General features: G+C 54.9%; 3 protein-coding genes across 4 annotated transcripts; 1 reads left to right on the top strand and 2 right to left on the bottom strand.

Moving 5' to 3' along the window:
• Positions 1-24,143: 24,143 nt before the first annotated feature.
• Positions 24,144-44,522, top strand: PRODH (proline dehydrogenase 1; the record flags this gene model as incomplete). 2 transcript variants are annotated; one of them, XM_081123388.1, is made up of 14 exons in its annotated part: positions 24,144-24,577; positions 28,735-28,943; positions 32,999-33,033; positions 33,403-33,552; positions 34,637-34,701; positions 34,916-35,032; positions 35,452-35,531; positions 36,498-36,579; positions 37,882-37,974; positions 38,065-38,211; positions 38,910-39,085; positions 40,210-40,308; positions 43,204-43,292; positions 43,370-44,522. In XM_081123388.1, the coding sequence occupies 14 exons, from the start codon at positions 24,305-24,307 to the stop codon at positions 43,555-43,557; spliced, it is 1,803 nt and encodes a 600-aa protein (XP_080979514.1). In that variant the 3' UTR covers positions 43,558-44,522. The 2 variants fall into 2 exon arrangements, with proteins under 2 accessions (XP_080979514.1, XP_080979515.1); XM_081123389.1 differs by having other exon boundaries at positions 24,305-24,577; positions 43,204-43,318; positions 44,085-44,281.
• Positions 44,521-49,992, bottom strand: DGCR6L (DiGeorge syndrome critical region gene 6 like). The gene is made up of 5 exons (XM_081123391.1): positions 49,795-49,992; positions 49,560-49,720; positions 46,510-46,610; positions 45,536-45,676; positions 44,521-45,078 (listed from the first exon to the last, which is right to left on the bottom strand). The coding sequence occupies exons 1-5, from the start codon at positions 49,902-49,904 to the stop codon at positions 44,995-44,997; spliced, it is 597 nt and encodes a 198-aa protein (XP_080979517.1). The 5' UTR covers positions 49,905-49,992; the 3' UTR covers positions 44,521-44,994.
• A 7,867-nt stretch (positions 49,993-57,859) lies between these two features.
• Positions 57,860-58,789, bottom strand: LOC308549861 (olfactory receptor 8B4-like; the record flags this gene model as incomplete). Its single annotated transcript, XM_081122946.1, has 1 exon — positions 57,860-58,789. The coding sequence occupies one exon, from the start codon at positions 58,787-58,789 to the stop codon at positions 57,860-57,862; it is 930 nt and encodes a 309-aa protein (XP_080979072.1).
• Between the last annotated feature and the right edge of the window lie 720 nt (positions 58,790-59,509).

The raw sequence follows: 59,509 nt of genomic DNA, 5'->3' as shown, positions 1-59,509 counted from the left end.
CACAGCTCACTGCTCAGGTTGGAGAGGGGAGGGTTTGGTAAGGCACATTTATCAGGGTGTGGGCAGGTGCGGGACAGCATGAGGGACAGAGCACTCCCTGGGTGGGCAGCTAGGAAAGGCATGTGACAGCTGCTGAGGAACCACTGAGGATGGCTTGATAGAGGCTGCAGCCTCTGGTCAAGGGGCACAGCCAGCCCTAGCGATCAACCCCAACGAGATCCCGTGGGAGGAGCCTGGTGGAACACTGCCCCTGACGTGCAGTCTATACCCATCAGTTCCTGGGAGGCCCAGCATGGGGACAGAGATGACAGGGCTTTTGGGTTCATTGATCTGTGTTCCCCAGTATTTCTGGTCACATGCCCCTGAGGACCAGGAACAGGCATGGGCTGGAGGCTGCAGGCAGCTCTGCTCTCCAGGCTGATAAGGACTGCCACTCCTTGCCTGGCCTGGCTTCTGCCTGAATTGCCCCCTCAGACCCATTACACATGAGACACAGCTTCCTATAAGCTTGCCCAGCCCACCACACCCCTCCGATGAGGTCTGGCACTGCCTCCCTCCCACCCTCTGGTCCTGAGGGCCATCCTCCACCACAGCATGTCAGGAATTCGAGGGCCTTCCCAGCCATGTGACTTCAGGCGATCCCCTCGGTCTCCCTGAGCTCAGAGCAGCATGGGGATGAAGCAGACACTCATACCTCCTGGGAGAGGTCAGCTGGTCACCGTTCCTCCTTTATCCACCTTTCCTGTCCCCTGAGAGGGCCATGCAGGGCCCTGCAGGGGGAGTTTGGGATTTTCACTCAAATTCATAGAATCCAGCTAGGACGAGGGGATCCTTCTGCTGTGGCCAGTCCTGAGCTGACAGGGACACAATTTTACTTCCTTAGAAGGTCACTGCTTCCACGGGCTCAGGAACCTTGTTTCCATCCTGGAGAGACAGGCCTGTGGTGGCATTGCTCCAGCAGCCTGGTGGGGTACCTGTGGCCATCCAGTTTCTCAACGCCCTCCCAGGGAGGAGTGGGGAGGTGAGACACCCTGTGTGCATACACCCTGTGTGCATACATCCCCAGGGCTATGCAAGGAGAGACCCAGACGGAAACTCGAAGGTCATACAGCAAACCTGTGCCTGCTGCCCAGTTGCTGCTCCAATGTAATCCTTCCCAGCACTCTGAGTGGGCAGATGGGAATGTGGTCCCAGTGCCAGGGAGCTGGGGGTGCACCAGCTGCCATCTGCTCTTACCATGGAGGGTGGCTGCCTGCCTGAGGCCTGAGAGAACTCTGTGCCAGGCCTGCTAAGTGCAATGTCCCATTCTGTCCTGTCATGTAGATACCACAGCACTACCCATTTTACAGACAAGAAAATTTAGGCCAAGGGCAGCTCTTCCCAGGACTTTATTTGCCCATAGCCACTGCTTCCTCCAGAAGCCCCTCACCCCCCCAACCTTGGGGCTTCAGGGGTTGTCTTGGCCTTGTTATCAGCCCTCCACCCCCGGAGTCCTCCTGCTCAACTTTGCTGCACATTAAGACAATCTGCTTCCTCATCTCTTATCCATCAAAGCCAAGCACAGCAGTGACCCAGGCCAAGCATAAGGAAGGGGACAACAGCTGGACCCTTGGCAGGGTCCCCAAGAATCCTACTAGGTCTTCCCATCTCCATATACCTCCAACCTCCATGCCAAGCAGAGGCCTCCTCCCAAATGATGGCGTCCTGGGGTCTGCTGTGTTGAGTGTGCCCCTGGCCTGGCCACGTGCACCTCCCACCTCTGAGGGGCTGCTGGGATTGTTGATGGGCATGCGCATTGCACAGTGGTGGCCCTTACCACACCCACCCTCTGGTCCTGAGCCCCCATGGTTGGTCTCCAGGATGAGCACACTCAGGCTGGGTGGACATTTAGTGCTTGCATCTGGCTCTTAAGGCTGGATCTGCCCCTTCTTCTTGCCTCCAGAGAGCAGAGTGAGTGTCCAGGGCTCCCTAGTGATCACCAGCAGGAGGGCTCAGGGTCTTCCCCAGAGGGTGCAGCCAGTTTGGTAGCCCCTATCTGGACACCAGCCTGGCCAGGGATGAGTAGGAGGCTCTGGTCCCTGAGGGCCCAAAGTTTGGTGCAAGGGGAGAGCTCAGGAAAGTGGGTCCCCAGGCTGTGCCCAAGGCATCAGCACTTGATTCATTCCCCTCACCCATTCCTGCAGGGAATGCAGATCCTTCTAGAGCCACCCACCCGGCAATGACAGCTAAATTAGGAGCCACTTTATACCAGGAGCCCAGCAGACAGTTAAAACCAGTGCCCAGTGGCGAGGGGAAGGCAGGCCTAGGCATGGCCACAGCTGCCAGCTGAAGTGGACACCTACCCTGGGGCCTCAGGGAGGGGGCTCTTGCTGGGCTAATTCAGACTTAGTGCCCAGCCTTGCATTTCCCAGGGGTCCTCAGCCCCCTGAGCCCCCTTTCTGAGCTGCCATGATCCACAGGACATGCAGATTTGCTTCATTTCCCGGATGGAGAGGTCAAGGGCTCATGCCAGATTGCCTGCTGAAGACAGAGAAGGACTGTGGAGCTCTGAAATCCTACCCTAAGAGCACCATGGAGGAGCCCCTTGCCTTCCTCCCTTTATGCTTCCATCTGCTCTCTTGTTTAGTCATTTAGTCACTCAACAACACTCTGGGAGGCTGATTCCAGGAAACCTCATACCTCTCCGCTAGACTTCCACTTCCCTTCCTTCCACTGGATACAGGTGGGGAAAATGAGCCCCAGGGAGGATGGCCTTATCTTGAGTCACTCAGCTAATGAGCCCAAAACAAAGGGCGTGTCTGTGCCACATGGCCACCCAGAAGCCCACAGGGACTGACTCATCAATGGGGAAGACAATTAGAGCCCTCCTGCTGCCCCAGATTCTTTTGGTTTGGCTCAGCCCAACCCCTCAGGGTTCTGCCCCCCAGCAAGTGTCTCTGCACCCCTGAGAGCCACGGGACAGATGGATGCAGGGTGGGGGCTGGCAGAGCTTTCATCCCATTCTGAGCTCATCCTGGACTGATCCTTGCCCTGCCCCCTGCCCAGGGTAACAAGCAAGGAGCAGGGCAGGGGCCAGACCTGGCCTTGAGGTGAGATAAGAGACTCTGTGGCTGATCCTGGAGATTGGGGCCCTGGGCCGGGACTCACTAGGTGCAGGGCCCGAGTTTTCTCATTTGTCCAATGGGCTCTGTTGCTGGCCTCTCGAATGAAGGGTGAAGGGCACACTTGCGGTGCCTGGTGTAAGGAGAGGGCTCTGAAGCTTCTGAGACTGGGGTATTTTTAGCCAGGATTCTTGCTGACAGTCCAGGCTGCGGAGGTTTGCTGCCGGTCTCAGAGACACTTCTTTTAGCCCGTAAGGAGTCTGAGGTCTGCCCACCCCACCCCATCCCTGCTTGGTGCCCTCACTCTACCAGCCCAGCCAGCTGCAGCCCTTCAACTAGGTGGCTGGTTTCTCCCAGGTGAGTCGCTCCTAGGTGGGCCGAGCTTGGGTCCTGGGGGTGAAGGAGGACAGGTGAGGGAAGACCTGAGCACAGACCCATGGGCTGCCTGTGTCATGGATTCCCGGCTCTCAGCTGCCACTCTTGACTGGCTCGCCTGAGGGTCAGGTTTCTGGAAGGCTTCGATCAGTGCCCAGGCTTCTGGTTCTGGGCTGAGCGTGTACAAGTTCAGCTCGAAGCCTGACTGCCTGCTGCCTCCCACCTGCCTACAAATGAGTGGCCAGCAGAGCGCCCATAGCTGCCCATCCTGGGCCCAGCTTCTCTCCGGGACCCCTGTGCTCAGTGCTGCTCGCCTGCTCTGGCCACTGGGCCACTCCAGCCAGGCGGGCTCCACCCAGGTGCGAGTTTGCAGAAAGGCCCACACTTGGGCCTGCAGAACCTCCCAGCTTGCCCAGGACCACCTCCCTTCCCCTAGGCAAAACGGTGACACCTAGAGAGAAGGTCCTGCACCTCGGCCACTCCCTTGGGACACTCTCCTCCTCCAAGAAAGGGCTGGGCAGAACCAGGGCCCAGCACCTGGACCGCACTGCGCCCGCGTAGCCTACCAGCGGGCGCGGTCAGCAGGACTGATGCCCTTGGCTACCCAGCAATGAGGCCAACTCTGGGCCGGGCCCCAGGCACGTGTTCTGGAAGTTCTGACTGTTCTCTGGATAACTCAGGAGGCCCAGCCATCGCAATTCTGAAGCTCACATGCAAGAACAAGAAGCAAAGCGAGCAAGAAATGTTTAAAACTAAGCGTCCTGAGGGGACCGGCAGCTGTGTGGGACCCTAAAATACACTCTAAAGCCACAATAATTAACACAGCACACAGGCAGTCAGATGGTGGGAAAGAAAGTCCAGAGACTCCAATGCAAATATGAGAAGCGAGCAGGTGTAACCCAGAAGGAAAAAAATGGATTATTCAATAAACGCTTTAAAATATACAATAACTACAGGCTTAGGACAAGTAAACAGACATCTGGGGGGATCTTTCGGATCACTACCTCACTCCTTGACACTAAAATAAGTTCCAAATGAGCCAAAGCTTTAAAAAGTAAAAAAAAACAAGAGCACAAAGCTACTAGAAAAATAAAAAATACTCTATAACCTTGAATCATTCTAAGAATTATACAAAACCCAGAAGCCATTAAATACAAGATGGATCTGTTCAACCTGGTAAAAATAAAAGTCAGATGTATGGGTGGTGAACCAAATAAAAAGATAACAAACTGTGGAACTATCTGCAATTCATCTCGCAAAGGGCTGTTTCTTGTTATATATATGAATTCTTAAAATTAGTAAGAAAGGGACCAACCACCCAGGAGAAAGATGGGCCAAGGCATGAAATGGACCCATCAAAACAGGCTCAACTGCACTCAAAGTGAGAAAGACCCAAACTTAAGTTACAGTGAGATGCAGTGTCCCACAGCCGGCAAGATAGGATGGCAGAGCTTATCAAGGCAGAGGAGTCGCTCTGGTGAGAGAGGGGGTACCCCAGGAACTGCAGGCAGGTGAGGGAGGGGACACCAATATGTATGTCTGAGGATGAGGCGGGGGGCACCTGTGTGTATGGCTGAGGGTGTCAGGTGGCTGGAGATGGGGTGGGAGGGAGGCATTTCGTTGTGCCCCTTTATTTTACCTCGCAGTCCAATCTAAATAAAAAACAAAGCATTCTTTTAAAATAAAACAAACGACACTGTCCTCTCCTGGCTGCCACCATCTACAAGGCCGTGGGCAGAGGTTCTCCTGGCCGTCCCACCTGTGCGGAGCTGCCGGCAGGCTCCAGTGAGCACCTTCTCCCTTCATTTTCATTGGTGCTGTGCTGGCAGAGGCTTTACTTACCCCCTGTCCTGCCTCCTGGGGGCAGAGCCACACTCAACAGGGTGCCTGCAGGCCCTGCCTGGCTCCCAGCGCTCTATGCAGTCCCTGGCTGAGAGCTCACTGCCTTCCTCATCGGGTCCAGCCGCTTCACCCACATTGCTTTTCACACTCCAGCTGCCCTGATGTGTCACAGGTGGCCAGAAAATTCTAGACCTCCCACGGACTGGCCACATGTCCCTGGGATGTCCCCTCCCCTCCCAACCAGTTTCCTTGATGTTGCAGTGAAGCGACACCTACCTCACAGGAGGAAGAATGAACAGAAGTGGGGAGAGCAGGAAGGGTGGGACATGGGGGAGCAATGTCAAGAGGATCCCAGAGCGGGTGAGGGGCTCCTTGAGTTTGCAGGGCCTGCCTGGGGAAGTCCATCTGGGAGATTCGGAGATACCAATTGATTGGAAAGGGGGAGGGTGATCCAGGAGGGCTGCCTGAAGGAGCCTAACTGCTGGCCCCTGAGTGCCAGGCAGAGGTGGTCAAGGCCAGCTGTCCCCTCTGCAAGAACCCACCTGCCTACCTCTGCCTGCCTTCCCCTCACCTACCCATTCTGAGGAGGGGCGCCCGACAGGCCTGGGCTCCCAGCAGCGCCCAGTGCTGAGTAAGGAGCACAGTGAGGCAGGAGCTGTTCTCACCACAGCGGAGCATTTGGGTCCCCCCTGCCCCGTAACTGGCCAGCTTGTCTTGTCCTGGAAGAGCTTTCAGGAAAAAGGTCGCCTTTTAGCTGAGGCTGAGCTGGAGGTGGGAGGATGGCGGGCAGGGGAGAAGAGGAAGGGGGAGTGAGTACTGGAGGGTGAGAGCTGAGGGGTGTGAGAACCGGGAGAGGCACCTCCAAAAACCACTCCACCTCCCAGGTCAGGAAAATCCTCCTGGGTGACCCTCGGGGAGCAGGCTGTGCCCATTCCCTGTCCCACCCAAGCCTTGAGACAAAGAGATCCTGTCTGGGGGTACTCAGGCTGCTAGGAGAGGGGAGTCCAGCTCCAAGAGCATTGGGCCACAGCCGAAACTGGGAGAAAGGCTCTGCTTCATGACTGTTGGGTGCCGAGCACAGTGTGACTGTGGCAGCAGGCTGGGCCCATGTCATAAATGAGGAAACTGAGGCCCAGGAGAGTCTCCATGGTGCACAGGGAGTGGGGAAGGGTGCTACTCACTTTCTCCACCTGGTCCAGGCCTGACTGGGGAAGCTCCCCCAAATACTGGGGGAGGCCGAGAGCAGGGGGTGGGGCGGGGCAGGGGAAGTCACTGCTGCAAGCCCTGCCAGCCAACCACACTGTGTCCCTTCGTCCTTGGGAGTGTCAATGGCTGAAAGTCAGGCAGATCCTCAAACAGAAAAAGAACATCAGGTAAGAACTAAGGAAGTAGGACTAAAACATACTCTCGTTGGTATTAAAGTATCAATATTGGTTCATCAATTATACAGGCCGACGTAAGACGTTAACAAAGGGGACAAGTGGGTGTGCGGTAGATGGAAAAGAAACTCCCTGTACTATCTTCTCAATTTTTATGTAAACATAAAACTGTTCTAAAATTAAAAGTTTATTTTTATAAAAAGATGGATTTGTTAGCCAAAAGCTGGGAAATACAGAACCGAGCAGTAGGACCACCCTCCCTCCAGGGGTCAGTGACCCAGGCCATAGCTCAGGCGATTCGTACGGGCCTGTTCCTTCCTCATTCGGACCCAGTCCCAAGCCACCTTTCTCTACCTCCTTTGCCCGTCTCTCGCCAACACTCACCCTGCCTGAACATCCTTCAGACATTCCTCCTGGCAGCAGGAGGCTCGATGGGCACAGCCCATCCATTCAGCACTGTAGGATGTGGTGGTCGGTTCCAAGTTAGGCTCCCTCTTACTTTCCAGAGGGCATTTCTGCACCTAGGACCCAGCCTGGCCCCCTTTCCCATGGACTGAGGTCAACCCCACCCCCATGGGCTACCCTACATGCAGACAGTAGTTGGAGGGAGGCGACTGCTTCATTTGAGCTCCAGGAGGTGGGAGCAGCAGGCTCAGACACTGCTGGCTTTCTCCTTCGAGGCTGTGGCTGAGTCTGCCTTCCATTTCTTCTGCAGAAAACTGCGGTGGGGGACGCGCAGGCCTGAGGGGCAGACAGGCTGGGTTCAAAACCCTGCTCGATAGCCCTAACCCTTCCTGGCTGATTGACCTTATTGCTCTGGGCTGGAGGGCTCCCTTGATAGAGCAGCACCATGTAGCTCCCTCAAAGCACAGAAGAGGTGGCCCATGGACAGCAGTGCCCAGCCAACTGTGCCTACGCAAGGAGGGACCAAGAGGGGCTTGCTCGTTGCAAGGTTTTCTCCTACTGGGCCTGGAGCCCTGGTGATGTCTGAAAGCTCATAGGGAGCAATGGGGAATAAGGGATGGGGTGGGGTAGGGTGGGGAGTGGGCTTAGCTCTGTTAGTGATCTGTGTACCAGGTTCTAGGATTAACCATGCCAGAGACTCCCACAGTCAGTTCCAGCTCCTTCTTTTCCAGACAGGTCCTGGGCTGGGGCAGGCCTGCTGGAGGCTCATGCAATGGAGAAGAGGCATGGATCCCCTCAGTCTGTTTTGTCCAGGTGGTTTATAAATGGCATAAATGCATTGCTCACAGTGCTGGAGGCTGGAAGTCAGATCATGTCTGGGTCACAGACTTCTTGCGTCCATACACAGCAGAAGAAACAGGAAGCTGTCTGGAGCTTCATTTATAAGGGCACTAATCTTGTTCGCCAAGGCTTACGCACCTCCTACAAATCCACATCCCAATACCATTATTTGGGGGGTTAGGATTTCAACATATGGATTTTGGGGAGATGCATGCAGACCATAGTGGAGCCTGATGGGCAGGGGTTCTAAGCAAGGGAGGCCCAAATGCTGTGCTGGGCAACACCTAAAGAAGCCACTGGACTCCTTCTTTACCCTGTTGCGTGGCTCTGGCCTATACAATCTTTGTGTCCAAGCCCTAGCCTACTCCTGGGACCAGAACCATGGTGCCATCTCTGCAGTCTGTGAGGCTGAGGGTTTCCCTGGGTCAAGCTGCTCAGGTGAGATGGGGGTCCAGGCCAGGGAAAGTGGGTACAAAGCCCGGGCCTCTTGGAGCCAGCCTGGGGTGCAGCCTGCTCTGTTGCCCTCCCCAGTTTTCTGTGAACTCCCAGGGAAGCCCCTGATTGCCCCAGCCTGCCCGGAACAGGGGAAGTGGGAGGGTCTGTGATTAGCTGCCCTTACCACGGTTTCTGAATTGGAGCAAGAAGGTCAGGGTCTCCCCCAAAGAAACAAGGCCTCCTGTTCCTGGGCCCAGCATGGAACCCAGCTCTCCAGATGCCTGTGGACATTTTTTAGAGGGTGGACAGCTGCTACCACTATGCAGGAGAGGAAACTGAGGTTGAAGTGGTACCAGACCCGCCCAAGTGCTGCAATAAGTGGGTGATGAATCCCAAAAGGGCCATCTGTCCCTCTGCCACACCAGGGTGGGTGAGAGAGAAGTGGCTGCAACCCGAAAATTCCGTTGCAGATTTTTCTAGGTACATGAGTCAGAGGAGATGATTAAAGTGTGGATTATGGAGAGATAAAAAGTGTGAGCGGTGCACAGGACGTAGCGAAAGCGCAAGAGCCTCAAAGACCCTGCTACACTCTCAGTGGGTGACTCAGACGCAGACTCCACACAGGGAGCGTGGAGGCGCAGAGGGATGGGCTGGGTCCTGGAGCAGGAGCCCTGTGCTGCCCACCCTATCGGCCAGCCCTGGGCTGTCAGTGACAGGGGCATGGAGAAGGAGACAGATCTTCCCAGGCCTGTGTCCCAGAGCCTCAGGGACCCTGTGAGTGACCAGGCAAGAACAGACCACTGTATGAATGGTGAATTTGGCCTGGGGGAGAGAGCACTGAGGGCATGTCCAGGGTCACACACTGCCTCATGGCACACTGCACCCTCCAAATGCCAAGCACCAGGCTGGGCTGCAGAAAGACCACGGGAAGCAGGGTCTCCCCAGGGACCAGTGTGTCCAAATTTTCCTCATTATATCCAACTTTGAAGAAGGTTCCTGTAAAAGCACACCTGTTACCCGGGTAGGCCCAGGGTCCACCCACACCAGGGTGAGAGGTAGAGGGTGCACTGGCCTGGCAGGGGTGGGTGTCCTGATGGATAGAGAGGAAGTGGCCCTGGCCGGGCTCGGGCAACCATCCAAGCTACCCCCACCCTGGCCCACCAGGAGAAGAGGGAAGCCTTGAAGTGCCAGGCCTTTGAATTGCTGTCTCCATGACAACGTGTGGGCACAAAGGGCCGGGTGGTGAGCGGGCTGTGGCTGTGCAAGGCTGAAAAGAGGAAGGGAATCTTTTATTTATGGGGAAGGAGTGTTGGGGATCTGGGCTGCACCCACACCTATGACCAAATGGAGGTTTTGAGGCTGTGATCTGCACCCCACAGCTGGGACCCCTGAGCCAGCACCCACCAGCACACCACTGAGCCGCCTGGGAGGTTGGAGTGTGAGCAAATGGAGGGCAGGGCTGGGGCAAGAGTCCAGCATGTATACAGTCTGAGAAGTGACCCCAGAAGTCCCCCCAGGGGTGAGGGAGCCTCCTCCCTCCACTGCATTCCTGTCTCTATAGGGCATACTCTCCAGGACAGGTATGTACCAGGTGCTAGGGCAGGTGCAGGCAGTGAGGAAATATGACCAAGCCAGATGCTGCAGAAACAGAACTCAGGTGGAAGTTGTTTTAGTAGGTACTCAAGAAGAGTGAGACCAGAAGGTATCAGACGTGGGCAGAAAGAACTTCCAGTGCAAAGGTCCTGAGGCAGCACAGAGCTGGGAGTATCTGAGGACAGTCGGGAAAGCCAGGAGTGAGAGAGGGGGCAGACCTGCCCACTGCAAACTCTCCTTTCCCACACCTGGCCACAGGCTCCAGGCCTCTGACATCAGAGGCCTTGGGCACCAGGTATGAGTCCCACCTGCTTCAGGTGCAGCCACCACCCAATCCTGGCTTCCAGCTGCCAGCCCTACCATTCCCCATGCTCTTTTCTTCTGTGCTCCCCTGTTCTCTGAGCCCCCAGGGAACAGAAAATTGCACCCAAGGTGCCACGAAGGGAGAATTCTGACTCAAGAGACCTAAGGAACTGTGTAGAAACCACCATCATGAAGCAGAGATTTTATTTCATTTATTAAAATATTTGAGACAGATTGAAGAGAGAGAGAGATGGAGGTGATGTCATAGCCCTGTGGTTGCTTGCCCCCGGCTCATCTGCAATAGCCCCTTGCTCCCCCGATCCTCCTGGCAGTGTGCCCCACCTCCTGTCCCTGTAAATGTCTAGTTTGGGGCAATATTTTGTGAAATTGGGAGAACTGCACTGGAAATTCAGAACCAACATGTACAATGAGCTTCACACACATTTTCTAATTTAAGCCAAGGGAGGGGTGCTGGAGGACGCCCACCTCCACAGTTCTCAGGCTTCAGTGAGGGAACAACTCACAGGGGTTGAGAGGGACTAGTAGGAAACCTCATGTCCCTTCCAAATGGGAGCTGGCCTTAGTGGGACTGGGAAGCTTCAAGCCCTTTGGGGAGCCTGGAGCCTGAGACCCGTATGGCCCGACTGAACTTTTGTCCCTTCCACAGTGATCCCCCCAGCTCCTGGAGTTTAGGGCCATTGTGGCTGTTTCCACCCTTTGATTTGGTGACAACACCCCCCTTACTCCCACCTCTGCCCCAGACAGACTGCCTCCCTCCCCGTGGCGTCTGTAAGTCAGTTTGGTTCCCCACATGCTCAACTTTGGGGTCTGGCCCAAGGTTGGGGAGGGAGGGCTCCAGGGAACGAGGCAGGACTGAGGGGAAAGGGAGGGGAGAGTCTGGCAGACAGGCCAGAGGAAAAGGGCTTGGGTAGGCACAGAGAAGCACAAAGCAGGAGAAATGTGGCCAAAGTGGATGGCCAGCTGGCTTCGCCATAGGTACTGTGTCTGGAATGGCCCCCAGCCCCTCCAGTCCAAAGATGGGACACTCCAACCCAGGGAGCCTGGATGCTGTTCCCTCCTCCCAGCCCCCATTGCAGTGGCAACAAATGGGACATTCCAGCTATAGCACCGCAGGACTTCAGCCAGTCAAGCCCCAGTTCCTCCCAATGCGCAGAAGGACAGGCTCGTGGCTGCCACGTGCTGCTGCTGGTTTCTGTCGGCCCTTCCCCAACCCCCACCCAGGGCTTTCTCTTGCCAAACGAGACTCATTCTCTCATTTATCCCACATCAGTTCCATTGTAGAGATGAGAAAACTGAGTAAATGGCAGGAAAATGAAGATTGTTGTCAAACAGCTGGGATCGGGGGAGACAGAGCTTAGGCCAGGCCAGCCTGACTGTGGAGCCTTCATGGGACCATGGATGAGACCGGGATCCTGCCTACCCACAGATATGGTGTGGGGGGGCACCCTCAATACCACTGGAGGCCTGCCACACCCCACTGGCCATGGTGTGGCCAGAGTCTCTTCTGGCACAGGCCAGGGGCCCGAGCACCTCCTGCCCCAAGCTGTTGCCGACAGGTGCGGGGCGGATGCTTCACCTCCTTTCACCCTCCCTGAAGTGGCACTGCCTCGGGATACTCCCAACACTGGGAGGAGTGGCCACTGCCCTGCATTTATGGGGAGAGCACAAGGCTGAGCCAGCTGGAGGCCTCAGCACCCTTTCAGCAGTCCGGATCAGTGGGGGACACTCCCGGGGACCCAGTGACAGGAGGGAAGGCTCAAGGCCAGCCCTGGAGGTTAAGGGGGACGCAGGCCAGCTGGGGGACAGGCTGAGAGCAGGGCCAGGTGGGAGGCCTCTGTTCTGCATGCTGTGGCCTGTGGCGGAGGCTCTATTCAGCTTTTTGTAAGTGGGAAGGAAGTTGCTTCTATTAACCACCACACCCTCTCGTTACAAAACGCTCCGTCCTTGAAAACACTGCAGCAGGAGAAACTAGGGGGAAGCTGGCCGGAGATGTCCACATGCCAGCCCTCGCCCTTGGGGCAGCTACTTGGAAGGCCCCCAGAATCAGGCAGCCCCACTGTCTTTTGGGTGCACCCCATGTGGGGTGGGGGGCTGCAGTAGGTTGGTGTGGGTTTGTGGAGGCTGGACAAAGGGTGCCAATGGGGTTGCAGGCACCTAAGTATGAGGGCAGGGAACCGGGTGGGGCAGTGGGCAGGGCTGAGCCTGCTGGAGCCCGGGGTAGTGGACTCAGCCTGGCTTAGGGGTGAGGAAGCAGGGTGGGAGGGCAGTAGGGGTCTCCCCAGAGTCCAGACCTGAGAGTCTAGGTTGAAATGGACATCCCCTTTGGTAGGCACTGGGCCCTTGGGGGCCACTGGGCATCTCAAGTTGGCTGTGAGCCAACATCATTGTTCTAGGGGTGACACCACCCAGCCGACTCCTCTATTGCATCCTCCAGAGGACGAGGGCCTGGCAAGGAGCTGTGCAGAGCCAACTGTCCCCAAGGTGAGCCAGCCCCAGGGAACCGGGAAGACAGGCTTTTAGCGAGGCAGGCTCATGGAGCCCAGCTCCAGGGTGTGTCCATCCACGCCAGGACGCGGGGACTCGGTGGCTCAGTGGCTTGCCATGCCCCACAGCTAATTGGGAGCCCTTGTGCACCGCCTTTGGCCCGGGGAGTAGTGTTTCTTGGCAACTGAAGTGTAGCCGAGTGAACACCTTGGGACTCTGGAAGTGAAATTGATGCCCCCCCAACCCTCCTGCTTACTTCCCAGAAGCCTCCTCTCTTTTCTTTCTCAGAAAACCAGAGCTCCCTGGGCCTAGCACGGCCGCCTCGATGGAGCGGATACAGGCATGCCTCGGGGACGCTGTGGGTTTCCGTCCAGATGACCGTAGTAAAGTGAGTATCGAAATGAAGCGAGCTGTAATCTTTTTGCTGGTGGAGGGCGTTGCCTTCCATTTGTGGAGCATGCAGTACGTACGGGGTGTAATAAACTGAGGTCTGCCTGAGCTTGGATTGCATCCTGCAGGCCATTGGGGAGGGGGCGGGGGGCAGGGGGCAGTCACCCTCCCTCCTAGTTTTCCTCACACCTAACTGGGCAAGAAAAACCAAATGCTGAATTTCCTGTTAGAACAGATGGGACCCACCTGTCCTGGTCCCTGACATGATTCCCTGAATTGTTACAACCCCCTCATGCACCAGTCAAGAGAGAGGACCAGCACTGCTGACCCCTGTGTCACAGTGCTGGCCAGGCTGGCGCTGACCAGTAGGTGTGGGTGGGAAGACACATTGGAACCTCTGACTGTGGACCCCATGGCTGCAGGTAAGGGGTGTGGTGCCCCAGCCCGCCCTTCCTCATGGGGTGCATAGTCCTCTAGGGGCAGCCAGGGCCTCCTCACAGAATCGCCTTTGGGTGAGGCTGTGGGCCAGGGAGGCCCAGCTTGGTCCCCCCACCGCAGCTGGCTGCACTGAACACTAAAAGGCAACTTGTCGCCCTGGCCAGGTGGTTCAGTTGGTTGGAGTGTCGTCCGTACACCAGAAGGTTGGGGGTTTGATCTCCGGTCAGGACACGTACGGGAGACAGCCGATTGTTTCTCCCCACCACCCCTCTAAAATCAATTTAAAAACCCCACATATCCTTGGGTGAGAATTAACAAAGAAAAGGCAACTTGGTCACCCCTAACTACAGGTGGGTCACCCCTATCTCGAGGAATAAATAGCGAGTGACCAGCACTCAGCAAAGAGCCTGACCAGGGCTGTGGGGGAGGTGCAGAAGATCCATGATGGCATCTTTGGGCACAGAGGCCGAGGTGGTACAGTGGGAGCTCACTTGGCATACTGCTTTGGGCTGGGGTAGGGGCAAGGTGGGGTGGGTGGCGATGACAGGCCACAGTGAGCCTTTGACGCTGAGGAACAGAAAACCCACTGCAAACTGGGCAGGACGGTAGAGAAAACTTATGGGCTCGTGTAACTGGGAAGGTTTGCAGCAGGGCGGCCTTCAGGTGCTGCTTGATCAGAGCTCAGCTCTACTCCTTGGGGTCCCCCTGGCCGTGCTGCCCTGTGGGCCTGCCTCATCTTCTGGGTAGTCCCTAGTCTACACTTCTCAGCCCCACCGTCTAGCAGCCCCACCGGGCTCCGCCTTCATTGCACAAACCTGGACCCTGGCTGTGCTCAGGACAGGCCAGAGCTGATGAGCTGAGCCAGCCAGGTCCTACCCAGTCCTCAGTGGGAGAATGCCAGGCCCTGCCAGGTCCCAGCCACTGCAGGCAGGGTGAGATTCTTGCCAGTGTGGCAGGCGCCAGGGGGTGGGGGCAGTGCTTAGGAAGCTGGGGTTGATTCTAAGCGCAACACGTGGCCCTGGGAGGTTTCTCAGGCGTGGGTGGGGGAAGGAGTGAAGTTAGGGGTTTCTGTCCAGGGTGGATGCTGGGGCCAATCAAGTGTGGGGGGGGGCAGAGGTGGGACAAGTGAAGAGAATGGGGATGGGTGATGTCCCCAGGGCCAGTGTTGCCATTTGGTGGATGGCGAGGACAGGGCCAGGGATAGTTTTAGAAGGGTCAGGCATGTGTGGCTGACAGTGGGAGCTGGGCACGCACGTGGGTCCCTGGAGTGGCTGGGCTGGAGGCAGGACCGTGGGCTAGTTACAGACAATATACAGGACGATTCACCAGAGGAAGAAGGTGGGTGGTGAAGGGAGTGGCCAAGGACCAAGAGTGGGGCCCGCAGTGGGAGTGGGGGGAGGAGGCCTTAAGGGTCTTGATGATAAATTCGGGATACACTCCTGGGGCTGAGGGAGCTGACAGAGCTGAGCCTGGCCTGATGGGAAAGAACCATGGAAGGTCCTGGAACTAGCAGCCTTCAAGGGGTGAGCTTCCCATCACCCGAAAACAGAGGAACTGACCATTAGCTGAGGTGATGAGGCTCTGTAACCCTCAAGATGCTGGGCACGAGGAGCCTCATGTGAGTCCAGTGTGTGGGTGCCTCTGTCGGGACCCCCACTGGGAGAAGCTGGACCCTGAGGATGCTTGGTTAGGCCCTGCAGGCTGTCTTTCTCTGTGAAGTTGCTCCCTCGCCTATGGAGGGGGACCTCACCCAGAAGGGCCACACATCATGTGTCCACAAATGCCACCGATGGCCATGCGAGCCTGCCTGCCAAGTGGGGGTCTCTGAGCTGCTGGAAGGTGCATTCTTGAGGACGTGTGATGTAGCAGCAACATAAACGTACTTTATGGCCCCTGGTTTGTGTTCATCATGAGGGCCACCCAGACCTTCTTGAGCCTCACCCCATCCTCTGGGGCCTGGAAGTATGAAATGGAGACCCTGTGCTGGACTCTGGGATGGACCAGGACAGTGGCCAGGAGGATAACTTGTGTCTATGGGGTGGTGGGGACAGTGGAGGGAAGGTGCTGAGAGCTCTGGGCTGGGAGCCGGCAGCAGGAGACAGGTTTGCAAGGAGGTGGCCTGCAGGCCAGCCTCTAGACTGTGGGAGGAGTGGGCAAGGTGAGGCCTGACACCCCCCCCCCCCACACACAGTCGTGGCTCAGGTTCCGGGTGTCCTGGAGGTGGGACAAGGCCCCAGGGGGCAGGGGGCTCATCCAGGACAGCTCTATGGCCCTCTGCTGCCCTCTGCTGACCAGCTCTGTCACTATGATCCCAGCCCTTCTGTACCCTGTCCCCCACCACCTTCTGGACCCTCCAAGCTTAGGCCAGGCAGTGCCAGGATCAAGCGTAGGGTTGAATTGCTGAGTCTGAGGGGTCTGGGAGCCTGTGCCAACCCCTGTGCCCAGTTTTATCCCAGCCAGAAGCTCCAGGTGGCCACTCTCTGGTGAACAGCCTGGGTGCTGCCACCCAAGGTCTCAGGACTGACCTGGCACATGTCCCCTGAGGAGGGGGCCAGGAAGCCCCACCCTAAGCACCCTGCACTGTGGATTCCCATTCTTGGTCCTTGGAGGAGGGTCTAAGGAGAGGCTCAGGGTAGGGGGTCCACAGCCTCCTGCCCCAACCACACCCTGGCTCCCCCAGCCCCTCCCCAGCACAGGGCTCACCCCAGACCCCTCTGTAAAGAGCAGGCTGTCAGGGTTGGAAGTACTTTATGGTGGACATTTCTCTGTCCACCCCAGAGCTCTGGACACAAAACAGTTAATTCCATCCATCTTAATGGCATCAGATATGTAGTCAAAATGGGCCGATGGGCTGTTCCGGATGTCCAGTGACTTTGATGCTGACCCTGGTGCCAGCCTAGTGAGCCTTCCATGGTGGTCGCTGTCACAAGGTAATGATGGCTGTTCTCCATGCATTCTGTGGGGCTTGGTGGCTCTCAGAAGATGGCAGCCTCCCCTGACTATGCCCATCAGGCTCTGGGCTCCCTGGTGCCTGCTCACAAATGAAACTTCTGACAGATGGACAGGTGGGCCTACTGTGTGCAGGGAATGGCAGCTGGAGGCTGAGCTGAGGCCGGCTCTTCACCTATGGACATGAGGATGGGGGCCGTGAAGGGCTCAGGGTGAGACCACTGTGATCCCCAGGCTCTGGCCCCTCCAGGACATCACCCAGCACCTGCCCTGCTCTTTGAGGGGAGGAGTGTCATGTGCACCTCATTGCTGATGTTCCTGATCCCACCCACCCTTGTTGGGCACAGGACCACTCCCCTTGAAAGCTGCTGGTGGGACTCTGCTGAAGGCCACTGAACAGCATGAGCGTGGGGCTGTCTGACTGAGAATGGTTCCTAATGTGGCCCTACCACCATACTCATCCCAGCCAGCCATTCAGGCCCCTGTGAGGACACCATAGACGCTGTGAGGGAGCACCAGGAGCCCAGGAGCCCAGAGCCAGGAGGGCAGAAAGTTCCAGAAAAGAGGGAGCAAACGGTTGGTACAGGAGGTGAGGCCTGATATAAACAGATCATGGAGAATTTCTAATGAAATGGGAACGTGCCTCACAGGTAATGCGCAGGGTCCACTGTAGAGTGTGGGGTGGGGGTGAAAGCATCTGTGCGCATACACATGAGATATGTGTATACATGTGTGTGTCACGCTTGCAGAGAAAAGAGAGAGATACACCCAAACTTCAGCTCCGGCTTCCTGCCCTGGGTGCTGGGGTTTCAGATGACGCTGCTCCACCCATTGCCCTTCCATGTATTTCTCAGGTTGTCTACTGGCTTCATAATCAAAAAGGAAAGGAGCTTTTTCAAATCATCAGGTGGCATTCAAAACATGCAAAGGCCTCTGAGAAGCTGAGGCTGAGCCTGAGTCCAGAGCAGAGTCCCTGGAAACTGGGAGAGGACAGGAGGAAGCAGGGGTGACCCTGGGGCTTGGGGGATGCTACGGGCTCTGCTTTAGAACCTAGTGCTTGTATGTGACATTTCTCCACCAGCCTCCCCATAGCCTCTGGGCAACCTGGGCCCCCAGGGTCCCTCCTGCTGACATCCTCATGGCCTAGAGGTGGACCCATCCCACTGTGCCCCATGCATGCCCCACTCTGCTCCCTGGCATCCACCTCAGTCTCTCCAGACTCTCCCCTGGCCCCTGGGGAACTCACTGGGGTTCACCTGGGGTGGGCACCCTCACTCTCCAGACTCAGCCCCCAGAGAGGGCATGGGACCCCCAACGTCCATGGCCTCCTGCTTCCCCTTTAGCCCCACCAGCTGGCAGCGTTTGGGAAGGCAAGAAACCCAGGTCTCCCCCCCCCCCCCCCGCACATTTAAATATTAATCAAAGGAGGGGGCCCCTCTGTGCTGCTGTCTGTGATAACAGGGTCTGTCACAGCCTGATGTCCTTCCTTAGCCCACCCCAGTGGCAGGCCCCTAACTGTGCAGAAATGGCCATGGGATTGGGTCACTTGTGCCTTGGAGCGTGGTGGCCTTTCCAGGAGGGTGGCAAGATGCACAGGAGGACTTCAGCCGTGTGCTCTGCAGGGGGGAGGGGAGGCCAAGGTCAGCACCGCTCAGTACCTGGCGGTACAGAGAGTAACAACATCAAAGCCTGGCCCTCATGTGAGCAAAGAAAATCAATGTGGGGCTGAGGGACTAATGCAGATGCACTGGGGTGACGACAGGGATGGTCTTGAGGGGGTGCCAGGCCGATGGGGCTCCACACACCCTGAGCACCTTTCCGCCTGCGTCAGAATGTGCTGAAGGGGTGGCCAGGCGAGCAGCTCCATCCATCTGGCTCTGGATGTCCCCATGGGGTAGCTGGGCTCCTTGCCCGACTTCTGCAGAACTGCTGACAATGCACTGGGCGGGTCCCACGGAGAAGCCAAAGGCCTTGAACAGCAATCCAGAGACGCTCCTGAGCAGTGCCAGCTACGCCCCAAACTCCATTGCCAAGAAGCCCCGAGAGCCTGGGCTGAAAGGCACCAGTGAGGGGCTGCCTGGGGGCCTGCGTCTCCGGCTGGTCCCAATTATTACACATTACCAAGTAAGCCATAGGGTTATTTTATGATTTTTGTAAAACATCATGGAGAAAAAGAGCGATCAATGCAAAAATATCACCATAAAATGCATGAGTTATCCAAGTGCTGCCTTCCTCAATTCACGTGTCCCTGCCCCACTTCTCCCCTTTCCCGTGGCCTTTGGGGGTAGGCAGCTTCTCCTGCAAGGTGCTCCCCTTCCTGAGGGTCAGAGACACAGGGTCCTGACCTTTCCTTATCAGGGAGAGGCCCCAGCTCAAGACCCCGCCCTGGAGAGACTCAGCCTGCCAGGCCTCCTCTGCCCCAGTCACCAAGCAACCCCCAGGGAGACCTGGGGCTGAAATGCCTATCACAAAGCCCAAGGAGATGGCCCTGCAGGAGTCCTAAAGCCCTGCCCTTCCCCAGAGGTGCTGGGGCAGCAGGAGGGACAGGAGCCTTCAGGCGTGAGGTGTTCAGTCCCCTTCTGTCCCTGTCTCCCACCCAAGGGAACCCATCTTGGTGGCCCCCGTGGAAGTTCTAATGTATATGTAGGGGGCAGGGCAGCAGGGGAGGGAGCCTGGACCTCCCCCCATGCCCAAAACCCCAGCAGAGGCTGTGGTTTGGCACCCCCAATTTGGGATCTGGGACTGATGGGAGCTCACAGGGTGCGGGGGAATAGGGGGAGGCCCATCCTGGTACTGCCCGAGGGAGACAAGGGGCGCAGTGCCTGTGGCAAAGCCTGAGAAGTCAGAAGCACAGGGGCTTGGAGCTGCCCCAAACACTGCTGGCTGGAGTGGCAGGCTTGGGGTGCCGCCAGCTGGTAGAGCTGGGGTGCCAGCCTCCCCATCTCAGGCCAAGTCTCACGTGACTGCTGAGGCCCCAGCTCTCCCTCACCAAGGCAGGTCCTTCTCATTCTAGCTCAGCGATCACCTCCTCTGGGAATGCCCAGGTCCCTGAGCAGGTGCCCAGGAAGCACAGCTAGGCCAGGCCTTGAGGACACTGGGCAAGCTCATCCCTGCCCCCAGGTGCTGCCCACCTTGGGTGGGGGGGGCGGGGGTAGGTTGCTGTGGATAGGGAGCTGCGCAGGCCTCACCTGTGCAAGGCCCCTGGCAGGGCTGAGCCATTTCCACCTCTGTCCAAGCCACAGAAGTCCTGGCCACAGAACCCTGGCTCAAGCCAGGCCTTTATGAGCATTCACACAGAAGCCACTGCTTTGCCCTTTCTTTTTATGGCTGTTACGTAAGCACTTAAACAATATTTATTTAGAAGTCACACGATTGTTGGGGTAAAAAGCCCAAAATAGTACATACAAAAGTATATAAAGTAACGAGTGACTGTATCTGTCCCACCACACTCCTGGGAGACTCTGCAGGGCCAGGGACACGTGCAGACACCACCAGAGCAGCCTATCAGAGGATGGTTCTATGTCTTGCCTGAGGCCAAGTGAGTTCTCTGGAGGAGCTGTGTGGTGTGGCCAGGCCCCGGCTCACTGGGGAAGTCCCCACCCAAGTTAGGGTGTCACCATCACTATGCCAGAGCAGAGAGGGGGCCCAGTATCACCAAGTGTTCTGGCTCCTGGCCAACCCCATAGGACCCAGGCGGCACGTCTCTAATATCATGCCCAGATCTGAGGGTGTCAGTCCCCAGGCTCATACAGGGTATGTGTGTATGTGGGTGAGGGTGCTCAGGGGAGCTTCAGGGAGACCAAAGCTGCAGCTTCCTAGCATGGCCCTGCCTCTAAGACTTGGCCCAGGACATGTCACCCCTCCACAAGGCCCATGTCCCAGGACCAATGCCAGCAAGGTGTACCCCATAACCTGCTCATCTTCAAGCAGGGGACCTGGGCTCCTGAGGCTTCCCTGCACCTCTCAGGTGCCCCAGGCAGGCGGGGAGAGCACAGCTCTGGCTTGTCAGGTTCCTAGTGGATGCAGGGCTTGTGCTAAAGACCTTCGGGTTGTATCTTGGCAACAACCCCTGCTCAGGGCGGGGTTGGGGGTGGGGGGGAGTTATTCTCATTTCTCGGAAGAAGTCCCAAACTCTCTGTGGCCCAAAGCTGTCACCTGTGGCCTCGCTCTGCAGTTCCTGTGCTCCAGGCGTCAGGCTGTGCCCAGGACATAACAGGAACTGGGCTTGTCGCTGCTGCTGTCATGTTATTCTGGTCCTTACGTACTACATGACTGCCCGATCCTGCTGAAGGCCTCTGGAGCCCTGAGCCAGCCCCCTCTGCACAAGAAGTTTCCACTACCTTGACCACAAAGATGCACGTTTATCCCGCCCCAACTCCATCACCAGTCCATCCCTTCTGTTGTCAGGGTCCTTGGGTCCTCTAGCTTGGCCCCCTTTCAAGGCCTGTGCTCTTGCTGGGCTCCCTGGCCAGTAGGCTCCCAGGATGCCTCCAGCCAGGGCTCACCTGGGGCTGGCACAGACCTGACAATTGGAAAAGGTAGAAGAAGCAACCTGGGAACAGCAGCTCTGCTTCGATCCTACTGTAGGCCCTAAGGCAGCTGCTTCTCCTCTCTGAGCCTCAGTTTTCCCTGCATAAAATGGGGCAGTAATCATAGCTCCTATATGGGGAAGGTTGTGATTGCCACACTCATCAGCATTTAGAGTACACCTGATTTACAAGGAAAAAACCGGGGGCGGGGATCTAAAGGCCTTTCTTCGCCTGTGCATCGTAAGAGACCATCCCAAGTGGCTGGTGTGGCACAGCATGACTGCACTCATATAAACATAATAGTGTGTTCTGGGATCTAGAGAACATCTTACCGTCAGGAAATGCAATCATGTTTTACCAGCTCTGAAAAAAATGAATAAAATTACATAGCTTAATAGAGCTGGAGCAGAATCTGAGAACATGGAGTAGATAACAGGGTGATGTGCCGATGAGGGAGCTTACGTGCCAAGAGAGCAAATACCGGCTTGGTTTGGTGCAGGCAGATAGCAAGAAGACAAACCTCAAATTAAACAAATATGAATGAATTTCTCTGCGTGTAGTCAGAGCAAATATATGTTAAGAATGGGTAGAGCAAGCAGCAAAATGTAATCAATCCGAATGAACTCTGGTGCTGCAGTAAAAACAAGTATTTCACTGAGTAGTCGTACAAGATGGGACATGGGAGGAATTCAGAAAAAGGGCTGTCTGGGAAGAACTTCACATGGCATAGTCACACGACTGTGGCAAAAGGGGTCAGTAATTGTCCTGAAGTGGCCAGGCTGGCCTCCCATTAAGGTCTGTCTCCAGCATGCTTCCTCTCAGGGGTTCCTGGCCCTGCTGACTGGCCCAACATTGGGGGTTGACTAGCAGGTGACAGCCACATGACCAAGTCCACCGAGGCCCTCTCAGATAAGCCTCAGTCTCCTGAGATGGAGGACAGGAGCCCAGCCCATTACCCTGTGCCCCCAACTTACCCCTATTCGGCTGACCTCCTGGAAGACCCACACACAAACTCCCACCAGGATCTCCGGCCCTGGGGACTGACCCTCCTTCAAAATGTGCCAGCAGCTATTTGCAGCAGACTTGGCTTCTTGGTGTTTACGGAGCATCTGTGAAATTTAGTTGTTTTATTTATTTCCATATCTCCTGGCATCTTTCGGGCCAGCCTTGTTTCTACAGGTACATTTACAGGTAGGTCATCCTCCCAAGGGACCTGGGGCCAGTGACACTCATATCCCTTTGGCCTCAGCCTGGAGGTGAGTGGATGGTCTCAGCAAAAACCGTGTGCCTTGCTCCTATGTCCTCTCTCTGTATTCTCAAACCACCCTGCTCGCCTTCATCTCCATGTCCAGGCACCGGCTTCCTTGAAGCAAGTGCTGTAACTGTGATCCCTTTGCTTTTATATCACAACAGCTTTATTAAGATCAAATTCACATACCAAACAACTCATTCATTTTAAGGGTGCAACTGAATGGTTTTTAATAGATTCACAAAGTTAAGCAAACATTACCACTCTCCAGTTCCAGAACATTTTCATAGCCAAATGCCACACCCATTAGCAGTCACTCCCCATTCTTCCAAGAAACCACTAATCTACTGTTTTTATATAGATTTGTCTATTCTGGACACTTCATAGAAATAAGATCATACAGCATGTGGTCTTTTGTGTCTGGCTTCTTTCACTTAGCATGATGTTTTCTAGGTCCATCTGTGTTGTAGCATGATGCATCAGCATTCCATTCCGTTATCGCCAAATAATATTCCACTGTGAGTGTACTACAGTTTCTCTCTCCACTCGCCCACTGATGGACACTCGGGTTGGTTCTACCTTTTGACTATTGTGAATAGAGCTGCTACGGAAAAGGACCACTTGCCACTATCCTCATAGCTGCTGTCCCTGGGTTGAGGAACTGGGGATGGCAGCAGATCTACTAAAGGTGGAAATGGACTGAAATGAACTTAAATTTATCAGCCTCTTCATCAAGCTGTTGCCTGGAGGCTACAAGTAGTCAACAGTGTTTAACAGGTCAGGAGGTCCAATTCACCAAGATGTTTGGAGCACCTGGTGAACCAGGTGAACCAGGTGAGCCAGGTGGGTGAGGTGGGGAGTGAGGCTGCCACCACAGTCCAACCTAGCTGTGGAGGTGCAAAAATGTCTTCAGGAGACACGGGAGAGGCCCAGGAGTGATGGGAAGGGGGGTTGCTACAGGGGGCGGTCAGGACAGGTCCCTCCCAGAAGGTGGTATCTCCTGCAGCAGGCTCTGAATGCGACATTGGAAGGAAGGGCATCCTAGGCTGAAGTGGGGAGGCCCTTAGGGGTAAAGGGAAGCCGGAGGGAGGTGGCAGAGCAGGTGGCACTGAGGGCCTGCAGAGGAAGATGGGGTGGGGGCTGAAACCAGGGGGACCTCAGGGGTTCCAAGGGAGCCTGTGGGTTCCGACTGCCCGTTGGGTGGGGCGGTGGGCCTGGGAAGACAGGAGAGAAATGGAGTTGGGCAAGTTCCTAAGGGGCCTCCTTCCCAGATCCGGCCTTAGGCCCTGGGGGGGGGGGGGGGAAGAGAAGGTGGCTGCCTAAGCGCCTCTTTATGCCACAGGAGAAGGGGGCCGCCTTACGACCCTGCGGGATTCAATGCAGGCCTCGCCGCAGCTGCGAGTCCTTGAGGCTCAACGAGCCGGGAGGAGTCCGGGTGCGTGTGTGCGCGGGTGCGCACGTGGGTGCGCAGGTGCGCACGTGCGCGGCGGCGCTGACGGGCGGGATCGGGACCCACCTGGCCCGCTGGGCGGCTTGGGAAACCCGAGATGCCGTCGCGCGCCCGGTAGCGGGCCCAGCGCCTGCAGGGTCTTGGCGGGGAAGGCGGAGTTGGGGATGGGCAGCCAGGCAGACGGGGTCCCTTTTGGGGGGTGGCCACGCGCTGAGAAGGCGAGTTTCGGGCGTAAGTGGGGACGCTCGGTGCGCGGGACTTGCCACGGAACACGCGGCTCCGGAACGCTCGTGGAGCGGGGCCTTCAGGGGAGCGGGCGCGGCTGCTGGGGGCGGAGCTTCGGGAGGAGCGGGCGCGACGGAGGGCGGGGCGGGGCTTCCCGAGGAGTGGCCGGGGGTCCGGGCGCCGCGAAGGGGCCGAAGGGGCCGGAGCGGCCGGGCGCAGCCGGACGCGGGGCGGGGCCTGCGGGGCGGAGCGGCGGAGGCTACTTAAGCAAGTGCTGCGCGCCGGGACGCGGGGTCATGGCTCTGAGACGCGTCCTCTCCGTGGTGTGCCCCGGCGCTCCCCGCCTCGCCCCGCTGTCAACGGCGCCGAAGACCCGCGAGCAGCCCGCCGCGGGGCCGGGGCCGGTGCCGGGACGCGGGGCGGCCGAGGCCGTGCGGCCGCCGCTGCCTGCCGTGGACTTCGACAACCCGCAGGAGGCGTACCGCAGCCGGCGCAGCTGGGAGCTGGTGCGCAGCCTGCTGGTGCTGCGCCTCTGCGCGTCGCCGGCGCTGCAGGCGCGCCAAGAGCAGGTGCGGGGCGGGCTGCGGGGCGGGCGGTTACGCAGGGCGCCCCGGCTTCGGCCGCCCGGCCCAGGGTTCGTTATGAAGTTGCCGAGTGTAAAGAAGGGGCTTCTTGAGAATCGCCTGTAGCTAGGGAAGTCGGGAGAGGAGGTGTTTCCTGCATTCCTTTTAGTTCCTGAATTTTGCTACATGTGATTACTACCAACTAAAAAAGACAATTTAGTTTTTAAACTGTATACCGCTTGCAGTAATACAAAGTTGTGATCTGAAATTTAAAATTGAGTGTCCTGTGTTGCCCAAAGTGAAGTCTAGTGATATTGAAGCGAAGTCCTCATCGCCTAGGACCCCAGAGTTCCCAGTATCCAAACCCGGCCGCTACGAACAGTGTTGGGAGGAAAATGGGAAGCTGCTCAAACACCAAACTTTTAAAATTTTAACATGGTAAATTTTAACATGGTAAAAAGTATGAGGGCTTTGGGAAGGGTAAGAAGCAGAACACTGCCTTAGCTGCTGTCACTCTGGGGCACAGAGATGCAGTTTTTTAAAGGGACCCTGGGAACAGTTTGCAAGGCTTCAGTTGTTGGTACGAAGCGTCTAGAAGGTTCTTCTAGCGGATTGCTCAGGTGATACTGCTAAAGGGCATGGTGCTGCTCCCTCAGCCCCTGGCGGTGGCTGGACCAAGGTGCACTGAGCCACACCTCAGGCTTAGGCGAAGGCCAGGCCACAGCAGGTGGGAGGTGAGGGCACAGGTGGGAGGTGGTGGCTCTGAAGGGACTGTGACGCCAGTGGAGGTGTTGGCCTGGATCTCTCCCCGAAGCTGCACCGTCAAATTTGGAGTCTGGGACTGGTGAGGGGAGGGAGGGATTCAGAGAGGAAGAAGGAGCTGAACTGGAGAAGGGGAGGCCTCTGGGAAGCCATCCCACGTTTGTGGCAGCGGGATGTCCTAAGGTAAAGCAGTGGCCGTGGCCAACTGAGGGAGGAGGGCAAGAAGGGACATTCGAGGTGAGGGAAGCTGGTAGGAGGTGATGACTACTCTTTGGGGAGCACCCACATCTGAGGGGAAGCCAGAAAGGAGCAGCGATCACTGGTGGTGCAGTATTCAGGAGGGAGGAGGCAGCTGGGGGGCAGGAATGACTTAGGGAGGCAAGGAGTGGCTGTCTCTGGGGTCTCTGTGGAGGGCAAGTTCAGGACCCGGCTCCCAGTCTGGCCATTATGAGGACTGCCAGGTGGCACTGGCATGAGAGGTGCAGAGGCTGTGCCCTTGTGTGGATGAAAGTGAGGGAAAGGGAGGGCTTTGACCCGGCTAGGCCAGATATTGTCTAGGCACAGCATGGAATTTTCTTCCCTGGGTCAAAACTAGCAGTGAAGCCAGCATAGCTGGAGGCCCTAGGTTACCTTGGGAGGGTGGTGCCATCTCTGCTCTCTCTCTGATGCCTGCTAGGAGCAAGCGCTGGAATGTAGGGACTGAGCTGTGGGTGCCTGGAAGAGACTGGAGGCCCCTCCCAGGCTCCCTCAAATCCCACCTGTGCCCTGGGGATGACCTCAAGGAGCCTACTATCGGTGGAAGGTACTCTGCATGGCCCCCCATTGGACCTGTTCTACCTTTGTCATTGCTTGTGGTCCCACTGATGGTGGTCTCGGTGCTTGGTGCTGGAGGAGATGGGGCAGAGGCCAGACAGACTGCACAGAGTTGTGGGCCTGCCCTTCCCTGTCCTCTGCCCTGCAGTAAAAATTCTTCCTGCTGAAAATTCCTCCTGCTGAGCAGTGCTGGTCCCTTCAATTCCTGCTGGGGTCATTAAGTCCACTCCCAGGGAGAGTGTTAGCCTGCAGGAGCCCGATTTGAGCTGTTGTATTGACTCTGGACTCAGCGGGGACCACACTGAGAATCTTTTAGAAAATCCAGGTCTTTCATCGCCAAGGCTTCTGTGCTTGGGTATGAGCCAGTGCAGAAGAGGGTGATGGAAGGGGACACTACAAATTGTGACAATGGCCCTGCTAGAGGCAGGGAGAGAGAACCTGCTAAAACTGTGTTCTGCACGCATCTGTGTTTTACAGTGAAAACTAGAGTATGTTACTGGTGCAAGAGTCTAAATCCGAGAAGGATGCCCCCACCTGGAGAAAAGGTGGGGCTGCCCTCGTGTCAGGTAGTGCTGTCCAGATGGTTGCAAAGTGGCCACTTGTTCTGGAGTTGGCTTTAAAACTGTGAGCCCTGCCCTATGCCCTGGCATACCGGCCTCCCCTTTGCCAGGGTGAGAGGTTGAGTGACTAGCTCCATGACCTGGGTGGCCATGCCCTCTGAGCCCCGCCTGCCCTTGGAGCAGAGTGCAGTTCAGGGTGTATGGAGGTCACCAGCCCAGGGTCCCCAATCCCAGCCTTCCTGTCATTGTCACTAAAGCATCAGTATTGTTCTTCCTCCTTCAATTAGTGGTGGCTGTGGCTGCTTTTGCACTACTCTGGCAGAGCTGAGTAGTTAGGACAGAGGTAGTTTGGCCGGAAGAGCCTAAATAAATTATTTGCCATGTAGCCCTGGATGGGAAGGTTTGCTGGCCTGGGAGGAGACGCTTCCACACATGGTGGGCTGGAGCTGGTGTGTATACTGTCACGGGTTCTTTCCCAGAGCCGAGTGATGGTTATTCCACCCTGCCTGCCACTGGATGAGCTTCGATATGTTTAAGACCTGCTTTCCCTCCGAGGCTGCTCTGGCCCTGGCTCAGTGTTAGGCTGGAGGAGAGAGAGGCCTGCCCTGTCCGTTCAGTTTCTGTTTCTAATCTTCTTTATAAAAATAACAAGATACAATAAAATTAGACAGGCTGCATGCAGCAAGACAGAGGTGAGGGTCTGGGAAACCTTGTCTTTGGGACCCTTGCAGTGCTCACAGGTGTAACCTTGAGGCATCTCCACTGAGAGCCATCCTGCATTTCAGGGCCTGTCTGCCTTTGGTCCAGTGTTGGCTGCTTGGGACTGGTTTGGGGATGAAGGTGTTTGACTTGCTTATGCTGTTGCTTAGTAGAGATTGTTCCTTGAAACCTTCATCCCAAGAGATTTTCCCCACAGTAAGGGGGATTCTGTTATCTGTGGGGTTTGAGAAACCTCAGGCTCTTCCTGTCTTGTAGCTGGGAGAGAGGCAGTGGACACAGGAATTCCCAGGCAGGTGGTGGGTGTGCCCTCCCAGCAGCCATCCCTCGAAGCCCTGGAGGCTTTCTGTTGTCCCCTTCCCTCCTGCTCTGGCTGTCTGCATTGCAGCAGCTCTGTGTCACCCCCTCACCTTGGCAAGCCCCCTCTCTGAATCCATTAGCAGACACCTTCCTCCCTGTTCTAAGTCACCCCCTGGAGTTACCTTTCCCGTCCCTTCTTCAGAGTCCCTTCCCAGCAAGATGTGAGCCTCTCTGTTTTGTGCAGCCTAGAATTGTACCGGAGATGAAGCAGCTGCTCAGGACATTTGAATGAATGACAGCAAAAATTTGGGATGTGATTGGTGGTTTATGGGCAGCTGTCTTCCTCAGGAACTGGTCTGCTGTGGCCCTGGATGGCTGTGCTGAGTCCCCACTGGTCGCAGGGTGCTCTCTCATCTCACAGAACTCAGTAGATGATCACCTGGCTGCTTGTTAGCCTACACCTCACCCCAGCCGAGCTCAGATTCATTCTGAATTTTGCACATGTTTATTTGTTCAACAACTACTGAAGAGCTGGTCCCTTGCCAGGCACTACATTAGGAACTTGGGCTAAGCAACAAACAAACCATTGAAAAATCTGGGCACTGGCCTTCTAGGAAGTTGTACCAAATCCTCTCCCCCAGTGTAATCTCTGAGGTGTGGACATAAGGAATGTGCTGAATATGCCAGAGAGACCTGCCATTGGCTTCTTCATCCACCAAGCGGTGTTCAGGCACCTGCTGAGCCCTGCTGGGGTCATCTGAGCACGCAGGGCCTGGAGAATGAGTGGCCACAGGGGTGCCACTTGGGACCCGCCCTGCATGAGGAGTGGGTGATTGACAGTTGCTGCAGACAGACCAGCAAGCTGCTTTGGGTGGTCTCCACTCTAAAACTGAGGCCCTGAGACTATGTCCAGGCTTTGTGGTTGGAGTGAAGGGGTCAGGGAAACAGTGTGTCCTGCTGGGGACAGGGGAGGCTGCTGGCCCAGGACAGCGTCTTCCCTTTGCCTTTCAGCTGCTCCACTTCACCAGGAGACTTCTAGGACAACGGCTCTTCGACAAGCTGATGAAGATGACCTTTTATGGGCAGTTTGTGGCTGGCGAGGACCAGGAGTCCATTCGGCCCCTGATCCGGCATAACAAGTTGTTCGGCGTGGGCTCCATCCTGGACTATGGCGTGGAGGAGGACCTGAGCGCGGAGGGCGCCGAGCGCCAGGAGCTAGAGTAAGGCCCGGGCCGCGGGGGGCGGGCGGAGGCCGGGCTGGGAGGGGGGGCTTGGAGAGCTGGTCAGCCCCATTTCCAGGAAGCCCTCCTGGGTTCAGTCTGGGGTTCTTGCGTTCTCGCCTCGAGAGGATTACAGACCTGGGCTTTCCTGGGGACCTGGTGTGTCCAAGGCTGGAGGAGCAGCGAGAACAGGGGCCCGCACACTGTGCCCCACTGCTGATCCCACCCACGGCCTGGTTTTGTACGGTCTGCAAGCTGAGAATGGTTTTTGAATTTCCAAATGGTTGAAACAAATCAAAGCAGGAATAATATTTTGTGACATGTGAAAATTACATGAAATTCAAATTTCCTTCGCCCTGCGGGGCAGAGTTGAGTAGCTGTGGCAGACATGCCGAATGGCTCGCAAGACTGAGAATAGGACTCTCCAGCCAGTTACAGAAGATGTGCCTGCCCCAGTGCAGAGACTTCCTGCTCTGCCAAAGCGTCTCTTCTGGGAGCATCCCTGACCTGCTGAGTGGGTCCCACCGCCCCACCCTTCCTGGCCCCTGAGATGGTTTTCTGATACGCAGGTGGGCTCTGTCTGGTGGGTTTGCAGCCTGCCCAGGCATCGTTGGAGAAGGGAGTGTGCACCAGGGAATGGCTGGCAAGCTGGCCTGGGTTCCCCCTGAGGCCACCAACTTGCTGCAGGGCCTGTTCTCTGGCAGTGAGTGTGGAGACAGACAGGTACTTCCCTGACCCACCCTGCTGAGTCAGAATTAGGTCACCCCCTGCTTCCTGGGGAAGTACAGACCAGACCTGCCCTTTCTTTGCAAAATGCCCTGTTTCTGTGCTGGTGCCTGCTCCTCTCCAGGCCGGGCCCTCACTTGCATCTGGAGTCCCAAGTGCAAGCAACTGTGCCCAACTGACCTGAGGCTGGGGCCAGGCCTGCTGCATAATGTGCCTGTCTCGGGCTGCAGTGTTTGCTCTGGTGGGGGGGGGGGGCAGTCACATGAGGCTCCTGCCCTGAGAACAGAATGTCCAAGCCTGGCAGTGGCCAGTTGGCCTGGGAAGCTCAGCCCCTGCCTAGTGATTCGCTGTCTTGAAGGCGGGGTTCTCCAGCTGAGCAACCCCTCTGTTCCCAGTGGGGGCTGTGGCTGCCTATTGACTAACTAATGGGCTCTGTGTCCGCTGTGTCAGGGTGAGGGCTGGGCAGTTTCACAATGGGATTTTCTCTCCCGCATGAAAAGACTCCTTTCCCAGGGTGGCCTGCCTGGCTTCCTCCCTACCCTGCCATGGGGCTTTGGAGCCTGTGCCCTTGCACTGCCCTGCTGTTAGCACTGCATTCTCCTGGGCTCTGGGATGTGAGCGGTGGTCCCTTCCTGTCCTAACAGGGTGACTGCCATCGATGCCAGTGGTTTGCATCAGGGACTCATGCCTAGCTCTGTTGCTAGAGGCCCTGTGGTTTTGGAGGGGTTGGCTGAGTGTGAACCAGGCTTGCAGGCGTTGCTATGCACCATCAAGTTGCCTGCCTGGCTTACTGGGTGTTCCTGGCTAGGAGTGGCTCTAAACATGCCCAGGGACCCTGTTCTTGGTAGTGATGTGGAGGCCACTGCCCCAAATAAAGGCTGTGGGCGAGGATTGTCAGGCCTGCCTTGGGCATAACTGTAAAAGGCCCAGTAGGCCTCCTGAAGGTGTGGTGAGTGGGCTTAGGAAGGCTTCTTAGGGCAGAAGCCAGGAGGTGGGAGACAGTAGCCATCTAGGGAGGGCGTGGGATGGTGTTTCCCAGAGCACTTGTTAGAAGGCAGAATCCAGGGCCCCAACTCTAGGAGAGGACCCCACAGGGTCTCCCCAGCAGGCCAGAAGCCATGGCGATGGGGAAAGGGGCTAGGGTATATTCCTGGTGATCGACTGTGATAAGAACACCCAGGGACGGTGTGGACGGTGGGTGTGTCTGTCCTGTTTGTGCAGACCCAGGGTTGGCTGGAGGCTTTCTGGGCGTTGGTCCCCAGGGTGGTGGTGGCTCCCTGGGATAAGTGTGCACAGAGTGTCTCAGGCGCTGCCTGGCACCAGGGCCCGGGGACGCGTGGGAGGCGGCGTGCAAGCAGGAACACCCTGTAGACTGAGCCAAGTTTTTCTCCCTCCTCTTGCCGCCTTGCCTGTGCTTCACCAGCAGAGATCTGGAGCAAGGGTGGCTGACATGGTCTCCCCTCACTTTCTGCTTTTCTCTAAAAGGCATCCAGCCAACAAATCACGCATTGCAGCTGCTGAGAGCTGAGCTTGGAGGTGGCCGAGAGGGTGGTTGGGTCCTCCTGTCACCTTTGCAGACCCCTGGGGCACTAGTGTTCTTTCTCTTCTGCCCCTGCCCCAGGCATACTTTGTTCCCTCTTCCTTGTCCTGGGCTATGCGCATGTGTGCATATATACGTGTGTGTGCACCCTGGGTGCTCTCCTCCTTTCCCTGGTGGTGATGTGACCTCCATTGCACATGGGGACTACTGTCTTTGTCTCCTGGTGACCCATCTATCTGACCCTGTGGCTGTGCGATCCACCGGCTCCTCTGCTCAGCCCATTTCTGAATTGCTTTTCCTCTGGTCTGTACACTGGAGAAGTTCATGGATGGAAATAGCCATGGCCTCTAGCAGATTTCCTGCTTCTGAGCATACTGGGAGCGAGAAATGGGGAGTCCTCTGAGCCTGGTTATGTGAGTCAAGCGGGAACCTCATGGCCACAGGCCCCTGGGGACCTTTTAGATAGATAATGGTTCCCATCTGATGGAAGGACATCTGCCTAGGAGGCAGGTAACTGTGTGGTTAATGCTCACCTTCTCTGAGCCGTGGACTGTGGTTACAGAGCAGGCCCGAGTTCCACCAGCTGCCGTCCTTGCTTACGTGGCCCCTGCCTAAGTGCACACGATGGGTGCCCATGTTGCGCCTCCCCTTTAATGGATGGCTTTTGCCTGGTTGTACCTGATCCACAGCTTGCAGGGTCTGGGGCTCGTATCATAGGTGCCCTTGCCCAAGGGCCTCAGGTTAGGGGTGGGGGTGGGAGCTCCTTGTTCCCACAGGGATGTCCTTTGTGGGGCCAACATTGTCACACACCTCACGCTCTTCTCTTCTGTTACATCAAGCACTTGCTTCTAGTTGGCATGAGGTGGCCTTGTAGGCTGTACCACTGTGTGGGGAGCCCCTGGCCTCTCTGGGTTCTGACCTGGGTATTCTGTCCCAAGGTCCCAGATTCAGGCCTGGAGGGAGGGCTCCCTGGAGGGTGGCTGGGTGGCCCAGGACTTGCTCTGAGGTCAATGAGGTAAAAGTCGCCACAGCCTCTTGACACACGTGAGGCCACCGCAGGTGCAGGTACCTGCCAGCAGCTTCTCTGGCTTTACCTTGGCCTAGAGTGCCTCTGGGGGGAAGTCACTGCCCTTTCCCTCTGGGGTGTGAGCAGAACTTCACCCCCACCCCCCAATCCCGCAGGTCTGAGGATTTGGGAGGTCATGGGATGGCTGCAGGGCTGCAGCTGAGCCCTGTCTGTGGTAGCTGACTTAAGAGGCTTTATATACAAATTCAGATGATAGATAAAGCTCCTGGAGTGCCGGCCCTGGGCCTGGTGGACAGCGATGATGAGTGCTGCCTTCATCTGAAGACGTAGCAGTGACTGGCTCCAAAGTTCCTTCTTTTCCTCAGAAGGAATGGCTGCACAGCTAGAGGTTCCTTCAGGGACTCACTCTGTGCCCTGGGCTGTTCAGAGAACCCTCACCTGTCAGGTGGTTTTACCTGCTGTCCACAGTGTGAAGGGGCCCCACCCATGTGGAACCGAGGCTTCTCCGGGGGTGCAGGCCTTGTAGGCTGGGTTGGTGCGGAGGCTGCTGCCCCTCCCAGCTCAGAGGAGGTAATGTGAGGCCTGGATGGGTGGGGCAGGTGAGGCACCCTTACCTGCCGGGCTAGCCCAGCCCTCCTCACACAGCTTTCCTTGGTCAGGTTCAGGGCTCAGCCTCTCATTTTCTCTCATCCTGATGGGTAGTACTTGTCAGTTGTGCCTAAGGTGGCATGACCCTGACCCTTGACCTCTTCCTTCCCTAAGGTCCTGTACCTCGGAAGCGGAGAGGAAGGGCGGAGGTAAGAGGCAGCTGTTCATCAACAAATGCTCTCACCTTCCCCCCCCCACCCACCCCACCATGGCCTGGGGCCTGGACTGGGGGCACAGACAGCCCAGGGACAAAGGGCAGTGCTGAGTTCTGACCCATGTCCATGGCACCCAGGTCATGGCTCTGAGTATGCTGACACATCTTCCCAGCCCTCCGTGGGTCTGGGTTCTGCCTTCTTGGCCCAGGTCTGCCATGTGACTAGGGCTCCTCCAGGGAGGAGCAGTGGGTACAGGGTCAGGTGACTGGGAATTGGCGCACAGCCGTCAGCACAGTGCAGGGGGCTGCAGGGCATGTGTGTGCTGGGAGCATGGTTGGAGGGGTGAGTGCTCACCGTTTGCAGGCACCAATAAGAGCGAGAAGCAGTACCAGGCCCACCAGGCCTTTGGAGACCGCAGGGACGGCGTCATCAGTGCCCGCACCTACTTCTATGCCAACGAATCCAAGTGTGACAGCCACATGGAGACGTTCCTGCGCTGCATTGAGGCTTCAGGTGGGGCCTCGCTCTTTGCTGCCTGTCCACCTGCCAGGCCCAGCAGGTCGACTTGTGGCACGTGGGAATATTGGGGAATGGGAGGCCAGGACCGGAGCACTCGCCCAGCTTCCTCTCTGTCTGGGTGGCCCTGCCAGTCATGAGGATAAGCTAGGGTGACGTGGAAGAGCCACAGGCTAAGCTTAAGTCACGCTGGGGTCATGCCTGCATCCAGTACCTCCATGAAGAACCCAGTTGTCCCCAGGAAGGTGCCTCCCTCCCCTTTCCTGGGTACCAGGTGCCCACTGTGGGCCTTTGGGAAGGCTTTCAGTTGGCTAGCGGCCCCCAGTTATGGCAGGGGCAAGGCTCTGGTCACACATGCACCCCGACCAGGGCTGGGGAATGAGCCTGCAGCTGAGGTATGTGTGCTTGGCCGGAATTGAACCCGGGACCCTTTAGTCCTTGGGCCGACACTCTAACCACTGAGCCAAACCAGCTAGGGCCATGTCCTCTAGTTTTTAGAAACCTGCCAGGTCACCTTGCCACCCCTGTGCATCCTCAGCAGCCCGCCTGTGATGGGCATGTGCATACTGCACCCTCCGAACACTAGGAAATGGGAGTGAGTGATAGTGGTCAAAAGCAGTCTTCTAAGAGTGGCGCTGGGGAGACACTGGCCATCCGGGGCCCAGTGCCACAGGCATCTATATGCCTCCTGGGAGCAAATAGGAGGCTCCCGCAGAAGCAAAGACGCCTCTGGAAGCTAGAAGCCAGATACAAATGTAGTGGTTGAGCACCTTGCATGCCGCAGCCTGCTTTCCGCTCTGCGTTTCTGTTCCCTGAGCCCCCCATGGGCAGCCTGGGTGCTGTTGGCATGGGAGAGGAAGCGGGTAGGGAGAGGGGGTGATCATCACGGTTATGTAGGAATGGGCAGGACTCTCTACTGCCTTCCTGACCCACGTGGCAAATGCAAATGAGTCACTGTTCCCACCTCTGTGGTGGGGCGTTGGGAGTAGCCGTATGCACTGAGGTTATGGGTGAGCCTAGGTCCTGGTCCTCTCTCTCCCCTCTCTGGAGCCCTAAGAACTCTTCCTGTGGCTTCCCATAGGTGGAGCCAGCGAAGATGGCTTCTCAGCCATTAAGCTCACTGCACTGGGGAGACCCCAGTTTCTAGTAAGTGCTGGAACCTTCCACATGCAGAGAGTTGGCAGGAACTGGAGTGGGGGTGTGAGCATTAAGTGAAAGCTCATGTGCGGGTACCTTGGGGCCAGGAACCAAGTGCACAGGTGGGCGGGAAGGGGCCTGGGGGCTCGGGGGAGCCGTCCGGGGGGCAGGGAGCTGGAGCTGGGCCTGCACCTGCGAGGGCAGCTCGGGCCTGCATTTGCAGTTGCAGTTCTCAGACGTGCTGACCAAGTGGAGGCGGTTCTTTCACCAAATGGCTGCAGAGCAGGGGAAGGCCGGGCTGGCTGCCATGGACACAAAGCTGGAGGTGGCGGCACTGCAGGTGAGCAACCCTTCCCTAGTGGGTGACACTGTGGGGCTGGGGAGGCTCCCTGCCCAGGAGGAACTGGCCAGGCGGTATCTGAGGTGGGTCCCCAGAGCTGCTCCAGGGCCTGCAGCCCACCCTGAAGCTGCTAGGGTTTGGCTGGGAAGGAATCTGACCAGAGGCTGAGGACATGCTGGACAGGAGGGTGGCGGGACCGGCCTTGCAGGTAACAGAGCTCTGCGGAGCTACAGGGACAGGAAAGGGGCATTAGGAACCCGTGGGGTTTGGCCCATCTATGGAGCAAAAACACAGCCCAAACTGTATCCTGTTCTTGTAATCAAGTCAAAATAGATCACAAACCAATAGGTGGGAGACACTAAATGTTAGTGAATGGGTCGGGGGGATGCGAGGGGTCAGACACCTTCTCACTTCTCAAGGAAAGCGTGGCAAAGATGGGCATTGCGTCCAGGAAGGAGATTGAGAGCTGGTTCACAGCGGAGACCCTGGGCTTATCCGGGTAAGAGCAGCACCTGGCTGAGAAGATGGGAGTGTCTGCCCCCTTCAGCCATGGTTCCAGCTGAGTCCCAGTGGCCTCTCCCAATCTTGGTCACCCTCCTGAAGTTTGTGGGCCTTGGAACAATGGTGCAAAGAAACTGCTGCCCTGAGACGCACAGATAGGAGTTGACAGGGAACTAGGAGTCCATGGATGAAGGCCGGCAGCTTGGGCACAGGGCTAGGTAACTCTGCGGCTAATCGGGAGAGCCAGCCCTCCCTGGGAGGCAGGTGAAGGGCCAGGCAGCTGAGCCCCAGAGAGCCCTAGGCTTCATCCTTAGGGTGCTGGGACTGAGGTCACCAGGACCCTGGGCTGGCAACAGGGTGCTTTCTCCTTGAACGCTGTGCCTGCTGCTGCCTGGTCTCCCATGTCTGGCTCTTCCCGAAGCCTGACAGCCAGTGGTGTTCTGGGTGTGAGCCCTGTGTTTCCAGAGCTGCCACTGCCCCGATGCAGAGCATGGTCATGTTATATTTTGGTTTTTTAAAATCCTCACCCGAGGATATTTTTTCATTGATTTTAGAGAGAGAGGAGGGGAGAGGGAGGGAGGGAGAGAGAAACATCGATTTGAGAGAGAAACATCGATTGGTTGCCTCCCATATGCATCCTGACTGGGGGGTCAAACCCACAACCTGGGTATGTGCGCTGACTGGGAATTGAACCCATGACCCTTTGGTGCTCCAACCAACTGAGCCGCCCTGGCCAGGGCTGGTTTTCATTTTTTAAATAGAATGACATTTACATTTTATCTGTCTTTTGAAAGGGAACACTGAGGTGGGTTCTGTGGGGATTGGGTTTGGGGGTGCTCTTTTAGAGAATGGGCTGGTTTGGGGTCTAGGCCCTCCCAAACAGATCCTAGCACCCATAGGTAAAACTGCCTGGCCAGATGGAGAAGCTGCTGCCGCCACTCTACTGACTCGCCTTCTCCCTCAGCACCCTGGACCTGCTGGACTGGGACAGCCTTATCGCCAACACGACTGCGCTCTCCAAGCACCTCGTGGTCCCTAACGTGCAGGTGACGCCGCCCCACTCGCCAATGAGCCCTGTCCCAGAGGACGCCGGGCCAGGAAGGGAAATGTTTCCTATTGCCTACCCTGAGCCAAGACTACTGTCCTCCCTGTCCCCACGAGACCCCATGGTTTAGGGGGAAGACCCACTAGTGCCCCACAGGATGGGATAGAGACGAGGGGAGGAGTGTCTGGGCTACCCTCCCCATGTCATCTGCCCTTGCATGTTGGGTCACCCCAAGCCTCACTGGACTGAAAGGGCAACACACATTATTGCCCTTCACCGTTCTAGGTGGTTTTCTCTCAGGGTCTCCCTTGCAGCTGTACTCAGAGAGTGGCAGGGGCTGGGGTCCTTGTGGAGGGGTCCCCACTCACACAGCCAGCTGCCAGCCAGGGCTTCCTCACCATGCGGTTGCTGGGTTCCCAGTGTGTGTCCCCAGGAGCTGGTGAAGCTCTGCCACCTTTTCTAGCCTAGCCTCAGAAATCCCACAGTGTCACCTCCACCTGATCCCATTGGTTAACAGTAAGTCACTAGGCTGGCCCATGTTCAGGGGCAGGGATGAGACCACGGGAGGGTGTCAGGAATTTGTGGCCACGTTTGAAACCATCTCTTAAGCTGGGATGTGAAGCTGCAGAAGTACCTGGAGGGAAAACCCAGCAAACGTGCCTTTCACAAACCTCCAGCCCTGGCCCCTGAAGGCCCAGCCCCCAAACTGAGGCACTGCCGACCCTTCCCCTCGGGGCACCCTGGACAGGGACAGTGGGCAAGTGGGGCGAACAGAGGGCGCCAGTGCCACACAGGCCTGCAGTGTGTGCCCACTGCCAACCTGCCCAGCTCCCTGAAGGCCATCCGGGGCTGGTGCCTCTGTCCAGTCTGTGCTGCACGGCTGTTGTCCTGGAGCCGTAGTTATTTCTCTGCATTCCCTCCCTGCTTGGGGCTGAGCCTCTCCCCGTGATTGGATGGGTCAAGGGTAGCCTCCTTGGCGTGTGTGGGAGCAGAAGGGGGGACCCTCTGAGGGTACTGAGGAGGTTGTGGGAGCAGATACCTTGGGTGCAGGCCTGACCTGCTCTGTGAGTAGGGGCATGCTGGCTGGCTGTGAGGTTACGCTTCCAAGTAGCCTTGTCCCTGTGTCACCAGCCAGCCTCAGGGCAGGGTGCTGATCTTCATGCACAAATTGGGGGGGGGGGGGGTGTGCTGGTCCTGGGTACCAGGTAACAGGGCTTGGTAGGCTCTGTGCAGGGGAAGCCCTGGCTTCGAGAGAGGTGTGGTCTGGGGCCCTGCTGGGGCCTGACATGTGCGCCCCCCTCAGACAGGGCAGCTGGAGCCCCTGCTGTCTGGGTTCTCCGAGGAGGAGCAGCAGCAGAGGAGGAGGATGCTACAGAGAATGGATGTGCTGGCCAAGGTAGAGGCTGGGATGTGCCCGGGGGCTGGGAGGGGCTCCCATCTCACCTGAGCCCCAGACAAACCCTGTCTCCCACCTCTGACCTCTAAGAAAGCCACCGAGGTGGGGGTGCGGCTGATGGTGGACGCGGAGCAGACGTACTTCCAGCCGGCCATCAGCCGCCTGACCCTGGAAATGCAGCGCAAGTTCAACGTGGAGAAGCCGCTCATCTTCAACACGTACCAGTGCTACCTGAAGGTACCTCGGGGCCCCTGTAGCCGCCCACCCCCCTCGGGTGATGGCGCACCCCCCTCTGAGCCCCGAGGTCAAGGGGGGAAGCCCCAGATCCAGAGTGCTGAAGGGGAGGAGGAAGATGAAGGAGCTTGCTTTCGGTCCACTTAATGTCCTTTAATCCCCAAATTTCAAAGCCTTCATGAATGACCGTTTTCCCTATGGGGCTGATGAAAGCTCTGGGCCCTTCCCCAGAAAGACGTGGCTAGAATTTTCCATGTTCCTCCCTAATGCTTCAGGGTGGAATCCCTGAGCACAAACCTAGAACGGGCTGCTTGGGACCAGTGAGGTGTTTAGAAGCTGTAGGGTGGGGGGTATCCAGGCAGGTGCCCACCCCCAAGTCAACCTGAAGAGACTGGCATGTACTATGGCTGCTAGCATCTGGCCTGTCCCCTCAAAAGACTCCCCAGGCCAAACAGAAGAGGCTGCAGGTGGCCCCGCTGTTAACCATTCCTTGGGGACAGAAGTCAAAAGGCCTCCCTTGCCCACACCTGTCTCCCAGATCCCCTGAGCACCCGCAGGGCATAGGGCACCTCCCTCAGTGAGCTGCTGCTACCCTGGTGCCCCTCGCTGACTGCATTGGATGCTCCTGGGCCCAGAAAGGCTCAAGGGGTGTTGGCTGGAGGGGGCTGACCTAGGAACGGACTTTTGGCCCTGACCTGCAGGATGCCTATGACAACATCACCCTGGACGTGGAGCTGGCTCGCCGGGAGGGCTGGTGTTTTGGAGCCAAGCTGGTGCGGGGCGCATACATGGCCCAGGAACGGGCCCGCGCTTTGGAGATTGGCTACGAGGACCCCATCAACCCCACGTATGAGGCCACCAACACCATGTACCACAGGTGCGCCAGTCCTTCTTGGGTCCCAGAGCCTCACGGCTACCTGGGGAGGAGAGGGAGCAAATGGAGAGGGAAATGTATCTCCTTGGAGTTGGAACTGACCCGATGGACCTCTGTCCGAAGGAGGAGCAGCCTGGAGGTCAGAAACTTCTGGTAGGAGCAAGACTTTTGCTCTGAGGCCAGAACTGGTTATTTTCTCTGCTTTTGATTTACTTTTTCAAGAACATTATGTGGCTTTTTTAATATAGAAAAGTCTACTAAACAAAAGTAAACTAGCCTGGGTCCCCCGCAGCTCCTGCTGGTTGCCCAGGCCATCCCTACACTGCACTCACCTTGTTTGCAGGGACCATTGTTCTCTTCTGCTGCCTGCGTTTACCTTGGTGATATTTTTTGCAGTATGGACAGGTTGGCCTCATGCTTTTTCTCTCAGAGGTTGTGCAGATATGTTGCAAATTCAAAGAGATTGTCTCCCCTCACTAGAGTTTCAGCCCTGGCAGCACCAGGCTTCCTTCCAGGAGCTGCTGTGCGCATCTGTTGGTGCGGACCTTGTGGTTGGCCTTCTGCCCTTGCTTTTCTGGTAAAGCTGTATTTGGATCCCCCAGGTCAGTGTGCAGACTGTGCCTGTGCTTATGTGTCCCTGCGAGCTTCAAGGTAGTTTGGTGGCCTGTTGTTACAAGGGTGATCCAGGGCATACCGTCCCTGTCTTTTGCACCCATGGGTGAGGCCAAGCTGTTGCTGGAAATGGAGTTGCTGGGCCAGAGGACATGCACCTGCCGAGCTGTTTTCACTGCCTGATGGCAGCAGTGGTCAGCGCTCCCCCCAGCACAGGGAGCCCCCTGCAGGCCTTTTAACTTCCTCGAAGACCCTTTTCCAAAGTGAAGCTGCACCTGTCCCCAGCACACAGGGCAGTGTGCCTCAGCTAGTTCCCTGAGTATCTAACCCCAGTGCTGTGTACTTTTTCTTTCTTACTCACAAGGTGCTGAGGAAGGACAAATGCTCCTGGCATTGGTCCTGTCACCATGGGCACCTTTGGGAGGAGTGGCTTACTGGATGGCCCTGGGGCCTGCCTCTGGCCTTGCCATTGTGGGGGCCTCTCCAGGCCCAGGCTCACCTGCCATTCTCCCCAGGTGCCTCAATTATGTCCTGGAGGAGCTGAAGAACAACGCCAAAGCTAAAGTGATGGTGGCCTCCCACAATGAGGACACGGTGCGCTTCACACTGTGCAGGTGAGTACACCCCTTCCACAGCTGTCCAGACACTCCCAGGTCAGGGGAGGGCTGAGGGGAGCACCCTGGGAGCATGTACAGTAACTGGCCAGGCATGAAGGGCGTTGGGAGGGGGAGCATCTGTGGGACAAGTGGGAGGGGTGGCTTTAGTGCTCTGCAGGCCCCTGCTCCCCAGGTCCCACTAGACATTGGCACTACTGTAGACAAAAGGCTATTTGCAGTGAATTTGAGGCTATCTGCAGTTATTTTGGTTTTTAAAATTAATACCTGACTTATTAAAGTTTCAAATTCAAAAAATAAATTTCACTAGGTGACACAAATAGCTTATTAAAATGCACAGATACAGTGAAATGTCGGAACACCTCAGGAGGCCTCCGATGCGTAGCCTCTGAACTGCATTTGGAGTTTAATACAGTCTGTGTTCTTAAATGCCTGCCCTGTGGAGCACATATTTGTCTGGCAGAATCCTTACAAGTCAGATACAGAAATAAGGTGAAGCAAACTCTTAAATATCCCAGTATGGTCTCCATGTTCTTTCATCTCGTGCCTTAACCCAGGGGGCCACCTTTTGTGCTCAGCAAAGATTAGCTCTGGCTTCGACTTTTAAAATGAACACAGCTGAGTTGCAAATTTTAAATGTGGCTTTCCCTTAGGCTTAGAAATATTCTCTGATGGAACCTTGATCAAGACTTGATCCCCCTGGCGCTGGCTCCCCTAGATGCTGTCTGGCAGAGGCCCCCACACCCCTGGCCCAGCACTTGGGACCCTGCACAGTGGTGTGCCCTGCAGGGACCAGCTATGTGGAAGGTGCCACCTTCTTAGGTTTCAGCTGTGAACTCAGCAGCTTTGTTGGTGACAATTATGATTGGGATCACAGGCTAGTCCAGACACTGATTAGACAGGGAACCATGACAATTCTAAAGATATCACCTGCCCTCTGAAGGGCTTCCTTTTGAATCTTCCGAGAACACATCTGTCCTCACCATTTTGGCCACAGCAGCCTCCTGCCCTGGATGCTGCTTCCCCATCCTGAGTACCAGCTGAGGGCCCTCTTTCATCCTGGCCTCCAGGACCCATGTCAGGCTCCACAAATACACCATCATGGAAAAGGCTAGCCCCTGCTGGCCACAGTTCTGGGCGCCTACTTGGGGCCAGGGAGCCTTGAACAGCTCGGGCTCACCTTCCCTGGGAAGCAGTGTAGGTCTCTGATCAGACACCAGGGACCTCGGGTAGCCTGTCAGCTTTGACCAAGTAACAAACCAACCCAAAAATCAGTGGCGGAACAACTGTATGTTTGGTGGGCCAGCAGTGTGGACTGAGCTCAGCTGGGCTTGGTTGGCCCTAAATGGCCTCATTTGTGGCTGGGGCAGCAAATGGGACTGCATCTCATGGCCAGTGTCCAGCAGGCCAGCCCAGGCTTTGTCACATGGTGGTCTTGGGCTTCCAGAAGCCCTGAGGAGGGCAAGCATCTGCCCACATCACATTTGCTATTGTCCTATTGGCCAGAGGAAGTCACGAGGCCCAGCCCAGACATCACAGGGTGAAAGCCTCCGTCAGTGCCCTAGGAGAAGCTGCAGTCACATGGCAGAGTGTGTGGACACTGCAGGGGAGGGTCAGCAGCCATCTTCACAGGATGCCCTTGAGCATCCCAACTCAGGTGGCAACATGGTGGCAGCCCTGCTCTCACAGGGTCATGTTCTAGTGGGACAGAGACGCATGAACTTGAGACCAGGGTGACATGATGGGGATCGGGCTGCTGTAGAGTGAGTGGCCCCAACACTGAAGCCCAGCCCCAGAGGACAAGCCTCATGCAGAGGTCCAAGGAGCTTCATGCTCTTAATGTTCTGAGACCCTGGGGTGGGATGCGGGGCCCTGAGACAGGGAAGTGAGGGGGTCCCCAGGGGCAGGGACAGGGAAGCACAGACCTGGCCTGTAGCCTGGATGGGTGTAAGGACCCAGGCTGAACAGGCCCCTGGGGGAGGTGGAAGATGGGGAAGGCCCCCCAGTGTTGCTGCAGATAGGCAAGCCTGGACATACAGATGTAGGAAGCTGGAGATAAATCATCAAAAATCATCAAGTAGATATTTCAAACCCTCGGAATGCTTGTAATATCCCACGAAGGAAGGTGTGAGGGGGGAGAGGGTGCTGGACAGAACTGGGAGCCCCCACCACCATCTGAGTAGTGCTAATAGAAGTGCGAGCCACATCTATTAATTCTAAATGTTCTGGGTGCCACATTAAAAGAAAAAGATGAAGTTATTTTCACTAATATGCTTCAATTAACTCAACATAGTCAAAAATGTTAGTATTTAAACGTGTGTTTGGTGTTTCTGAAATTCAGTGAGATATTCTGCATCCTTTCTTCATACCGTCTTCATAATCCCATGCGCTTCACACTTATAGCACCAGCTGCCTTCCAAAGACCCAATGGCCGCTGATGGCTGGTGCCTGCCACCTGCCCTGTGGGACAGAGCAGCCAGCGAGGGAATGACAAGTGGCCTGGCTGGGGTGTGAGGACTGGGCATGTGGCACTAAAGCAGAATGGCTGGAGAAAAGGGTAGTGAGAAGGCTGCAAGCTTCCCCAAGCCACACCATGGGGCAGGCTGCCGGGTGGGTCTGCCTTGCTGGGTCAGAGTACCAGGAGAGAGGTACCACTTCCCTGAAGGGGCCATCAGGGAGTGAACACAGCAGGAGGGGAGGCTGGCTAGAGAAAGAGGGAACTTGGTAGCCACGGGCTGCAGGGTAGAGGCCTAGTCTGGGCAGGACAGAGCTTATAGCCACACTCCACCCGGCAAAGGATGGAGGTTAGAGCATGTAGATGAGGACTGGGGTGGCAGAGGGGCTCAGCTAGCACATGGGGTCAGAGGGCTCACCTGCTGCCTTCCCTGGTCACAGGATGGAGGAGTTGGGCCTGCACCCCGCCAATCGCCAGGTGTACTTTGGACAGCTGCTGGGCATGTGTGACCAGATCAGCTTTCCACTGGGTGAGCTGGGCTTCCCTGGGGGTGGGGTGGGTAGGGGTGTCAGGGCCGGGACTCACTGCCTCTGCCTGTGCGTGCAGGCCAGGCAGGCTTCCCTGTGTACAAGTATGTACCCTATGGCCCTGTGATGGAGGTGCTGCCCTACCTGTCCCGCCGCGCCCTGGAGAACAGCAGTGTCATGAAGGGCACCCGGCGGGAGCGGCAACTGCTATGGCAAGAGCTCAAGCGGAGGCTCTACACAGGCAACCTCTTCTACCGCCCAGCCTAGCGCCCATGGGCCACCACCACCACCACCTGCCACCTGCCACCTGCCACCACACTTGGCCTCCCAGGGCCCTCAGGCTGGGACAGGGATCTGTGGGGTCTGGGTGGCCCCTAGTCCGATGCTGCTATGGCCCAGCCTCACACGGCTTCACCTTCTTACACCCAAGACAGACCTGCTCTGAGTGGGGCCTCTGTGACCTCTGGTTCCTATCCAGGATGTGGGAACTCAGGTGTAGGCTGAATCTGATACCTGCCAGAGCCACTGAGATTATCAGGAGATACCCTTTGAGCGGGCACCGCCCTCACCTTTGTCCACCCCCATGACCTTGGACCCAAAGGCCCACCTTCCACCAAGGTATAGCCCACATACCTAAAGCCCCAGAGGTGGCCAGTGGCCAGGCTGAGGAAGGGGGGCTGATCAATAAACCACTCTTTCCGCAGCTAAGAGCCCCCAAAGCCCTTTCCTATGGGCACTCAGGTGGGTCAGTATCAGAGGGAATGGCTCCAGTGGCCTGAAAAACCTCACCTCAGTCTCTGCCAAATCACGTGCCCCCAGGGGCCCAGCCCACAGCACCCTTCAGGCTGTACCGCAGACCCCACCAAGCAGGGTGCTGGACAACTCCACAACCCAAGACAACAGCAGGGCCGTCAGGCTCAGACCAACGCACCCAGGATAATCCCAGGGGTTAGTGCATGGTGCTTCCCCATCCTGGGTCTCATCGTCCCTCAAACCCTTCCTGCCACCCTGTGCCCATGACCCACACAGGCTTTTGCTGCTCTGATAGGATCAGGCCCATAGAGCAGACAGATGTGATCCTAAGTGGCCCAGGGGAAAAGGTGGTGGGACTGGGCTTGCGGCTGCACAAGGAAAGCCCCAGGGAGGGGCCTGTGGAGGCCATGGAGCTACAAGGTGAGGATTCCAGCTGGGCCCTGGTCATGAAAGACACCACAGAGCTGTCACACAAGCCACTTGCAGGCCACAATGAGGCAGCTTTATTTCTCTGGCTCACACAGGGTTTGGGCCATGAAGCCTCTCCTACTTGGGGGCTGCACCTACCAAGAGAGGGGCTGAGACCAAAATAAGCACAAAGCCTAGGGCTTGGCAGAGGTCGAGATGTGCTTGGTGGAGTGAGGTGCCAGGACCCCTATCCCTACCCTGTGCCCAGCTCTGAGGCAGAGAGCCAGCAGGCTGGGCCCACTCTCCCTTCCACTCTAGCTTTAGACATAAAAACCCATACCAAGGTGGGGCAGACACAGCCTCTCCTGGGTCCATCCTGCCTCTCCTCAGAGGGGTGACCCTTCCCTGCAGGCACCTGGGAAGGTGGTAGCCACATGTCAGGAAAACGAATTCCTTAGTGTTTTGCTACCTGTGGTGACAGTGGGACAGGGCTGTCTTCCCAGCCAGGATGGGCAGTGGGTAACTGGCAGGGACCCCACCTGGTCACAGGGCTGCCTTCCCCGCCTGGAAGCCCCTTTGTTGTAACTTCCGGATGAGTTCCAACAGGTTCATCTGTAGTGTCAGCTCCTGGGATGCAGAGGGGCCACTGTGAGGCCAGAATGACACCTGGTCCCCTTTTGCCCCAGCAAAGGGGCCAGAAGCAGATATCCGGGCCTAAAGTGTGCCAGGCAGTGAGCCTGTGGGGCTGCCTCCAATAAAGCCTGGCCATAGCCTGCTGGAAGCTGATTACAGCAGCCTGGAGTTGCCCTGGCTTGGTGCACACAGAGATGTATGCAGGGGAGCTGGGGAAGGTGAGCGGTGCCCTGCAGCCTGTCAGCTGGCCCTCGTATGGGCAGAGGAAGTGGGACCAGCCTCTGTGCTGAGCATTGCACAGAAACCCTTCCTGGAGCCTAACTCCCCCCATTTCGCCTTCCCGACCCCCACCCACCCTGCCCGGGAAACCAGCCCTAAAACCCTAGATGGAATCTGGCCTTTGGGAATTAGCATTCCCTGGGCTATGCCAGGGCAGGCCCAGGGCACTGACCTGTGGGTTGGTGGTCACGTAGAAGCCAGCAACCCCTGCCTTCTCCAGTGTGCTCTGTTGGTCCGCCACCTTCCGGTCCAGCTCCAGGATGATCTTCTGGTCCATTGCCCGCTGCTCCTCACGGATCCGGTGCTCCATTGCCTGCCACAGTGAGGGCAGCTCAGGAGTTCAGCCTCAGCCCATCAATGCCTCAAACACAGGGTCCTGGCCTGCCACTCCCCACCCTTCCAAAAACTCAGGCTCCAAGACCACTGATGGCAGCCTTACTGCACCCAGATCATTCCCTTGGTGGCCACATCAAACCCTCCAGAGGGGCTTGGCTGCCCTCCCCTACATCCTCTCCTCTAGGACCTCCCGTCAGGTGTCCTCCCTTTGCTGTGCCAGGCCTTGCCCAGTGCTGACAGCTCAGGGCCACCATGAACTGGTGAGATGCTGGTGCCACCTCTGCTTACTATCAAGCTGGCCACCATCTCTGGGCATTTGTGTACATACTTCCCCACTGGGGCTGCCTGAGACTCCAGCTCAGCACCTCCTCCATGCATGCCCGGCCTTAAGGCTGCCCCGGGACCCTACACCCACCTGTATGTACCCCACTACCTGCGGCGTCTTGGTTACATTCAGGTTTCCTGGTTGTCCCTGAGTAACCTGGGAGCAGGATGGGTCCCTACTGACTATCCCTGCCACCCCACCACTGCCCTTGCACCTCCAAGGCCATGGGCACAATGGCCCCTACTCAGCACCTGCCTTGCACAGGCCCACCCACCAGGAGCTGCAGTCTCAGGGAGCAGGTGGTGGGGATCACACACTCTCCACCTGGTCCTGGCACAATCCAGTACCCCACGGTGAAAAGCCACATGCCTTTTCCCCAGACCTTCAGCAGCCCACCCCAGGCTGAGGCTCCCAAGTCACCCCGAGCCCCTCTACCATGCCCATCAGCAGAACCCAGCTGGTGCCCACCCTGCCTGCACCCATACCTCCTGCTCACGCTGCTGGGCTGCCTGGAGCACAGGCAAGTTGTGGGGTCGGCAGGCCTGCTGGGCTTCCTGGTGCTTCTGCCGCAGTGCCTGCCTAAGCACTGGGAGGGAACAAGAAAAGAGAGTCCATCAGGAGGCGGCAGGGTCGAGATGGAAGGGGCAGGGAATATCTCCCACCTCAGCACCAAGCTGAGGCCCAGGGCAGCCAGGTGTAGATGTGAGGCCCCAACTGATGACCCAGCCACTCCATAAGGAGCTGAGTGGAGCTCTGGGAAACACCCAGTCCCCTAGCCCACTTAGTCCTGCCCTCACTCAGGGCAGGGCCTTTCTCCAGCAGTGAGGTGCCAGGGGACTCAGGAATGTGCAGGGCACTAGAGGGTGAGGCAGGGCAGGCTGGCGTGGGGGTGGGGCCAGGGCCAGGGCTGTAGCTGGACTCAAGAAAGTGGGCGGGAAACAGGTCTGGAGGCTTCTGGGCTCAAATGGGACATCCGCTGAGATGTCCAGGAGACCAGCCAGGCAAAGGCCTGCAAAGGAGGATGAGGAGAGGGGTCGCTGCCTGAGTAAGGTGTGGCCTCTGCCCAAATGTTCCGAAGGACACACAGCAAAGGGTCTAGAGAGTTATCAGAATCGTCCCAAAGGGAACCAAGCCTCGGGCTCACTTCAGCAGCACATAGACTAAAGTTGGAATGATACAGAGATTAGCATGGCCCTTGCTCAAGTATGACTCACAAATTCATGAAGCGTTCCATGTTTTTAGTAAATAAATAAATATGATGAAGTACATTTTATTTAAAAAACAAAAAGGAACCAGAGCTCCATGGAGAAATGGCGAGTTCCTCTTTAAAAAATTATTCCGAGTGCCCTATTTGCTCCCCAAACTACTAACCTCGGTGGAGATAAAGATTACCAAAACAAGAGCACGTGCTCCTTATTGACAGCAAGAGTGAGCCGCCACCACCGCCTGCACCTGGCAGGGACTCAAAGGCAGGAGTGGAAAAGCTGTATGGTGGCCAACGGGGAAGGTCCGTCCTAATGGGAGGTTGGTTAGTGTGGGGAAGCTGGAGGTGGTCTGACTAGAAGAGGGGCTAAGGCAGGGAAAGAACAAGAAAAGATGAGTCTGAACACTTTCCTCTAACAGAAAGCAAGGAGGTACTCAGAGAGTGATGGGGACACATCAGAGAGACACAGGAGCCAGGTTCAAGTTCTCCCACTGGCCAAATGTGGCACGATTTGGGCATTAAAAAGAAAAATGATCTATCTTGGATTTGTGAGTGTATGCAATAGAAATATTTACAAAGACAACCACCCAAACAGGGAAAAAGGAATAATGACCCTACACAAACTCTTCTGGAAAACTGGAGAACACCTGCTCAACTCACCCTGTGAAGCCAGTATCACCCTGGTACACAATCCGAACAAAGACACAAGAAAAAACTACAGAGTGATGTCCGTCAGGACCACAGAGTCAAAAATTCTTGAGATTTTAGCAAATCAAATCCAACATAGACAAAAGGATAAAACGTCATGACCGAGTAGGAATACAGTTTATCCCAGGAATTAAAAAAAAAAAAAAATCAATGTAACTCACCATAGTAACCAAAAAGCTACTGATCATCTCAATAGAGGCATAAAAAGGATTTGACAAAATCATCATCTATTTCTGATAGAAACACACTAATTCTGGGGCAGACGTATATCGCTTGTCCCCATAGGGAAGAGACCTGTATCACTAGAGGAAATTTTGCCACAAACATTTAACCTGCATATCATCAGGCTCTACCTGCTCTCCACTCTACAGGAAACACGGAGGGTGGAAAAATACATTAAATGACAGCCCGAAGAAGCAATATGACAGATCCAGAGTGGGGACATTCTATGGGTAGAATGCCCTGGAGTCTTCAAAAGGCCAATGCCACAATAAATGGGGACTGTTCCAGAAGCTGAGAGACCAAAGTAACCAACTGCAATGCATGAATCGACATTGAATCCTTATAAAGCGACAGACAATTTGAGATATTAGGTAATGTGACCATGGACTGAAGGTCAGAAGACGCTCCCGAATGATTATTTCTCAGGAGGCTAGTAGCCACTATGGTTACATAGGGCAGTGTTATTGTCCTAGAGCACTGGTTCTCAATCCTGAGCTAAAGTTGACCCCCAAGGATGTCTGAAGACATTTTTGGTTGTCATCTGGGGGAGGGAGACCCCATCATCTAGTGGATAGAAGCCAGGGATGCTTCTAAACATCCTGCTAAGCACAGGACATTGTCTCACCATGAATACTTGTCCAGCCACAAATATCAACACTGCTGTGGTTGAAAACCATGGTCTAGAGGAATGCTGAAGACGCCTGGTGAAGCCCTCAGGTGTTGCAGATATTCAGGGATATAAAGAACTCCGGCCTAAAGTTAATTATTGAATCTGCCTGCAGGGCATACGGGTATTCATTATACTATTCTCTCAACGTTTTTATAAATAAGAAGGGGAACAAAATAACAAAAGTAGGAAATCCGATGGGGCAGGGAGAGCTGCCCAGCATACATTGCAGGAAGGGGTTGGGGGGCCCCTCACCCCGCCCGGAGTGAGGACGCCTGGAAGGGGCTGAGGCTCATGAATCTTTGACCCAGTGCATAGCTCAAATGGGTACGTTTTGGGGTACCAAAGGGAGCCACAGGTCACAGTGCATGGGAATTAAATGCACAGTTGGTGTGGGGTTCTGCACCACAGGAGAGGGAAATGACCATAAAGGGCGCTGCAGAGCTGTGAACACTTCGGGGCACCATTGGGGGCGGTCAACCGCTATGCGGACCGCCACCACCAGGTCTTGGGCCATCCTGCCTGAAGGGGGGCGGGAGCACGGGGGAGCCTGAGCAGGAAGTTTCCGGGTGTTATGCTAAAAGAGGACTGGTGCAACTGACAAAATAAAACTGGCGTGACCCATCTGTTACCTAAAAAGCGCTAGCAAGGGCTCGGCCCGCAGAGACCGAGAGCTCCCAGGGCGGGCTGACCTCCCGGAGGAGGAGCGTGCGCGCCCCACCGCCCCCGCTCACCTCGGTGCTCGTTCTGCAGCCGCAGGCGTTGGTTGTACAGGCTTTTCTCGGTGAGGTGCTGGATCTCCAGCAGCCCCTGTACGATCTCGAACACAGTGCCGTCGAGGAGCGCCTGGGCCAGGTCGCTGAGCGTGGTGTAGGACAAGCGCTGTTGGAAAGAGCTGCGGGCAGAGGGGCGTGGTGAGCGCGGGCAAGACCCGCAGCTGCCACAGCCGCCCGCCCCGCGGCCGCGCACCTGGGCAGCTCCTTGACCAGGCTCTGCAGCGCCGACAGCAGTTGGTAGTGACGCTCCTGCTGCCGAGTCCCATCCGCCGCCTCCTCGAAGGCGCCCGCATAGCGATCCATGGCCCCAGCACCCACCAGCCGCCGACGCGAGCGACGCTCCCAACGCTACGTCACTCCGAGCGCGGCGAGCCCCGCCCCCTTTTACGACAGTTCTGAGCAGCGCGCGGCCAGCCAGACGAGGCTCGCTCCGCCCCTCCGCGCAAGCGCCTAGGAGGGTCCCGCGTGTCCCCGCCCCTTACCGTGTCTCCCGCCCAAGTAACCTCAGAGGCTTAGCTCTGCAACCCCCAAATCCAGAGATTTGGAAGGAGCCCGCCGGCCAGCATCGCCAGCGTGGAGAAGAAAACCCAGTTCAACGCCTCATTCCAACCTGGAGAATAAATTACTGGGAATCCCCAATTACGCTTTTAATAAACCATAAAAATCTATACCCCCCCCCCCAAAAAAAAACACAAAAAATCCCCGGGACTGCTGAATATTCTGCTGGGTCATGCGGGCAGAAGGGGGGGGGCGGGAATTCGTGCTTTAGAGAACTTGCATTGTCCAGGGAAAGGGAGTGGGCTGAGGCGCCTGGCCTGGAATGTGGGTTCTTCACTTGGGGCAGGAAAGAAGTCAGGAGACGCGTCCAGGTGATTTTGAGAGTGTGTTTATTAAAGTTGGGGACAGTGAAACAAAAGAAGGGCTTAGGACAGAAGAAGTAAAATCACAGTAACAGAAGTGAGCCTGGGCTGGGCGGCCTAGACTTACTGAAAAGCAAAAGTCACTGTGACAGAGGTGAGCCAAGGCTTTTGACTCACTGAAAAGTTAGGCAAGAGGAGGGCCCTCAGAGCTTAGGAGGAAGGAAGGGAAATTACACAAGCCTGAGGAAAGGGGGCTCGGAGAGCTGCTGGTGTCCTTTGTCCAGAGTTGGTTTTTTTTTTTAATCCATTTTCCGTAGGCAGGGAATTTCTGGGAAGGGCTCATTCAGAATATGCATCAGCTTTGCAGGTGTGTCCTTTAATATGCTGATACATCAAAATGGGCCTATAAAGGGGTTTGGAATCTTTATCTGGTCAGCTTCTGGTCTACCTTGGATTTGTTAGGCTCTAACTGGGTTTTTGGTTATTTGTTATTACCCTGACTTCACTCGTTCTTGGGTGTGGCGGGCACTAATGGCACTCAGTGGGTCTCTGTTACCTATCTCCCTAACCGGCTCTCTGGCTGGGGTGGAGAGATGTAAACCATCTGCTCTTAAATGTCTTTGGTTAGAGAGGCTAGGGTCTTGTGATTTATTAGCTCTGTTAATTGCTTGGCGGTTTGTTTAACTATTTTGTCTCCGTTTTCCTCATTCCACTTGTCAGGGAATTTCCTGGCTTTTGCTGTACAGCAAAATGCCAAAATAGGCAGGATCATGGGGGGGAAAAGACCAGAAAGAAGGCTTGTGTGATCAACTTGAGAGGATGAATCCAAGTGGCCATGGAGGAAATGTCCAGACCCCTGGGGGCGCCTACTGCCCAGCGACCCCCGTGTCATCGGGAAGGACGCGAACGGCGGCCTAGCCGGGGGCCCTTCCCAGTCCTCTCCGGAGGGCCTGTGCCAGTCCCCGGCTTTCCAGGAGGCGCCTCCGTCGACTGGGCCTCCGAAGGAGCCTTCGTATGCTGGTCGACCCCCGGCCCCCCCTAACCCAGCCCGGGAGAGCGGCAGCGGAGACCCCGCCCTTTCAGGCCTCCTGGAGTCCACCGCGGCCGCATCCCGTCCTTTGCAGGCTTCGCGGGGGGAGACACTACATACAAGCGGCCGCCAGACGGCGCCCGAGAGCCGGCACGAAAGTCAGCGGTGGGACCCGACCGCGGCCACGGGGCCTCGTCTCCGTCCCCCTGCGGCCGCGTCCCGGTCCCGAGCCGGTGGCCGTGCCCCCGAAGCCGCTCGCCTCGCCTCGAGGCTCCCGGCCGGCAGGACGCCACTCCGGCGGCAGAGAGGAAACCTGAAAGTGTTTTTAGGCGGCTGCTGGGGAGGGGACTGGGCATTTCTGGGCCCTGGGGACTTGCAACCCCCCCGACACGCTGGCCGGGTCTCTGCAGAGACTCGCGGGGTGGGGCTGTAAAACCGAAACCTGCCGAGTACTCCTAGAAACATGGGTGAATCATTTTTGTTTCTAATTTCAGAAGGGGAAGGCCTTTCTAAAGCACAAAACAAAGCCCAAGCCATAAAGGAAACGACGGATACACTTGACCAAGTTTTAAACGAAGTTGATCTTTGCATATACCACAGGCAAGGTCAAGTGGCAACGAATGGGGAACATTTGTGCAAACACACCAGTAATAGGATTATCGATGTCAGCATTACTTATTATAATAATAGAAAACTGGGGAAAATAGTAATCATTAAGAGGGACCAGGTTAAATAAATGCCAGTACATCAGTACAACGCAACACTGTGAATTGGTTCGTTTTCATTTTTACTTTTCAAATGAAATAGATCTCTAGGTACTGACAGGGAAGGGTGGTGATGATGGATGGTTAAATGAAAAAAGCAAATTGTAGAACTTCTTTTAAAAATGAAAATATGCATATTTCTTTTTTTTTTAAAAAAAACTTATATGAAAAGGCAAAGGCATTAGAACAGCAATTTTGCAAAACCAGAATAACCCATCCCTCATTTTAATAGTTATTATATAGCCAAACGTTCTGTGTGATGTTAATAGAGGGAAAGACAGGTTGATCAATGGAACAGAATAGAAACCCAAACAAAGATATCCAACTTCTTTTTAGCACATGTGCAAATGGTCTGTCCATCAGACGGGAGGAGGGCAATCATATCCACAGGCAAAGCAAACAAAAACCCTTGACCTGAACACCTACACCTCACACCTCATAAGAACCTAACTCCAAATGGATCACACACTTATATGTAAAATGTAAAACAGAAAAAAATTCTATGAGAAAAACTGGGGATCTCTGCCTAGGCAAAGAGATTTTAGACTTGACACAAAAATGTGATCTAAATGAATAAATTAGAAGTTATTAAAATTAAAAATCTAGGCTCTGTGAAAGATGAAATAAAATGCACACTGGGAAGAAATATTTGCAAACCACATATCCAACCAAGGGGTAGTATCCAATGTACAAAAACCCTCAAAGTGCCACAGTGAAAATAAACAATCTGATTACAAAATAGGCAAAGGATATGAACAGGCATTTCATTGACAAGGATACACAGATGGCAAATAACCAGGTAAAAAAATTAAAATCATAGCCCAGCCGGCGTGGCTCAGTGCTTGAGCACCAACCTATGAACCAGGAGGTCACGGTTCAATTCCCGCTCAGGGCTCATGCCCAGGTTTCGGCTCATGCCCAGAGGCCAAGAGGGGTTGCCTTGGCCTGTCCTCTAAGATTTTACAGTCTCTGCATCCCCAGCACTCCTATAAACCCCTAGTCACTTTCTGTTGCTTGTCAGCATAAGCCCTGATCCAGTATTTCCCCCTACATCCATATAAGCCAAATCATGGACTAACTGGCAAAAGATATATATATGAAAAGCTAAACATTGTGAAAAGAAAGGGTTTAGGGTATCTTGATTAACAATTAATAATTGAAAGCAATAGTTTTTGTAGTCCTCTCTGTATCTCACTAGAATTTTCTCTCTGGCAAGAAATCTCATCAGCTTTCCTAATAATGAGTCACCTTGCACCTAACATCAACCTCATTTGCTATAATTTTGGGGTTTTGCCACTAAAAACTATTAGAGGTAAGTTACATACAAATTTTTCTTCTCTTAAAAAATAGAGAAGACAGGACTTGGTTCACCTAGATTGTCTAATTTGAGATGCACTCAAATCCCATTCTCAGAATGTTCGCTGAGAACGCCATGGCCCTTTTAAATCTGTGACTAACCCTGTTCCTTTGTAATGGATACAGTTTTTTGCATATCCAATCTTTTCCAAATATCATCAGAATTACAATTATCACTAGCAAATGAAAACCACCAAATGACTGGGTTCACTGTGAAAGCTGATTACAACTGGCATTTTCCCAGTAGAGTTCCCGGTGGGGTTTGCCCGGACTCAGTTTCCCAATAACTACAGAAGAGGCGGAGGAATCATCAGGAAAATCTGTTGAGAAGAAAATGTCCATGTCCTAGCCCCTGTTTTTCAAAACCTTCTCTCCTGAGTAGGATAGACAGAATTGGAACCCCAAAAATGTTAAACTCCTTTAGTTGGTTAAAAGAACTCAGATTTTGAAAAAAATCTTCAGGATCTAGCAGGTATAGATTTTTAACACTGCACGGAAGGAGGGGCATAGATTTTTAAGACTTAACACCAGAAGCACATTCCCTAAAAGGAAAGTTTTATAAATTGAACCTCACAAAAATGAAATGTTTTGGCTCTGTCCAAGCCCCTGTTAAGAGAATAAAAGGACAAGCTTCAGACAGGGAGAAAATATTTTCAACTATACATATGAGAAAGGACTGATATCAAGAATATATTTTTAAAAACATCTCAAAGCTCCACAGTAAAAATAAACTGAATTATAAAATGAGGAAAGGACAGGAAAAGACATTTCACTGCAGAGGACGCGCAGATGGCAGATCAGCACAGGGACAGATGCTCGGCTGCCCTGGCTGGCGCGGCTCGGTTGGTCGGGCACCTTCCCGCGCCCCAAGGGGTCGTCGGTTCGAGTCCTGGTCAGGCCGCGTGCCCGGGTTGCAGGCTTGAGCCCCAGTCGGGGTGTCAGGAGGCAGCTGGGATGTTTCTCTCTCATCAATATTTCTCTCTTTCTTCCTCTCCATTCCCTCTCTCTCTCAAATCAATAAAAGCATATTTTAAAAAACTCAGTATCTGTGCTCCCTAAAGTTCTAAGAACTCCACCACTGATATTTAAAATAGTGTGTGTTCGTGGATGTGTATTTATACAGAACTTGGAAATAATGTGTTACATATAGAACTTGGGAACAATACATCCATATCTGAAAATCCTCGCATTGGCCATCTGCTCGCCCAGCCACCCTGTCCATGGCAAAGGCCTCTTAAGACACGGCTGGCGGACGCCCGGGCAGCTTCGCTGAGCCATTTCCAGCCCATGTCTCTTGGAGGAAGGGCTGCCTCCAGCTCCTCGGGTCTCAGATATCCTGGAACTTACAAAAATACCTTCATCGGGCCCTGTTAAGTGGGCATCAATCACCCGGAAAGCCCACAAGCCCTTTAAAATGGTGCAAAGAAGTAAAACAAGAATTGCTCTTATTTTGCACTTGACCTTGGACAGAAGGCTCAGAAGCGATTTGTAATTGCTCTCATTTTACAAACTGTAGGACCCGGTGGGGCAGGGCTGTAATGGGAAAGTGCACAACACTCTCCTTGCCCTCCAGAGATGAACTTTGGGGGCAGATGAAGCTTCTAATACTTTAAGTACTCGTATCTGTTTTACAAAAAGTTGTGTAAATTTTAATGACAACAGTTATATAATTTTTAATGTGATTAAAAAAGAAAAAAAAAGGCCGGGTCAGTAGGAGAACGGAGATGCGCTCAGAAGAGAAGCTTCCAACCCTGACCAAGCGGTTCACTCAAGCAGCCGCCAGGCTGTGCTGGTGCCTCAGGAACATTGTTTAACCCCCACCCCGCCTCCAGCAGAGTGAAGTTTGCTTAAGATAATATTTCGCAGCTTTCTTAGGCCTCTAAAATGCGTAGTCATGGATTTTATATAACTCCTTATATAAAATGTTCAACTCATTATTAAAACATAAACTTACAGCAAAATTTCAATTAAGCAGTTTGAATATATTCAATTTGCAAAACATATGGGGTACTTACTGTGTTGTGTCATGAAGAAAGCATGGATGAGACATGGCAAGCACAATATTAATAATATACGCAAATATAAACAAGTGATTTCAATATAATAAATCGCTAGAATGTCAGCGCAAGCATTTTGCTGTTGTTTTGTTTGCTGCTCTGTCCCCAACACCTGGAATATAGTAGGAGTTCAATAAATAGTTATTGAGTAAATGAAAGATTTGATGAATTAATGAGTATATATATTTATAGAAAGTGTTAGGAACATAGTCTTTTATGTTCTCTGGTTTTATTTATTTTTAAAACAACTTTTATTTTTCAATTACAGTTGACATACAATATTATATTAGTTTCAGGTGTCCAACAGAGTAATTAGACATTTGTACCTCTTACTAAGTGATCACCTAGTTACAATATTATTGACTATATTCCTTAGGCTATCCTGTATTTTGTTTTGTTAATTCTCACTCAAGCATATTTTTTCCATTGATTTTTTTTTTTTTTTTTTTGAGAGAGAGAGAGAGTGGAAGGGAAGGGGAGAGACAGACAGAGAAAAACATCGATGTGAGAGAGACATGCCAACTGGTTGCCTCCCTCATGTGCCCCAACCAGGGTCAGGGATGGAGCCTGCAACCGAGGTATGTGCCCTTGGCCAGAATCGAACCTGAGACCCTCAGCCCTTGGGCCAGTGCTCTAACTGCTGAGCCAAACCGGCCAGGGCCCCTATGCTGTGCTTTAATCCCCATGACTATTTTGTAAGTACCAATTTGTACTTCTTAATTCATTTCCCTTTTTCACTCATTCCCCCAAACCGCCCTCCCATCTGGCAACCATCAAAATGTTCTCTGTATCTTTGACTTGGTTTCTGTTTTGTTTATTTTGATTTTCAGATTACACATAGAAGTAAAAGCATATGGTATTTGTCTTTCTCTGTTTCGTTTTGCTCAGCACAATATCCTCTAGGTCCATCCATGTTGTTGCACATGGGAAAATTCCAGTAAAGGTGAGGAACCCCTAACCTCCCTTGCTGCCTTGCCTCTCATACCAAGACACACTCCGAAACTATCCAATTTTATGGAATAGTTGGAAAATATAAGCAAAGCAAAATATATAGACTCAGTGCTTTATGTGACTCCCCATATCCAAAAGAAAAGTATGAAATACTTTTGACAGAGGGTGTCCTCAAAGGCACCCCAAGTTCTAGCCTCTTCTCAGAGTGCACCCCATTCTTCTGGCTACAGCATGAGTCTTCACCCCACCTCTCCACATGGGTTGGTCTGGCCTTAGGTTCACCTTCCTGCCTACGCTCAGAGCAGTTTATGCAGATGTAGTCCTCAGAATCTGACCTATTCGATATAGAATAGCAGCAGCATCGTAGAGTAGTTCACAGTGGCTTTGGCACTCAAAATTCCTCATTTTTCCTGATTCTTTAACAGTTAAGTGTAACACACACACACACACACACACATTCTTAGAGATGGTAAATTCTAAAGTTACTTTAAAGAATAGAAGGATTCTCCCCAATGCCCCCTCGTGAACACGGTATCTCCAGGGCAGGGTAGAGGTGGCAGTTAGCATAATCCTGGACATCCACGGAGCTCTCCTTTGTTCTTTTGCTTTCAGCCTCAGCACCCAGAGCCCCAGAAACTGGCACAATTACAACACCGCCTACCCCATGGTTACTATTCCAAGGCCTAAGAGTTCAGAAACTTGGAAATGAAATATTTTAGTTTTGATTTAATTTTACACTTCAGACCATGTAAAGAACTCTTGGGTGAAGCCTTCGCTTGCATGTACATCTATGTATACGCAAGAGATGATTTATGATCTTCCTAGCCAGCAATCTTCCTGGGAGCTGGAAGACTATGCCTATGGCGCAAGGTATCTACATTTGGTCTTTTGGACCCTTGTACCACCACTTACCCCATGTCCCAGCCAGAAATGTCACTTGGATGAACCCATTCAGTCTACCACAAAAATGATGGAAGGCATGGGGCCTCATCTTACTAACCTCTGGGCCTACTGTAGAGCCAAGTAAACAATAGCCACTTAATCGATGCTAAATTGCATACAATGAAGCAACTTAACTAGTACAAAATAGTATAACCCTCAAGAAGAGTATAAGCAAGAGACCTCTAAGTTTTAAAGTGGAGAGAAGACCCTACTGGAGAAAAAAGAAGAAAATTCTTCCACCCGCACATCAAAAGATATTATGATGCTTCCCGGTAATTAACTGGTACAAACAGAACCGTCAGAAGAGCAGTCGCTTCATGGTTTTACCCAGGGCAAGTTTGACATCTTTGTTCCTCAAACTGTAGATCAAAGGGTTGAGCATGGGAACAACATTGGTGTAGAAGACCGAAGCATATTTACCCTGGTCCCCAGATCCGGGAAAGGAGGTTGTTAAATAGGTAAAGGCCCCTGACCCAAAAAACAGAGCCACAGCAGTCAGGTGGGAGCCGCACGTGCTGAAAGCTTTGGCCCTCCCCTCGGCAGAGGGGATGCGGAGGATGCTGGAGAGAATGAAAGCGTAAGAGACGAAGATGCTGATGCTGGATGTCACGATGACCACGCCGACGACCACAAAGAACAGCAGCTCGTTGGCACGGGTGCTGGTGCAGGAGAGCTGCAAGAGGGGCAGAACTTCGCACAGATAGTGGTCGATGGCGTTGGAGTCACAGAAGGTGAGCCTCAGCATGCCTCCGGTATGGGCCACGGCCCCAGCAAACCCTACCCCATAGGACCCAGACATCAGCAGGGCGCAGACCTGGGGCGACATGGTGACCGTGTACAGCAGGGGGTTGCAGATGGCCACGTAGCGATCGTAGGCCATTGACACCAGCACGTAGCACTCGGAGTTGACAAAGAAGCAGAAGAAAAACAGCTGAGCCATGCAGCCCACGTAAGAGATGATATTTCCCGACACAAAAGCATTCAGCATTTTGGGAGTGAAGACACAAGAATAACAGAGATCTATAAAAGACAAGTTGAAGAGGAAAAAGTACATTGGAGTGTGAAGGTTAGAATTCAGCCCGATTAGGGTGATCAAGCCCAAGTTGCCCACCACAGTAAACACATAGACCCCCAAGAAGAGGAAGAAGAGGGGGAAACAGAGCTCTGGTTGTCCCGAGAAGGCCACAAAGATAAATTCAGTCGCCGAGGAGCCGTTTCTCAGAGTCATTCTCTTCTGGGGAGCTGGCTGTGGAAATAAGGGACAGAATACATAGATTGATGTGAAGCACAGGCTTGGGTGACAGAAGAGAGGGGACAGTGCGTGGGTGCCCCCCCCTTTGCCTTTCTTCTTGTAACTGTGGAACCAGCTCAGAATGGTTCTACCCTGTGTGATGAGGTGCTCAGTTGTTTTTCAGAGACAACAGACCAAAAGCACAAGTCATGCAGCTGAAGCCTGCGCAGATGAGAGAACTTTGGCCCCAGCAGCACCAAGAACCAAAGTTTTGCCCCCACCCCCACGCCCATCATGGAACCAAAGGACCAGGACATAACTGGAACTCGAACAGCAGAATGCTTTAGAAGCCAAGGGTTTGCTGTCCAGGAAGATCCAGTGTTGACGTCTCTTTACGATAAATGGCCAAGTTCCAAGGTCCTCCAATGAACACCTGCCTCACCAGCACTTCCACACACCTGTTCCCCTAAGCCCCTTAAAAACCCTTAATCTAGTCCAGTGAGCAAGATGGATTGGGGGGCACCACTAGGTCTCCCATCTTCTTGGTTGGCACCTTTTCCATCACTAAACCTTTACTGACTTCAAACCTTGATGTTTTGAGTTGTGGCCTTTTGAAGAGTAGGGCACATGGGCTTTGGTTGGGTAACATTCTCTCATTTATGCCCCCAGCTGAGCTACTGACATGTGCCTATGACTATATCTCAGCTCCACTGGGTT

The sequence above is a fragment of the Miniopterus schreibersii genome, assembly GCF_964146895.1.
Source record: "Miniopterus schreibersii genome assembly, chromosome: 20".
Taxonomy (NCBI): Eukaryota; Metazoa; Chordata; class Mammalia; order Chiroptera; family Miniopteridae; genus Miniopterus; species Miniopterus schreibersii.
This window is presented reverse-complemented; position numbering and strand designations above follow the sequence as displayed.

Bases quoted from the DNA above. Each gene is read 5' to 3' on its own strand.
- DGCR6L (XM_081123391.1), bottom strand. From the start codon at position 49,904: ATGGATCGCTATGCGGGCGCCTTCGAGGAGGCGGCGGATGGGACTCGG. The intron at 49,721-49,794 runs GTGCGCGGCCGC...CTCTGCCCGCAG, and splicing joins CTGGTCAAGGAGCTGCCCAG to CTCTTTCCAACAGCGCTTGT. The intron at 46,611-49,559 runs GTGAGCGGGGGC...GTTCCCTCCCAG, and splicing joins GCTGCAGAACGAGCACCGAG to TGCTTAGGCAGGCACTGCGG.